Here is a 60948-nt window from a genome sequence, read left to right as displayed (position 1 = left end):
ACAGTTTTCCACTGCATTCTTTTAAACATATAGTTACGACCCCAGTGAGATCGTTAATGTGAAAAGTACAAGATATGAGCCCCCAGACCAATTTAAAGAATGACATAAGATTTTATGTGTTAAGACTTTTATTATAACAATTAAACTAAAGAAACCCCATTAATGAAATAGTACTTTGTAAATAGCTGATACCCCAAATTACAAAGAAAGGTATTTTCTTTACTTATTAAAATACTTGAAAACCTCACACCACACATGGGCGGGTTGTCATATGAGGAAAGGTTGGACAGGCTAGGCTCGTATCTGTTAGAAGAGTAAGAGGCGACTTGATTGAAACATATTGGATTCAGAGGGGTCTTGACAGGGTGGATGTGGAAAGGATGCTTCCCCTAGAACTAGGGGTCACTGTTTAAAAATAAGAGGTTGCTCATTTAAGACAGAGATGAGAATTTTTTTCTCTCAGTAGGTCGTGAGTCTTTGGAATTCTCTTCCTCAAAAGGCGGTGGAAGCAGAGACTTTGAATATTTTTAAGGCAGGGATAGATAGATTCTTGATAAGCAAGGGGGTGAAAGGTTATTGGGGGAAGGCAGGAATGTGGAGTTGAGGTTACAATCAGATCAGCAATGATCTTATTGAATGACAAAGCAGGCTAGAGGGGCTGAGTGGCCTACCCCTGCTCCTAATTCGTATGTTTGTATACATTACACTGTCCTTTTTGATGCTGAAATCCTTTGTGATGAAAAGTCCCAAACAGTTCCCAGGAGCATTGGATTGGATCTCCCAGACCTTTTCAAAAATCAATGTCCTCTTCACTCACTTCTTCGAGCACTTTCGACCTGGACGTCTGTGAATAAGGCAATTCTTGGTGATCCTGCTGGTCTTCTACTTCTCTGCAAGCTTCAACTTTCAACACAGGTGCAAGTCTTCAGTCATTTGCTGTATCAAGTTTCCAAGAGCAGGTGTCTCCTCTCTCTCTTGAGGCTGAAACTGCTGTTTGTCGTCCTTACAGCCTGCTCTTAGGCCATAACCGCTGGGTTCCCTTCTTACAGCCTGCCTTGCGGCCACATCCACTGGTTTCCTCTCTAACAGCCTGTCTGCCTTCAGAACATCTGTTAAATTTATCTGGACTCAAAAGCTTATTGATCTGTTCCAACACACAGAGTCCAGAAGTCAAGTTTCACAGAGCCACCAGAGTTTTCCATTGTTCCCAGGTATTAACAGCAGCTTAGTACACTTGCATCTTCAGAATCACTGACTCCTTGTTTTATGACCGTTAAGTCTGGGAGGGCGAAACCCATTGTTCTTCCAGTCTTATCCCTGCAGTCTCTTTTTTTTTCAAAAAAGGTCTTTGGTCTGTCTTGTCCTTTAGCAGAGGAAATGTGAGGTCACCTGACCTTCCAGACTCCATCTTAAACTTTCAAAAATCACAATTTTTAGAAACATAATCGTGTTACAAAGTCCAGCATTCATAATATCTTGTGGGTAAAACTTGCTATGTGATCCTTATATGTTCACATTCGTGACTCGCACAGAAATTCTTGCCACAGGCCCAAAATCGTCATTCTACTGTTTAAAGATTCACTGTTATGGGGAGCAGAGAAAGACACTGAAGTCTCAAGTCTGTAATTATTGTGGATCTAAACGAGTAGTTGAAAATGAAGTCCACCTTTGCCAACTTGCTTATTTGGATATACTCCATGTATAACCCTGCATAATGATTAGACTAAGCAACTGTGGTAGGCATGACAATCTGCCGAATCCTGTTGCCACCCATTATCCAAAGATGAAAGCTTTCTAGAAATGGTCACTGGAAAGCAATAACTTGGTGGGTTTTCCTCCCTCTCACTACTCTCCCATAGCTCAGGAGACATTGGGGCCAATTGTACTGCCCCTACTGTTACTCCAGCTCACAGGTTACTGGGACCGATTGTCCAATGCCATTTACACTGGACAGCAGGGTGATAGACAAACAGGATAGTTGTTTAAATATTTAATTTGGGCTTCTAAGCCTGTTGTAAGACCCCAATGTGGACTAATGGGCAAGCCAGTACCACGCACGTTCCACTAAATGCTCCTTGGCATGGAAAAGCCCATCCAGCAGTCCTTAAAGAGAACACCAAAAATGGTCAAATTATTTTTACCTTTCATTTTTGTGCATCTAAGAGGAACAATCCTGCTCCTTCTGGGCCCACAAGACTGCACTGGCCTGCTGCGAATCCCAATGCGTGATCCTCTGGGATCACCTCTCCTTCTTCAGCTCCATATACTGTTGGCCAGCATGCCATATGAGCTGGCTCATTTCCTGCCCTCCCCGACCAGCGAGATGCCTTGGAGCTAGCAATCAGTGCTCGCAAGGAGCCTCGGGGTGCTTGCTGCTGCCAGAACAGAACCTGCAACATTAGAGTATGAGGGAATACAATCACACTGACACTAGAAACATTTCAATGTCCATTTATTGCTTTTATTTCCAAAATGAGATGAACTAGGATTAACTTCCTGCCCTAAGAATCAACATACAAATCTCCTTCCAATTTTGTGACAGACATGGAGCACTAACAGGTTTATAATCTAAATAATTTAGCACAGCTGCACTCTTCTACTAAATTCAGGACTGACAAAGGGTGTAATGTGAGTCATTATGTTTCTTAGACAAGTAGTTTGATAACCTTTTGTTGGGATACATAAGACTGGAAAAGGCTCGTGTATCCCAATAAACAATCCTGAAAGATTATTAGCTCCTGCCAAAGGTGTTATGCTAATTAGTTCAAATTGACAAATACAATAAAATTCAATTAGCTGAGCAAGTGTAGCAAGATGCAAATGTATATCTTCTTTAAGATAAAGGTTATAACTTTCAACTTTACAAAGTAATTAGTATCTTTCTTATTCCTCCACAACCATTCTGTTTTACTAGTAAACAATATATAGGTGCATTGGACCACAGAAGCACAACAAAATTTCCACCTCATAGTCATATCTATAAAACTGAGCAGCTATCCTTAACCCGTAAAATATTCACAGCATTTAAGAACAATATTCCAAACCAAAACTACAATCATGAATCTCATAGGAAGTCCCGAGCATAGCATTCAGTTGGGGACTGCATTTGGCTTAAATTGGTAATCCTGTTTATTAGTAATGTAGTGATAAACTATTTTAGGTTAATCAGATTGGAGTTCAACTTCAACTTTATCAGAATTGGTTTACATAACATATATCAAGAGCACATGTACACATCAGTATAAATACTGCTCAATTTACTCTTTAGGTGTATACTAATCAGCATGTGTCAGATTAAAACTGTGTTCAGTATAGTTATCAGGACAGAAAAATGTGAAATTGAAAAAATTATGAATCGTATCTTATATGAAATATGTACAGAAAATAAAGAATTGAGGAAAGATTGCAGTTAGTATTTCCTTAGACTCTCCAACGCAATTAATCATAACTTTAGAAAGGTAATTTGTGAATGAGTTTATTTTTTTAAAGTAAAGGATGATGTGTGAGAAGCATTTAAATTCAACAAATTTTGTACGTTTTGTTAGGTAATGCAAAACACCAAAGGAATGAGGATACAGTAAGGCATTATCATAGGTACCACAACACACAGCCCCAATCATGAGGGGTATCCGGGTAATTGTTGCTGGTGCAGTTCAGGCCTGTATCCCGTTATCTGATCCCAACCCTTCCGACAGGTCCGGACTATCCATTCATGTTCATCATCATCTGAAAGTACAGACAGACATTTCCTTGTAATTTGTCAGATGAAAATGGAACTTTGCCAGTAAAGTTCAGAATGCAGCAAGCTGCAATTAGATTTAAATGGACTCAATCCTTCAGACCCAAACATTTGTATTTTTTACATGTTCAATCAGGGAAGATTCCAATAATGCACTCTTTGTTATTTTTTGACTTATGATGGGCATCATGTCAGACCACCACCTCCTTGTTACATCAATTACATCTGCTAACTTGCATTTTTTGTTGGATACACCATTCAGCTCAGGGTGGCCATATACTGTCTTATAACAGTAGATGATAAACATATTTCAGCTTCAGCAGAACCCTGTAGGATAATTGCAGTAGGTTTTATGGTTAATTTGAATCAGTGCAGCTGCAACCTCTTCAGTGGTAACCCATGAAACAAGATGAACTGCGCTATTGTCATGAACAAGGCTTAAATCCTTCCCTGATTGTTCATAATTGGTGACGATGGCCTTAACAGCCACTTGACTAGCCTTTTCACACTCTACCTGGCTGTGTGGCCACCAAATTAAATCCCAGATGCCCAGGCTGATTCCTGCCAGCTGCATGGAAACTAACTACTTTCTCTTATTCTCCCTCATCCTGTGACACTGGGTCAAACTCAAGAAACACATTTTATCACTTTTTAAAGCGCAATTAATCCTTGTGGTTTCATTCGTACCAGCTACCAGCTAACTATAATTACCATTTAGCTTAACTGCAATTGTTTGCATATGGTAATTAAAGCTTAAATACAATTGCTCTGCATATTCTCACCTTTTATATAATTTACTCTTTGAGACAGCAGCTACATTTTCTCCTTTTAACATTACACAACTCTATAATCAACTGGAAATTGTTATTTGGCTGGGATTTGATCATTGGCAGGATCTCAGCCTTACCATTTTAAATTTGCAAAGGAATAAGTTATTCAATATTTTAATATATTTTTCAAACATTTGGTAAATAATACATCAAAATATATATTCTCTGATATAATAAGACTTTGAATATAATCATTATGTATGATTTCCTCTTTAAATGTTGTCATAAAATTTATTTATATCATAAAGCACACTCTTCATAATGTATAGTTTTTCCAAAACACTGTTAAAGAGCAGGACTAGTGTAAAAACAGGCTTTTACTTTTCCACGCATCATTCTGCTTAAGTCATTTTATGATTTAACAAGTGGCAGAGAACATTATTATACTATATCACAATATTAGGACCCATGGGTTAACTTTCTCACTCCAGTAATTTTAGTGATAAAGTCGTTAAAAGTATAAAATGGTGTTCCCTCTTTATGCATGTGTTTACTTTCTCATTAATATTAGCGACAGGATAAAACATAGCCTTTAGTACCTACTGCAATATATGTGCTTTCAATGTCTAATGCTATATTTTATATTATAGCACAGCTTTTGCTAGCAGGCCTGAATTCCCACTCCAGCACCATCACATCTGGAATCCCCAAGGATCTATCCTGGGCCCACTCCAATTTGTCATCTACGTGCTGCCCCTTGGTATCATCCAAAAACATACCTGGTTCCACATGTCTTCTTTGGCCTCCTTGTCTCGAGAGACAATGGGTAAGTGCCTAGAGGTGGTCAGTGGTTTGTGGAGCAGCGCTTGGAGTGGCTATAAAGGCCAATTCCAGAGTGACAGACTCTTCCACAGGTGCTGCAGATAAAATTGCTTGTCGTCGCTGTTACACAGTTAGCTCTCTCCTTGCACTTCTGTCTTTTTTCCTGCCAACTGCTAAGTCTCTTCGACTCGCCACTTTTTAGCCCTGCCTTTATGGCTGTCCGCCAGCTCTGGCGATCACTGGCAACTGACTCCCACGACTTGCGGTCAATGTCACAGGACTTCATGTCGCATTTGCAGACGTCTTTAAAGTGGAGACATGGACGGCCGGTGCGTCTGATACCAGTGACGAGCTCGCTGTACAATGCGTCCTTGGGGATCCTGCCATCTTCCATGCGGCTCACATGGCCAAGCCATCTCAAGCGCCGCTGGCTCAGTGGGTGTATATGCTGGGGATGTTGGCCGCCTCGAGGACTGCTGCGTTGGAGATACGGTCCTGCCACCTGATGCCAAGGATTCTCTGGAGGCAGCGGAGATGGAATGAGTTGAGACGTCGCTCTTGGCTGACATATGTTGTCCAGGCTTCGCTGCTGTAGAGCAAGGTAATGAAAACAAAGGCTTGAAACACTCGGACTTTTGTGTCCGTGTCAGTCACAATTTCTTGGCCAGTCTGGACATAGCAGCGGTCGCCTTTCCCGTGCGCTTGTTGATTTCTGCATCGAGAGACAGGTTACTGGTGATTGTTGAGCCTAGGCAGGTGAACTCTTAAACCACTTCCAGAGCATGGTCACTGATATTGATGGATGGAACATTTCTGACGTCCTGTCCCATGATGTTCGTTTTCTTGAGGCTGATGGTTAGGCCAAATTCGTTGCAGGCAGCCGCAATCCTGTCGATGAGTCTCTGCAGACACTCTTCTGTGTGGGATGTTAATGCAGCATCGTCAGCAAAGAGGAGTTCCCTGATGAGGACTTTCCGTACTTTGGTCTTCGCTCTAAGACAGGCAAGGTTGAACAACCTGCCATCTGATCGTGTGTGGAGGAAAATTCCTTCTTCTGAAGACTTAAACGCATGTGAGAGCAGCAGTGAAAAGAAGATCCCAAACAGTGTAGGTGTGAGAACACAGCCCTGTTTCACACCACTCAGGATAGGAAAGGGATCTGATGAGGCACCGCTATGCTGAATTGTGCCTTTCATATTGTCATGAAATGAGGTGATGATACTTAGTAGCTTTGGCGGACATCTGATCTTTGCTAGCTGTCTGAAGAGACCACGTCTGCTGACGAGGTCAAAGGCATTGGTGAGATCTTTGAAAGCAATGTAGAGGGGCATCTGTTGTTCATGGCATTTCTCCTGTAGCTGGTGAAGGGAGAACAGCATGTCAATGTTGGATCTCTCTGCTTGAAAGCTGCACTGTGCCTCAGCGTAGACACGCTCAGCCAGCTTCTGGAGTCTGTTTAAAACGACTCGAGCGAAGACTTTCCCCACTATGCTGAGCAAGGAGATTCCACAGTAGTTATTGCAGTCACCGCGGTCACCCTTGTTCTTATAGAGGGTGATGATATTGGCATCGCGCATGTCCCGTGGTACTGCTCCCTCATCCCAGCACAGGCAAAGCAATTCATGGTGTACTGAGAGTATAGCAGGCTTGGCACTCTTGATTATTTCAGGGGTAATGCTGTCCTTTCCAGGGGCTTTTCCACTGGCTAGAGGATCAATGGCATGGGTGGTTCCACAAGTACACTGATGATATCCAGCTCTATCCACTAACTCCTCCTCTGCCTCTGATTTTTGTACCCCGCTTGGCCAACATCCAGTACTGACTGGATGTGCAGAAGTTTCCTCCAGCCAAATATTGGGAAGACCAAGACCATTTTTCTTCGTCCCCAGCCAGATTTCATTCATTTCCCTGGTCACTGGTGGAAGTGGAACCAGACCGTTCACAACTCTGGGATCCTTTCTGACCCTAAAATGAGCTTCTGATTCCATATCTGCTCCATCATCAAGCCCGCCTACTTCCACCTCCATAATGTCACCTGTCTCTGCCCCTGACTCCGATCTTCTGCAGCTGAAATTCTTATCCATGCCTTTGTTACCTCTGGCTGACCTCTCATCTTTCACCCTCCACAAACTTGCACTCATGCAAAACTCTGCTGCTTGTATCCTAATTTGCAATACGTCCCGTGCTCGCTGACTTTCATTGGCTCCTGGTCCGATAACGCCTTGATTTTAAAATGCTCATCCTTGTTTTCAATTCTCTCCATGACCTCAACTCTCCCTATCTCTGTAACCTCCTCCCGCCCTCCAACCCTCAGAGATCTCAGCACTCTTCCAATTCTGGTGTCTTGTGCATTCCTGATTTTAATCCAATATTGATTGCTGTTCCTTCAGCTACCTAGGCCATAAACTCTGTAATTCCCTCCCTGAACCTCTCTACCTCTGTCTCTTCCTTTAAGCCACTCCTTAAAATGTACCTTTTTGACCAAGCTTTTAGTCACCTGTCCTAATATCACCTTATGTGGCTCAATGTCAAACGTTTGTTTGATAACTCTCCTGTGAAGCACTTTGGCATGTTTTACTACTTAAAAGGCACTAGATAAATCCAAGTTGTTGTATGAGGGCAGTGCTGAAGCCTACAATGTCATACAGTATCATGTGGAAATACCTCCACCTTCCTCTTACATTGCTGTGGCAATGTAAGCCAAACCCAATGAAAGTTCATTGCCAGTGAGGCAGTAAAAATGAACACTAAAAGATTAAACATTGAAATAAAAGCAAAATAAAAGCAAAATACTGCGGATGCTGGAAATCTGAAACAAAAACAAGAAATGCTGGAATCACTCAGCAGGTCTGGCAGCATCTGTGGAAGGGTCACTGACCCGAAACGTTAACTCTGCTTCTCTTTCCACAGAAGATTAAACATTGGTTTGCTCTGCAGGAGGGTCTAAAACAGGAGACTGCAGATATTTTGGTTGGGTACATTTTAGGTAAATAAGCAACTTGCTATCTACAGCACAGTATACTGTAGGTAATCCACTACTTGCCAACCAGGGTCTGTGGAATAACACATTAGATATCAGCATAATTCCCATTGTGATGTTATCTCTAGCCATGCTGTTATATTACCATGCTCACATTGATGCAAAAGTGACAACACAACTCAGGAGACAAGCAGTGTGCACATGCTTTGTCACTGGGCAACCAGCGGAGTCTGCTGGCTGTCCATTGCACCATATATATTCCAGCATCAGATATTTTAAAACAGCTAGGAATGATCATTATTTCACATTCTGATTCTCCCCATCTGTCATGCCCAGTAAAGGCATGTCCTATTCATAACTTTAAACATGGACTGTATTCAGCATAGAACCTTCTGCAGCTGAATTTTATTTTTAAATGAACCACAATGAACATTAAAATGCGGCATAAGATGGCTGCCAAGGGTCAGGTGTCTTTTCCAATTTCGGCCCAGACGCAGAAGTAGCTCAAGTCTCCGGAAAGTTCCTAATTGAATGACCATGGGTGGATTGCCTCCCTTGAATGGACATACCAAGATGAAATCCTTGATGGAATTCACACCTCCTATTGTCTGTGGTCTTACCAAAACTCAATATCTATAGACTCACTGTCTCCGAGCTTGAGACAAGGAGGCCAAAGAAGAAGAAGTATAAATGGGTGGTTGATGGTCGGCACAGACTCAGTGGGCGAAGGGCCTGTTTCAGTGCTGTATCTCTAAATAAATAAATAAAATTTAAAAAATAATTAAAAAAAATAAAATAAAACTGACATGCTGACCTGCTGAAAATCCACCCCTTTGACAGAATTATGCAATGCCTTCGATATACCACTCCGGCTATTGAATCCAGCTAACTACACTTCAGGAGTGAAAACGCCTTCTTTGTAGGCCCGCAACACATGCCTTTTCCTCAAGACGAGCCAAATCACATTACTTATGAACTATTCCTTCATTTGTAATTTGTAAAAGTGCACTATCCTCTTTAACAGCTTTATTTCTTTGTGTGTGTGTGTGTGTGTGTGTGTGTGTGTGTGTGTGTGTGTGTGTGTGTGTGTGTGTGTGTGTGTGTGTGGTGAGTGATGTAGCATTAGAATTTTGGGGTGAACATGTAAATAAAAATAATCCTCTTTATTTCAACCGACAAAATGTGTGCTGCTGGTTATTCAAATTGGCCATACCGTCAGGGGTTAAGAAACACACCTATCTTCCTTTTCAAAAACCACATTGATTATGGACAGTAAAAGGAAGAGAACTGGGGCTTCCGTTCTCTCTCATCTATGTCCGTAACATCATCTATCAATGCCTTATGCCTTAAATAAGTACAGGGAACTTTATAAATAAAGAATGACTGAACACAGAAGCTTGCAAAAAACTACATATCTACCACTTTTTGCCCCAATCTGTTTGTTGTATAAAGGGTAAAGCAACAGCTTTTGAAAGGAAATATAGACAGTTTTCCAAATGTACAGTATGTGCTGAACAGACATAAGTTATAGCACACAACATGTAAAAGCTTACTTTGGTATGTAACATATTGAAGGTGCACAGCATTTATGTGAGAGATAGAGGTCATATGTAAAGGAGGTAACCACCATTTTCACAGCTGCTATACCCAGCTGAGATATTAAAAAAATGAAACCAGCTCAGAGGTTATAACATAGCTTATCCAGCTCTCAGATACCACTTCCAATTATTGTGGGATTATCAGTGTAATTGACACTAAGAAATACCCAAGTCAGGCAGCGCCATATGTAAGTGAAGGGGCAGTACTGCACCTAATCCTAAGGAATGAAGCTGGACAAGTGGTAGAAGTATCAGTGGGGGAGCATTTCGGGGATAGTGACCATGACTCTGTAAGATTTAAGGTAGTTATAGAAAAGGACAAAGACGGGCCAGAAATAAAGGTACTGAATTGGAGGAAGGCCGATTTCAATTTGATAAAACAGGATCTGGCCAAAGTGGACTGGGAGCAGCTACTTGTAGGAAGGTCTACATCAGGCCAGTGGGAGGCATTCAAAGAGGAAATTGTGAGAGTTCAGGGCCAACATGTTCCCATTAAGGTCAAGGATAGGACCATCAAGTCCAGGGAACCCTGGATGTCAAGGGATAGAGAGGATTGGATCAGAAAAAAAAGGAGGCTTATGGCAGATTCAGAGCACTGAAAACAGCGGAGGCATCAGAGGAGTATAGAAAGTGTAGGGGGGGTACTTAAAAAAGTAATTAGGAGAGCGAAGAGGGGGCATGAAAAAACACTGGCGGTCAATATAAAGGAAAATCCTAAGGCTTTTTATAAGTATATTAAGGGCAAGAGGATAACCAGGGAAAGAGTAGGGCCCATTAGGGACCAAAATGGCAATCTGTGTGTGGAGCCAGAGGACATAGGTGAGGTTTTAAATGATTACTTTTCATCTGTTTTCACTGTGGAGAACGACGATGTAGGTGTAGAGATCAAGGAGGGGGATTGCGATATACTTGAACATATTAACATTGAAAGGAAGTATTAGATGCTTTATTGGGCTTAAAAGTGGATAAATCCCCAGGCCCAGATGAGATGTATCCCAGGCTGTTATGTGAGGCAAGGGAGGTGATAGCAGGGGCTCTGACACAAATTTTCAAATCCTCTCTGGCCACGGGAGAGGTGCCAGAGGACTGGAGGACAGCAAATGTGGTACCATTATTCAATAAGGGTAGCAGGGATAGACCAGGTAATTACAGGACAGTGAGTCTAACATCAGTGGTTGGGAAACTATTGGAAAAAATTCTAAGGGACAGGATTAATCTCCACTTGGAGAGGCAGGGAATAATCAGGGATAGTCAGCATGGCTTTGTCAGAGGGATATTGTGTCTAACTAACTTGATTGAATTTTCCGAGGAGGTGACTAGATGTGTAGATGAGGGTAATGCAGTTGATGTAGTCTACATGGACTTCAGTAAGGCTTTTGATAAGGTCCCGCATGGGAGATTGGTTAAGAAGGTAAGAGCCCATGGGATCCAGGGCAATTTGGTAAATTGGATCCAAAATTGGCTTGGTGGCAGGAAACAGAGGGTAATGGTTGAGGGTTGTTTTTGCAAGTGGAAGCCTGTGACCACAGAGATCGGTGCTAGGGCCCTTGCTGTTTGTAGTGTACATTAATGATTTAGACATGAATATAGGAGGTATAAGTAAGTTCGCAGACGACACGAAAATTGGTGGTGTCGTAAACAGTGAGGAGGAAAGCCTTAGAATACAGGATGATATAGGTGGGCTGGTAAGATGGGCGGAGCTGTGGCAAATGGAATTTGATCCTGAGAAGTGTGAGGTGATGCATTTTGGGAGGACTAACAAGGCAAGGGAATATACAATGGATGGTAGGACCCTAGGAAGTACAGAAGGTCAGAGGGACCTTGGTGTACCAGTCCATAGATCACTGAAGGCAGCAGCACAGGTAGATAAGGTGGTTAGGAAGGCATATGGGATACTTGCCTTTATTAGCCGAGGAATAGAATATAAGAGCAGGGAGGTTATGAATGAGCTGTATAAAAAGCTAGTTAGGCTACAGCTGGAGTACTGTGTACAGTTCTGGGCACCCCACTATAGGAAGGATGTGATTGCACTGGAGAGGGTGCAGAGGAGATTCACCAGGATGTTGCCTGGGCTGGAGCATTTCAGCTATGAAGAGAGACTGAAAAGGCTAGGGTTGTTTTCCTTAGAACAGAGAAGGATGAGGGGGGACATGATTGAGGTATACAAAATTATGAGGGGCATTGATAGGTTAGATAGGAAGAGACTTTTTCCCTTAGCGGAGGGGTCAATAACCAGGGGGCATCGACTTAAGGTAAGGGGCAGGAGGTTTAGAGGGAATTTGAGGAAAAAAAATTTCACCCAGAGGGTGGTTGAAATCTGGAACGCACTGCCCGAAGAGGTGGTAGAGGCAGGAACCCTCACAACATTTAAGAAGTATTTAGATGAGCACTTGAAACACCATAGCATACAAGGCTACGGGCCAAGTGCTGGAAAATGGGACTAGAATAGTTAGGTGCTTGATGGCCTGCACAGACACGATGGGCTGAAGAGCCTGTTTCTGTGCTATATAATTCTATGACTCTATAACACTTGGTTAATTTAGAGAAAAACCGGTATCCCTCTTGGATGGTGCAAAAAGTAACCGTTCTTAAAGTACCTTACAATAATAAAGATCAAAACAAGTCCTTTACAAAACTTTATCTTTTCTGCAACAAAAAATAAAGCATGGTGTCAGGGAGGTCTGGTAATATAAGCAATTTATTTCAGACTATAAAATGAAGTTCCATGGTTAAATGCTCTGAATTTTCCCATTTTTGACCACTGATGTTTGTCAGCCCTTGGTGAGACTGAACACTGTACAGAGAGCTTAAGGGGGAAGTAAGTGGAAAGCTGTCATAATGCAATCCATCCCAACTGAACTGTGCTTGTTAATGCCATCCTGTCAATGGCAACAACAGCAACCATAGATCATCTGCCCTCTGGGATGATGTATAATGTGCAGCACCAATGGAGGGGGAAAATCAAGTGGGAAAAAAGAGAATGGGCACAAATAACATTTATGAATGTATTATTTACTCCTAGAAATCTGGGACTATCTTTGAAACATCTGAACACACAAACTCTTCTAAATTACTCAGGCCTCTGCATACTGGATAACTATTTTGTGCACATTTATCTATTTACCAAGTACAACTTTTAGGAACTTTCAGCATTTTAATGAGAATTTACAGCTACTGTGAGTTGCTTTGTGTACAATGGCCCAGAATTTGCTGGAGTGGAGCATCTCACAGTGTGCCCTGTTAGTTAGACTTGTTCTGGCACACTTCAGATTTGTCCACAAACCTGCTGGAAGTACAAGCTGTTAACAATGTGGTGAGGGTAACAGGGCATCTTGGACTTTGGTGAAATATAGAATCGACAGTGTATTGATGAGGGAAGGGCTGTAGATGTCATATACATGGACTTCAGTAAGGCGTTTGATAAGGTTCCCCATGGTAGGCTGATGGAGAAAGTGAAGGCGCATGGGGTCCAAGGTGTACTAGCTAGATGGATAAAGAACTGGCTGGGCAACAGGAGACAGAGAGTAGCAGTGGAAGGGAGTTTCTAAAAATGGAGACGTGTGACCAGTGGTGTTCCACAGGGATCCGTGCTGGGACCACTGTTGTTTGTGATATACATAAATGATTTGGAGGAAAGTATAGGTGGTCTGATTAGCAAGTTTGCAGACGACACTAAGATTGGTGGAGTAGCAGATACTGAAGGGGACTGTCAGAGAATACAACAGAATATAGATAGACTGGAGAGTTGGGCAGAGAAATGGCAGATGGAGTTCAATCAGGGCAAATGCGAGGTGATGCATTTTGGAAGATCCAATTCAAGAGTGAACTATACAGTAAATGGAAAAGTCCTGGGGAAAATTGATGTACAGAGAGATTTGGGTGTTCAGGTCCATTGTTCCCTGAAGGTGGCAACGCAGGTCAATAGAGTGGTCAAGAAGGCATACGGCATGCTTTCCTTCATCGGACGGGGTATTGAGTACAAGAGTTGGCAGGTCATGTTACAGTTGTATAGGACTTTGGTCCGGCCACATTTGGAATACTGCGTGCAGTTCTGGTCGCCACATTACCAAAAGGATGTGGATGCTTTGGAGAGGGTGCAGAGGAGATTCACCAGGATGTTGCCTGGTATGGAGGGCGCTAGCTATGAAGAGAGGTTGAGTAGATTAGGATTATTTTCATTAGAAAGACGGAGGTTGAGGGGGGACCTGATTGAGGTGTACAAAATCATGAGAGGTATAGACAGAGTGGATAGCAAGAAGCTTTTTCCCAGAGTGGGGGATTCAATTACAAGGGGACACGAGTTCAAAGTGAAAGGGGAAAAGTTGAGGGGGGATATGCGTGGAAATTTCTTTACGCAGAGGGTGGTGGGTGCATGGAACGCTTTGCCAGCGGAGGTGGTAGACGCGGGCACGATAGCGTCTTTTAAGATGTATCTAGACAGATACATGAATGGGCAGGAAGTAAAGAGATACAGACCCTTAGAAAATAGGCGACAGGTTTAGATAGAGGATTTGGATCGGCGTAGGCTTGGAGGGCCGAAGGGCCTGTTCCTGTGCTGTAATTTTCTTTGTTCTTTGTATCTCCTTAACCAATGGGGTTTAAGGATTGAGAAATAAACAGGGAAGGTTTGAGAAGAACAGTGAATTAGAGTGGGAGAATTAATGTCAAATCAGACTCAGAAAAGAACACAAGAAACAGGCGCAGGAGTACACCATATGACCCATCGAAATCATGGCTGATCTTAGGCTTCAACTCCACTTTCCCACACGCTCATCATATCCCTTGATTCCCTGAGAGAGCAAAAATCTGTCTATCCCAACCTTAAATGTATTCAACGATGGAGCATCCACAACCCTCTAGGCTAGATAATTCCAAAGATTCACAACCCTTTGAGTGAAGTAATTTCTCCTCATCAGTCCTAAATGATCGGCCTCTTATCCTGAGACTGTGCCCCCGTGTTTTAAATTCCCCAACTCGTGGAAAAAATCTCTGTGTCTACCCTATCCAGCCTCTTCAGAATTTTGTATGTTTCAATGAGATCACCTCTCATTCTCCAAAACTCCAGGGAGTACAGGCCCAATTTATTCATCATAGGACAAGCCCCTAATGCCAGGGACCAATTTAGTGAACCTTCGCTGTACTGCCTCCAGTGCAAGTATATCCTTTCTTAAATGTGGAGACCAAAACTACACACAGTACTCCCGATGCGGTCTCACCAAAATCCTGTACAATTGTAGCAAGAAGAAGAAAAGAAAGAGAAAGAAAAATTGGATTAAGTGAGAGAGAGAGAGCAGAAGAGATAAAAAGGAAAAGGAAAAAGGCCATAAATCTCCCTATGGCAATTCACTACCCGAAGGAATGAGACTCCACACTTCTAATTGTTCACTTTCTCGGCAAGAGAAGTTGATTGGCAGGCATTAACAATTATCATGTTGTTAAAAAGGTACTTGCAATATTAATTAGTAGGCTTAACCTTCCATGGCAACTTTTAATATACAAATGCAGTGATTTCATGAAACTCATGAGGAAGTTAGAGCAAGGTGCTGTTTCGTGAAGTTAAAGATGAGCACACAAATCGTCCAGCAACTTTTAGGGATTCATAATTCATGGGGTATCTCTTCTTCATCACAAGATGCTGGCCAATTTCCATATTAATAATGGCATGCGTCGTTCACACGCCATTATTTTTTTCAGCACATTCTGGGCTGATGTGTTTGTCTCAGAACATGTGCTTTTTTAATTGTCAATCTGGGAATATTCTTTAGATTTTCACATTTGAAAGTAGTCACATTCTTAAATTAGTATCCTACATTTGAAATAAACATGAAAAAACAACAAGAGTTCTATTTTTGATGGCGATGCCATATATGAGAAAACTCTGCTTGTTCCTTGTCAAGTAGAAATTAAACACAGGATTGCCAAAGGAGGGACTGTTTTACACCCTGTTTATCAGTGAGCAAAACACCAGTCTCTACAGAGAACATTCATGCATGTGGGTTAAAGGCCAAGTAACCTGTGCATCCTTTAAAGCCACTCCCAGAGCTAAGAGAGAGACAGCAGCACTTTCTGCTAACCTGTCTGGTCTTTGGAGTCAAGTAAAGAGCTTCCTGAATGTTTCCTACCATCTGCTTTTGCTAGCTTCAAGTCCTGGCCAGAAGCCTTGGTGTTTCCTGTTCCTTCCTGCAATGTCTACACAGAAGTAGCTCTAGGTCTGTCACTTTTATCCCAGCCTTCTTCCTCGGTTCCTCCCGCCTGCAGCTGTTCATTTACTCTTCCTCTACAGCCCTGGCCTTCTGGCCCATACTATCTCTCTCAAGGGAACCCAGTTCCTCTGCATATTGGATACCAACTGCGTCTCAATGTTTTTTCTTGAAGGAAGATTGTTGGCATACAGCTTTTTTAAAACGCCCCTTGTGCTGGGTTTGACTTTTATAAACCGAGGTTCAGCTCATGGCAGTTTGATGTACAAAATCAAAGTCATCCATTTTTGTGCAGGCAGAAGCAGACTGATACGTCAAACACTGACAGCTACTTTGTATATGAACATGACAGAAATGTCAGAGAGAAAAACATTTACCTTATTAATCCCAAAAAGAATTAATATTTAAAGCACATAGATTGTTAAATCTGTCTGAACTCGCAGTCAGAATTTGTTAAATTCTGCACATAAGCAATATGATTCATTGGCCTTTGAAATTGTTTTAATTCAGATATGTAATTAGATATTCTTCAATACTATTCAATATACTGAAGTATCATTTCCAAGTAAACAGTCAAAACAGCACCAAACGCTAAGTGTTGCGGCACTTCCTGCAAAATTCACTATTATCGCAAAAACGTGGGATATGCACAGGTGTTTATGCTTTAATGAGGTGACAAGAAACAGAGAAGTAAGCATGGGGGGTTATCATTTGATTGATGCAAGTCAAACAATACATTAAAGATGAGTACAAAGACAAAATACTGTGGATACTGGAAAGCTGAAATAGAAACAGAAAATGCTGAAAATACTCAGCAGGTCAGGCAGCAGCTGTGGGGACAGAAACAGAGTTATTAAATATGTTATGACGATGCTTCTATATTTTTTGTTAAGTTTTTTTGAGGACTCATGTATTTTAGAATTGTGGACATTGTTTTATTTGGGAAAACTGAAAAGGATTCCATGGATTTTTTTTTCACTGGGGTCATTGAAAGGACACTGAGAGGTCTGTTATGAAAACAACATTTACTGGAAGTCACCTGTCTTCAGATAAATACCCAGCAGAGACTTTTTGACTTAGGGGAGATGTTTACAGAGAAATGACAGGCCAAGATTTATAGGGGTCAGGAGGATTGACTCTTGAGATACTGTTTTTGGTTTCACTTTGGACAGTATAGTAGGGTGTGAACTGTTTTGAAGGCAGTTGGAGAAAACCAGCCAAGACAGCAGTCATCATCAGCACCCTCTTCCATCTCTTTGAGAACTTCCTGAGAATCAAGTGTAAGAAGCAGAGAAATTGATGCTGCATTTCTCCTGAAAAGCCTGCCAGAAACCCCTGTTGTTGAATTTCTCCTGGAAAGCCTGCAAACTGATCTTCAACGTCACCTGAAAAGAACTGTTCTAGAAAGATCTCAGCGATAGCCGTCTACGTGTATCTGGGAGGCCAAACCAAAAAGAGACAACTGACACCTTTCCATAGCTTCTCTTTTTTCTTCAAGAATTAGCAAGTATTTGGCCAAAGTATTCTTTTTTTGTCTTCTTTTTGTAACAGAGCTCTAAAGAGAAAATCTCTATTTTTTTCAGTTAACGTGTGTGTGTGTGTGTGTGTGGGTGTGTGTGTGTGAGTGTGAGCGAGAGTGAGAGAGGCTATGGTAAAAGGGAACTTTCATATTTAACTCTCTGTGTTAATGCTTTGTTTTGTTACTGGTTATGTCTTGTTTTATAATAAACTGATAATTTTGTTGTTTATTAAAGAAACCTGGTTGGTGCATTTTATTCTGGGTTAAAGTGCAGTGTCTATGATTGACCACATCGGTAACTGGGTAAACATTTAAATATATGTGGAGGCGTGAAACTAGAAAAGACAATGCACTCCTTCCACCTTAGTCATAACAAATATTAAAGATTAAACATAATTTCTAAATTCCGCAGAGCATTAGTAAAGTGAGAAAGGCAACAGGAAACCACCTCATGTACTTTTTCCCTAGTCATAATGCTCATTTCTCATGGAAGTTAAATATGGGAGGCTCTTATGAGCAACTGAAGAGGAAAGTGCAGTAACATGAAGCATGAAGAAATGAGCAGAGGACCCGACCTTGGGCAGATCACCACTACTATTAGTAAAGGAAAGGAACAAATTATTCAAGTCATATTTCAAATCTGCAGAGCAGACAGGATGAGTTTAAGAAACTTACCAGCATTACGAAGAAATTCATTCTTGTAATCAATGATTATTCTAGTTACTGGATCATAGAAGCCATCACCACAGTCATAATGTCCTTCTGGAATTGTCCTTGGAGGATCCAAGTTTGTGAGCTGGGAACGACCTTAGCCAAGTGCAGCAATATCAACAGATTACAACAACATCTACTATATATACATGTCTTACATACAGGATGGCAGTGAGTTCAGCACAAATGGAGTTAAATTTAATTATGACACAAAGCATAAGAGCAAAAGGGGAGTGTAACTGACTGATTGCTCCGTGGAGAGCCGGCATGGGCTTGATGGGCTGAATAGCCTCCTTCTGTGCTGTAAATGAATCTATGAGCTTGAGTGTTTTTTCAAAAAAATGTCAAGGCTAAATTAACCCTTAAATACAGCTGTTATTCTTCATAATATGTTTTTCTTCTGGGTTAATAGATATCCTGAGCATGAAATGGCAGAGAAATGGTATGATGCTATTGAAAGGGTAGAAGCTATAAATCATGTAATATAGAATACCAGTATTTCCAGTCACATATCAAAAATAAACTATTATATAGTAATATTTTAGTAGAGATATATTTATTATTTTCTCTTTGCTTTGTGAAATATGATACATCAATTGATGGTCTCTTATAACATACCTGCTGGTTTCAATCCGTTACATATCTCAGTGTAAAAGCGCCTGTCATAGCTATCACAGTACGTCCAGTCTTCTTCATATTCCAATCCATCGGCAAATATGTAGTTACCCTAAAAGGCAAATGTAGCCATTCAACAAGTGTTAACCACAGGTTTGGAAGCACTGCACAGCTTTATCAGAGAAAGACTGCCTGGAAGACATTTTTGATCAGGATGGAAGTGTGTAAAACTACTTATCACAAAAAGATGTTATTTTTACAATTAACAAACATTAAAATAATTGTAACCAATTTGAATGATTGCCACTTCTAATAAATGACAAAATTCTGGTACTGTCCAAAAATATTCAAATCAGACCTGTAACATGACTCCACTGTCCCAGCTGCCTACATATTTGTTTCCATTTGGAAAGTATAAGGTTCCATGGCCATGAAACATGCCATCTCTCATTCCTCCCTCATATCTTGTTTCTGTTGGGAGGGTATACGCCCCGTAGCCCTCCATCCTGAGGGAAAACAAAAAACAAGAAGTAAAGAAAGAAACATAAAACATATATAAGAGAAGTTTTATCATTATTAGCCAGCTATTCACAATAGCACTAACAATGAATGTGGGGACAGAATAAGTTTCATTCCAATGTGATGCTGCTCGTCATTCAAACTGAATTATTTCTCAATAAAACTACTGTAAAATAGGTTGGCCATTTTTTTTCAGTTATTGCTGTTGTGATCTTATGCAGATTCTGAAAGGGTTCCAGACATTTGCATAGAACTGGCATTATAACAAAGTTTTTTTTGAGTGAATGAGGTCGATTTTTAACCCTATACATCTTCGGATACTGGATGGGTAAATCATCCAGCTGACTTACTTGTCGAAGCCCTGTCTAGATTCCCCTGTCTTCAATCTTAACCACAGGTGGTAAAGCTGATGAAGTCTTTCTTTAAATGTGTAAAGCAGGGTCTGATGATGTCATTGGGCTCTGACCACTACACTGAGCAGGGAAGTTGCCATAATAAAAGCAAAATACTGCGGATGCTGGAAATCTGAAATAAAAACAAGAAATGCTGGAACCACTCAGCAGGTCTGGCAGCATCTGTGGAAAGAGAAGCAGAGTTAACGTTTCGGGTCAGTGACCCTTCTTCGGAAGTTGCCATGGCTTCCTACCAGATGAGCTGTACTCAGAAGAGGCCATTTAAGTTATGCTTTCTATTTTTTCTTTTGTGGAGTCAGCAGAAGCACGAGTGCTCCCCCAGGCCTCAAGGAAAGTGGAGCTGAGATCAAACAACAAAAAAGCCCAAGTTCAAATAGTCTTTTCATGTGACCAATATTTGCCACATTCATAAACATAGAAAAGAAAAAGATTGTAAGCAAGATTCACTAGCACATCACTAGGTTTGTTAATGTCCTTTACTTTATACAGTGGCGAAAGGTTGGTGTAGAGATAGTTTTCATCAGTAGATGTCTCTGGTGTAACTGAGAAATAATTTATTCTACAGCATTTTAAAATAGCGCTAATGTCATCTAGATGATGAAATTCCTCCTTTACGAAAAAACAAAAGCACATCTGTTTTTCTTGGTAATTAACAACCTGCCAACAAAATTGCACTCCCAGAAATCACCCTTCAAGGCTCCACGCATTGCAACTTCGCGAGTCATTAACCAGGGACAAAAACAGGCATTCTCCTGGTTTGCATTACAAGAGGAATTTCAGGCTCCTAGTGGCAGAAAATTGCTACTGCATCAATCATTTTATTATTTAGCGTGACCTCGAACGATATTATCGTCAGTACACATGATATGAACTTAAACAGTAAGAATTAATTAGAAAATGTGAAGAAAATATTGAAAAAAGCTGGAGACATGTTCAGGACTGTAACATACTCCAAGTGACTGTATACTTTTTTTTGGTGTATCATTCCATCAGAACCTCCTAAAATGCTACATGCTTGAATTCACTCTCAGCTTTGTGTTAATGCCTATATAATCAAGATGCAGTGGGATTGAGCAACAGCTCAGTTATGTTGTGAAAACAGTACTTCAAGACAACTCATTCTGATTCTTTTTTTAAATTATATTTTAAGAGATTGCAGTCATATATATTCTGTGTTTCTTTCTTTTCTTTTCTTTTGGGCCTCCTTATCTCGAGAGACAATGGATACGCGCCTGGAGGTGGTCAGTGGTTTGTGAATATTCTGTGTAGCCATTTATATTTAAGTACAATCAATCTTTGCACAGCATTGATTTGCGGCCAACATTTTAACAGCAGTATGAACATATAATACATTCATTCTACAAGTTTAGAAAATATTAGTCTGGAGATTACTGTTGGGGTTATTTGCACATCAACACAATGCATTCACATGACATTCAACTTTTTTTATTCAATCATGGGATGTGAGTGTCGTTGGCCAGGCCAGTATTTATTGCCCATCCCTAACTCCCCTCGAGAAGGTAGTGGTGAGCTGCCTTCTTGAATTGCTGAAGCCCATGTGGTGTAGGCACACCCACAGAACTGTTCGGAAGGGAGATGCAGGATTTTGACACAGCGACTGGAGAATAGCCAATGTTGTTCCTTTGTTTAAGAAGGGTAGCAAGGATAATCCAGGAAATTATAGGCCGGTGAGCCTTACGTCAGTAGTAAGGAAATTATTAGAGAGGATTCTTCGGGACAGGATTTACTCCCATTTGGAAACAAATGAACTTATTAGCGAGAGGCAGCATGGTTTTGTGAAGGGGCGGTCGTGTCTCACTAACTTGATTGAGTTTTTTGAGGAAGTGACGAAGATGATTGATGAAGGAAGGGCAGTGGATGTTGTCTATATGGACTTCAGTAAAGCCTTTGACAAGGTCCCTCATGGCAGACTGGTACAAAAGGTGAAGTCACACGGGATCAGAGGTGAGCTGGCAAGATGGATACAGAACTGGCTCGGTCATAGAAGACAGAGGGTAGCAGTGGAAGGGTGCTTTTCTGAATGGAGGGTTGTGACTAATGGTGTTCCACAGGGATCAGTGCTGGGACCTTTGCTGTTTGTAGTATATATAAATGATTTGGAGGAAAATGTAGCTGGTCTGATTAGTAAGTTTGTGGACGACACAAAGGTTGGTGGAGTTGCGGATAGTGATGAAGATTGTCAGAGGATACAGCAGGATATAGATCGGTTGGAGACTTGGGCGCAGAAATGGCAGATGGAGTTTAATCCGGACAAATGTGAGGTAATGCATTTTGGAAGGTCTAATGCAGGTGGGAAGTATACAGTAAATGGCAGAACCCTTAGGAATATTGACAGGCAGAGAGATCTGGGTGTACAGGTCCACAGGTCACTGAAAGTGGCAACGCAGGTGGATAAGGTAGTCAAGAAGGCATACGGCATGCTTGCCTTCATCAGTCGGCGCATAGAGTATAAAAATTGGCAAGTCATGCTGCAGCTGTACAGAACCTTAGTTAGGCCACACTTAGAATATTGCGTGCAATTCTAGTCGCCACATTACCAGAAGGACGTGGAGGCTTTGGAGAGGGTATAGAAGAGGTTTACCAGGATATTGCCTGGTCTGGAGGGCATTAGCTATGAGGAGAGGTTGGATAAACTCGGATTGTTTTCACTGGAACGACGGAGGTGGAGGGGCGACATAATAGAGGTTTACAAAGTTATGAGTGGCATGGACAGAGTGACCATCTCCAGGCGCTTACCCATTGTCTCTCGAAACAAGGAGGCCAAAGAAGAAGGACAGAGTGATAGTCAGAAGCTTTTTCCCAGGGTGGAAGAATCAGTTACTAGGGGATATAGGTTTAAGGTGTGAGGGGCAAAGTTTAGAGGGGATGTGCGAGGCAAGTTTTTTTACACAGAGGGTGGTGAGTGCCTGGAATTTGCTGCCAGGGGAGGTGGTGGAAGCAGGTACGATAGCGACGTTTAAGAGGTATCTTGACAAATACATGAATAGGATGGGAATAGAGGGATACGGTCCCCGGAAGTGCAGAAGGTTTTAGTTTAGACGGGCATCAAGATCGGCGCAGGCTTGGAGGGCCGAATGGCCTGTTCCTGTGCTGTACTGTTCTTTGTTCTTTGACTGTGAAGGAACGGCGATATAGTTCCAAGTTAGGATGGTGTGTGACTTAGAGGAGAACTTGCAGGTTGTGGTGTTCCCACGTGTCTGCGGCATGTGTCCTGCTATATGGTGGTGGTCACGGGTTTGGAAGGTGCTGTCGAAGGAGGTTTGGCGACTTGTGCGGTGCATCTTGTAGATGGTACACATTGCTGCCACTGTGCGCTGGTGGTGGAAGGAGTGAATGTTTAAGATGGTGGATGGGGTGCCGATCAAGCATACTGCTTTGTCCTGGATGGTGTTGAGCTTCTTGAATGTTGCTGGAACTTTTCACTCCTATGATAGAGGCATTAACCTTTAGGTCATTTATTTTAAACGAGTGGATGGAGGAATGTCCGACAAATATGTTAAGCATGGACACTCTATTTAACATTTTAATCACATAAAATGGAATTATACACAGTAGGACTAGCCTTCTGCTGTGCACTGTGGTTGCGAATGTGCAAAGGCTTGAACAGCCCTACAGGCATGGAATCCAGATAAATATCAAACAAAGCAAGCTGTTTGAAAGGAGTAAAAATCTAGCTCCAACCTCATGAGGGTAGCACCTATTGGGTGGATTTCCAACGATGCACGGATGACTTACTGAGTAAGCTTAAAGATGTTTGGGTGATTAAGTTTTATGTGTTTACAATGACAGGAAACTTTGACAAAGCAAGATAGTGACAGAAAGCATTTCCAAAACAATATTTTGAATGATTTAATTCATTCCCTTTCCCTTTTTGCAAATTATTTGCTGGTTGATTTCTGCTGATTCTTCATTGGTAATTTGCCTACTTACTGTGTTCTCGCACCTACACTGTTTGGGATCTTCTTCTCCCTGCTGCTCTCACATGTGTTCAAGTCTTCAGAAGAAGGAATTTTCCTCCACACAAGATCAGGTGGCAGGCTGTTCAACCTTGCCCGTCTAAGAGCGAAGACCAAAGTAAGGAAACTTCTCATCAGGGAAATCCTCTTTGCTGACGATGCTGCATTAACATCCAACACTGAAGAGTGTCTGCAGAGACTCATCGACAGGATTGCGGCTGCCTGCAATGAATTTGGCCTAACCATCAGCCTCAAGAAAATGATCGTGGGACACGGTGGCGCAGTGGTTAGCACCGCAGCCTCACAGCTCCAGCGACCCGGGTTCAATTCTGGGTACTGCCTGTGTGGAACTTGCAAGTTCTCCCTGTGTCTGCGTGGGTTTCCTCCGGGTGCTCCGGTTTCCTTCTACATGCCAAAGACTTGCAGGTTGATAGGTAAATTGGCCATTGTAAATTGCCCCTAGTAGAGGTAGGTGGTAGGGAAATATAGGGACAGGTGGGGATGTGGTAGGAATATGGGATTAGTGTAGGATTAGTATAAATGGGTGGTTGATGGTCGGCACAGACTCGGTGGGCCAAAGGGCCTGTTTCAGTGCTGTATCTCTAAACATAAACATAAACTAAATGCTCCATCCATCAATATCGGTGACCACGCTCTGGAAGTGGTTCAAGAGTCCACCTAGGCTCAACTATCACCAGTAACCTGGTCTCTCGATGCAGAAATCAACAAGCGCATGGGAAAGTCTTCCTCTGCTATGTCCAGACTGGCCAAGAGAGTGTGGGAAATGGCGCACTGACACGGAACACAAAGGTCCGAGTGTATCAAGCCTGTGTCCTCAGTACCTTGCTCTATGGCAGCAAGGCCTGGACAACGTATGTCAGCCAAGAGCGACGTCTCAGTTCATTCCATCTTTGCTGCCTCCGGAGAGTCCTTGGCATCAGGTGGCAGGACCGTATCTCCAACACAGAAGTCCTCGAGGTGGCCAGTATCCCCAGCAGATACACCCTACTGAGCCAACGGCGCTTGAGATGGCTTGGCCATGTGAGCCACATGGAAGATGGTTGGATCCCCAAGGACACATTGTACAGCGAGCTCGTCACTGGTATCAGACCCACCGGCCGTCCATGTCTCCGCTTTAAAGACGTCTGCAAACGTGACATGAAGTCTTGTGACATTGATCACAAGTCGTGGGAGTCAGTTGCCAGTGATCGCCAGAGCTGGCAGACAGCCATAAAGGCGGGGCTAAAGTGCGGCGAGTCAAAGAAACTTAGCAGTTGGCAGGAAAAAAGACAGAAGTGCAAGGGGAGAGCCAACTGTGTAACAGCCCCGACAACCAATTTTATCTGCAGCACCTGTGGAAGAGTCTGTCACTCTAGAATTAGCCTTTATAGCCACTCCAGGCGCTGCTTCACAAACCACTGACCACCTCCAGGTGCTTATCCATTGTCTCTCGAGACAAGGAAGCCAAAGAAGAAGAAAGACTTTCATCCCAGCATCATTCATTTAACAGGGATTTGATTTCATTTGTGTTTTTAAAAAAAAATACTTAATCCAATCAAAAACATAAGATGGGCTGTATGACATGCACTTTGCACTTGTAATTGTGGGGAATATACTAATGAAGAACAGGACAGAGCAAGGGTGGAGCGCTGGGAACACAAGCACAGTCACTAACATTCAAAGATTCATTTGTTATGCCAAAGGAATGTAAACTGATTAATTTTCTTCTCAGATAGGCAAGAAATTGATGGGTTAGCACTTGTCAAGAAGGAAAAAGACTAAGTTGTTGCTCATAATGTCTAAATAGTGCAAGGAACAATAAATAGAGGAACCACGATGCTGGGTAATGACAAATTGATGAGTTAAAATTTCCAAAATTATATTAGGAGCTCTGGTCAAGCTGCAACTGGAATACTGCATAGAGTTCTGGTCTCTGCAATGTAAGGTGGGGATTCAGTCTCTGGAGACTATGTAGAGAGGAGCAGTAAAGTTGATCCTCAGTGTCCAAGGGAAGAGCTAATAAAACAATTTCATAAACTAGGACTTTGCAACCTTGAAAAGGGATATCTCACAGGATATCATAGAAGCTTATAGTCACTGATAAATCAATAGGCAATTCAGACAAACTTCTTTACCCAGAGAGAGGTTAGAATGTGGGAATTGCTACCACAGAGAATAGCTGAGGTGAATATCATAAATGCATTCAAGGGGAGGCTAGATAAGCACCTGAGGGAGAAATGGATAGAAGGATATGTTGGTAGTAGGTTAGAGCAAGGGTGGAAGGAAGGTCACGTGGAGCATGACAGTAGCATGGTCAGAAAAAAGAAAAAAATGACACTAGCATGGCCTTGAGCCAAATGGCCTGTTACTGCACTGTAAGTGCTTTGTAACAGAAGTGTATATGATAATTAACAGCATAGAGAAAGTAACTCAGAAAGAATATTTGCAGAAATATCAAGCAGCAGGGCAAGATGCCACAGTGTCTGAGTTCTGAGTGACAAGTTTGGGACAGGAATTAAGCAGCGGGCGATCAACACCTGGAACAGTTTTCCAGAAAGGGCGTTGAAGCCAACACACAGGCATCATTTAAGAAACCGCTAGATGTAGCTATCAGAAAACAGTAGAGTTGAGAATTCGGATGCATGTGATCAAGTGGTCCAAAGGGCTTTTTTCATCTGAAGCTAAGTTGTGTAAATTTCCTTTCTTTCCCCTTATTTTAGTGAATGGGGGCGAATAAAAGAATAATGATTTACTGTAAAAGTTCAAATACCACCAAGATCAAATTATAGAGTATTCTGTGCCTTCTATTTTTAAGTAGGTCCTATAGTCCCAATAAATTAAAACAGTGCTTACAGATAAAATAATTGTCATAATTGCAGTGGTTAGCACCGCAGCCTCACAGCTCCAGGGACCCGGGTTCGATTCTGGGTACTGTCTGTGCGGAGTTTGCAAGTTCTCCCTGTGACCGCGTGGGTTTTCGCCAGGTGCTCCGGTTTCCTCCCACAGCCAAAGACTTGCGGGTGATTGGGTAATTTACAACGGCCAATTTACCTTAGTGTAGGTAGATGCTAGGGAATATGGGATTACTATAGGGTTAGTATAAATGGGTGGTTGTTGGTCGGCATGGACTCGGTGGGCCGAAGGGCCTGTTTCAGTGCTGTATCTCTAAATAAAATAAAATAAAATATTATGTTGTTTATTTGAAGATGGTAAGAGTGTATCTGTCATCATTGCAGAATAACACTGTCGCACAATTCACAGAAGTGTGGAGTAAGGGAATTATGTTGTAGTTGAAATGAATGTTAAGAATATAAAGAGCCTAATAGATGATGGAATTGAACAGAAAAAAATGAAAATGTTGAAAGAAAGAAAACATTTCATTTACATCGCACCTTTCACAACCTCAGGATGTCCCAAATGAAGTACTTAAAAAAAAATAGGAACTATAAAACTATTGGAAATGCAGCAGCCAATTTGCACACAAAAAGTTCCTTTAAACTGATAATCAGTAGATAATTAGCTTCTGTGGTGAACATTGAGGGATAAATGATTGGCCAAGACGCCGGGGGTAACTCCCCTGCACTGCTTCAAAGAAATAGTGCCATGCAATTATTTTGACAGGGCTTCAGTTTAACCTCTTTTTTTCGTATGTGTGTGTTCAAGTCTCTGCAGTGGAGCTTGAACCTACAACCTTCTGACTCAGGCGAGTGCTACCAACTGAGCCACGGCTGACACCTGAAAACTCTGGAAGTACACAGGAAGTCAGTCAACATCTGACATGTGAACGTTTTCGTTTTCCAGCTGAAACGTTAGTCTGTGTTCGGATGTTGTCGGCCTGCGCTGTAATTAGAGATTTCTGTTGAAGTAGCAGCCTCCCTGGTGAAGCCAGTGTGAGGACCCGCGGCCCCTCCTTCCAGTGCGTCTCCTTGGTCATAAATAAGCTGACATTTCAGTCAGGTCACGCTGGGGCCGTTCCTTCCATACCTGCCATTGTGGTAATCCCCGATGTAGCTGCTACCTGTGTACTGCATGGCTGCCCGCTTTCACACCAAAGCCCGCTGAACCGGCTTCAGCGACAACACTGTCACCAAGGCAACGCCCTTTGACCTGATCACCCCTTCTCAATGAGAAAAAAGAAAATGAGAAACAGAAACTCACAAATTATTTACGCACAGCGGAACAATCAAAATTTTAAATATATATATAAATAAATAAGATGAAAGCTGAAGGTGAACTTAAAACAAATTTGCTATTTAAAAGTTGGCTATGCTGTGATTTAACCAAACTTGCTATTCGTCAATGATTGACAGACTGTTTATCCAATCATCTACAGGGAAAGTGCGCCATCCGGTCAGAATAGACCAATCATTGAGAGGCGACCAGGATTATGTCAAGTTATCAAGATAGGCTGTGCGAATGCGGCGCATGCGTGTGGCTGTGACCTTCTGCCGGTGGTTTGGCCTTGGTTGCTGCCGCTTTGTCCCGCTGGATGTGAGAGGGAGACACGGAGGTGGAAATGGCTACGGCTGAGCTGCCGTCGCTGCAGGAGCTAAATGTGCAAGAGGTGAACGTGTCATCGGCGGTGCTGAAGGCGGCCGGTCATCATTACGGCTCGCAGTGCGACAAGCCCAATAAAGAGTTCATGCTGTGCCGCTGGGAGGAGAAGGACCCGCGGAAATGTCTGCAAGAGGGGAGGAAGGTCAACGAGTGTGCGCTGGATTTCTTTAGGTACTTCAGGCCCGAGCGGGGAGCTAGGCGCCGGTTCCGGCTGCTTTCACGATTTCAGACCGAACGTTCGGGTAAAGGCCGCAAGCCTCGGACTGGATTTCAGATGTCAGCCCAAGCGCTGCACATCAAAGTGGCAGCCCAAGGGCTAAACTATTCGTTGTCTCAGTAGAGCCAGATTATCTGACCATCATTGGGAATTTTAAGCGTTGTCACTCGGAAGTTGGCTTTCAATAGGAAACGTGAATAAAAGATAAAATGTAAACAAAGCGTACTCAAATTTCAACATAAAATGCAGTTCATGAATGTATTTTATATGAATCTCAAATCTGACTTGATTTTGCTTACTCTGAATCATCGATGGGTGCTAAATGGATTAAATTTGTTTGCCATGGCATACAATGTGTTAAAGCACTAATGCCAATTACATGCAATATCATTGTTGCAACAATGATGCAAAGCTTACTGGATGAAAATCTAGTTTGCTAAAACTTTTGATAAAGACCATATTAGCTAATTATTTTCAAAAATGTAATGATTTGTTATGTTCCATATCCATAATCTGTCCTGTACATGCTGCCTCTCAGCAACATCTGTGTCAGGGGTTTGCACATTAATTTGATGACACCCAGTTCCATTTATCTATCACATCTCTCAATTTCGTTTTCTGTTTTGTCAACCTGCTTGCCTGCCATCCAGTCCTATGTGAGTTGCAATGTCCACCAGTTAAACATTAGAAAGACCAAAGCCCTTGTCTTTGGTCCCTCCACAAACACACTTTCCCCTGTCATCTGTTTCCATCACCTTCCTTGGCCATTATCTTGGGCTGAAACACTGTTGACAACTTCAACATCCTGTTTGACCCCGACCTGGACCTTCCTGCCTCCTCATCTCTGTTTCAAAGACCATATGCTTCCATAGGAGCAGGAGTAGGCCATTCAGCCCATTGCATCTCCATAATGACATTTATCTCTGTGCTGCCTCAGCCCATTTGCTGTCATAAACTCTCTCAGAAACATCAGCTCATCCAAAACTTTGTTGATTCCATGTTAATCTGCACCAAGTCCTGCTCACAGTGTTTGCTGACCTACATTGGCTTTTGTAATACCAACACCTCAGATTTAAAATTCTCATCCTGGTGTTTACATCCCTCCATGGCCTTGTCTGTCCCTCTCCCTGCAATTTCTTCCAGACCAACAACTGTCAGACCTGTTGTTCCTCCTCCTCTGACCTCTTATTCCCCACTTCCTTCACCTCACCAGTGATAGTCATGCATTCATCTGTCTAGGTCCTAATCCCTGAAATTCCCTTCCTAAACCCCTCTTTCACTAGTTGGCAGTAGATTTCAGTGTGTAGAAGACTGAAAAAATGTGTTGTTACTAATGGGAGGACTAGTTGGGAGTGGAAATCCATTGAATGGAAGACGCTGTTTGAATAAGACTTTTAACAAAAACTGCAACTTTAGTTAAAAGATGATAGCAAAGGCATAATACTTGGGTTATGAGAACAAAATACTTTAAAACTTGGTTGTGGCTTAGAACCCTAATTCCCTCATTGTGCATTCACCTATGTGGAGGGATTGCTGAAGCTGAGATTGTTCTCCTTGAGAGCAGAGAAGGTCAAGGGGAGACCTAATAGCAGTATACAAAATTATGAAGCGTTTTGATTCAGCAAGTAGGAAGAAACTGTTTTCCTCTGGTAAGTGGGTCGGTAACTAGAGAGCACAGGTTAAAAATAATTGGCAAAAGAACTACAGAATAGAAATCAAGTGGGCTCCATTCATACTAATACACCAGGAGAAATAATGCTCCTATAATAAAATACTGCAGATGCTGGAAATACTCAGCAGGTCTGGCAGCTTCAGAGTTAACGTTTCAGATCTATGACCTTGCATCAGAACCGACAAAAGTTAGAAAAGAATTGGGTTTTAAGTAAGTGAAGGCGGGTGAGGGTTTGGTGGGGAAGAGAACAAAAGGGAAGGTGTGTGATGGGGCAGAGGGCAGGAGAGATTAAATAACAAAGCTGTCCTGGGACAAAGGCAAAGAGTGTGTTAATGCTAGTGGTGAAAGACAAAGCATTAGGCCAGAGAGAGTGTTAATGGCAGAATAATGAGCAGCACTGTCCACGTGAAAAAACAGGCACAGGTTAAAAAATAACAAAAGAGGCCAGTCATGCTCTGAAATTGTTGAATTCAAAGTTGAGTCCACAAGCCTAATCGAAAGATCAGGTGCTGCTCCTCGAGCTTGCGTTGATGTTCACTGGAACACTGCAGCAGGTCAAGGACAGAAATGTGGGTATGAGAGCAGGGGGTGTGTTGAAATGGCAAGCAATCAGAAACTCGGGATCATGCTTTCAGACCCTGACTTTTTTGCCAGATATATTGGTACACATATTTACCATATGGCTTTTACAGTTTGGTAAATTGTCTTAGAAATTTGAGAATTTGGTAGCTGACTGCAATGTAAGACATTTTGTCATCAGTAGAAATCTTGCTTATACTGTTAACAATTGAAGGAATTGACTTGCATAGATTCAGATGAAATCAAAACATAATTTGTATATTTTCTCATCAGTGATGAAATTTGCTGTTCTGCAAAAAACACTTTCCATTTTGGGGGTAATAGATCTAGATCAAGCAGTTCCTTGCTCAAACTTTGCAGCAGTTCAAAACTGAACAGTCTTCTCAGCTGTGCCCCAACTATGTGCCTCAGAAGAGCAGAGTTTGCTGTAGCAGTAATATTTTTCTATTTTCCACATGTCATCCTGTGGCCTCTGAGTGTGATTGGCAATTAGTGGCAATTTTGTGCTGTGAGCCCACGAAATTCAGCATGGATTGTGACTAGCCAAACCTATTTCATGTACAGCTGTTATAGCTAGAAGACAGGAACATTCATTTCAATCAGAGTGGATTCAGATTAAGGTCCCAGAGTTGAAGGGTTTTGATCTTGATGCTAGAATGGGGGTTATGTTTAACTTAATCACCTTTTGTAGTAGTTTTTAAATTATTTAAAACAGCTTATTACAGGTAACTTGGCAACACACAATGTAGAACTTTTCCTGTTGTGTTATTAAGTTGTCTTTTCAATGATGAATGGCAATGCTGGCACTCCAGTCATGACATTAAAGAAGTATTCTGTACAGGATGATTTTTCCAAACTTATGACTGACAAAGTGTGTCTCCTAAATGTACTATTTTGAGATTTTTGTAATTCCATGGTATTTGTTTCATCTTTTAGCTTTTTACTCTGTTCATTTATATCAGACTGTAGTTGGTTACAATGCTTTAAAAAGGGGACACACGGAGGAAGAAAAGTAAGATCAATCCATCACACTACAAAAATGTATGTAAAGTGGCAAGCTTTTTAATGCTATACAAGGCACATGAAAATTATTTGGCCCTTATGATAAATTTTGGATAGTGCCAGCTTCCAATGTTTTCTCTTCCTGTCCATTGCATCCTTTATTTACTGTTATTTCTTTATGGTTGAAGTATTTTGTAGGACTCTCATGTTGGCTTATTTTCATGAGAATCGAAATTGCTAATGTTTGTGAATCTTTTTTTCGTGTAGGAAGATAAAAACCCACTGCAGTGAGCCCTTCACAGAGTACTGGACATGCATCGATTATAGCAATCTACAAGAGTTCCGCCATTGCCGCAGGCAACAAAATGCTTTTGATAACTGTGTGCTAGACAAACTGGGCTGGGTTCGACCAGACCTAGGAGAACTGTCTAAGGTAAAGTAGATTATTTCAACTTCATCAAATACTTTGCAAATTACAGACAGTTGGAGTTTTCCTCTTTATTTTGAGGGCAATAGTAGAAAGATGAACGCATTTTAAAACACCTTTCATGTCAGCATGTCCCAAGTGCTTTACAGCCAATAAATTGCCTTTGAAGTATAGCCACTGTTAAGTAGGCTAATGAAGCAGCTTATGTCCCACAGACAGTAAGATAAATGATGGTTTGGATGGTGTTCTTGAGGTGTAAATGTTGGCCACAACATGGGGAGCTACCCTGCTCTTATTCAAATCGTGCCATGGGATCTTTAACAGTACCTGAGCAAGCGTTGGTTTAACCTCGTGCATGAAAGATGGCACCTCTGACAATTCTGCATTCCCTCAGAACAGCACTAAAGTGCAGGCCTTAACGATGTACTCAAGTTCTTGAAATGGAGCTTGAATCTACAATCTTCTGACTCAGAAGCAACGGTGCTACCACCAGACCAAAGTGACACTGGAAGGCATAAGAGAACTTTATTAATGTCAACCATAGCAGAATTTTCCATTAGGTGGTCTTCCTCACCACTAATTGATCTCCTGTGGTAGTGCATTCACTCATTCTCACTACGGCATTGTACCTCTGATAACAGTCTGTTATGAACTGATTCTGTTGCTTATGTTTCCTTTATTTAAAACAAGTTGAGGGCAAGAAGAGTCATTTGAGTCCAGTGAATCCTATCCATCTAGTGTTTATGCTCTCCCAGTCCAGCGTTCCAAAGGTTTTGAATGCTCCTAATATCTGTGCGGCCTTTAGCTTGGCAGATTATTTCATACATTTATTCTTTGAAGGAGTTTCCTCTAATATCAGTGTTCTATTTATCTTTCACCAGTTTAACATTACAATCTCCTAATTAATTTTCAAAATCTACTGTATCTAAGCTATTTATTTTATATACTTTGAGTCCTCCCTTAAAGCATATTTTTAGACTCTGGCGATTGAGTTGTTACGATGTTACTTATAGTTCCTCTCTCTCGAATTTAAAATCACTCACATTTTACTCTTCTGCATTTTCTTCAATGTTTTTATATTCTTGTAGCAAATTCCTGGTGTATATTGATGACCAAAACACTGCACAGTACTGCAAGTGCAGTATAACTGATGCATTGTAGAGCGTTGGCATAATTTCCTTTGACATATTTCTCTTTTTTTTTGGCTACATATCCTGGCATTTTGTTAGCGTTTTAAAATTTTGGCACTAATTCTGTTCCACTCACTTTGTACTTGCGTCCATTATTTTGTCCGCTGTGTATCACTTTTTCAGTATTAAATTTTATCTACAATCTGTCTCCCTGGCAAATCCCTAGCTGCTTTCCATATGTTATTGCAAGTATCACAATCTTATATTTGGTTTCAAAATTCCAATTTCATATATAAAAAAACAAGTAGGAAGCACTGGCATGTGCAGTACACCACTCAACACCTGCTTTGCTCTGTCAAATGCCTCTCATTGGCATCCTATTCCAAATTTGTACCTGGATCCATAGTATGCCCAGGGGGTTCAGCTTAGTTAGTACTTTTTCATGCAGAACCTTACTAAAAGCATTCTGAAAGTCCAAGTAAACTATGTTGCAGGGAATTCCATTAATTACTGTATCTATAACATCCTCAGTAAAGGTCAAGATTGCTCAAGGATGGTCTTCCCATAAGTAAATGTTAACTGTTTTATTGAGCCATTTATATTTAAGCATTCCAGCTTACTCATTAGAATGACTTTCATTACTTCGCCTCTTGCAAAGTTTTGATACCACTTTCTGTAGCATGTTTGGTGTATAGCTGTCCGATATCGTTGGAACAAAGTGTAGTGTATTTTTACATATTTAAAGAGTTTGTAGCTAGCTCCCATAATGGCTTAGTTGGCAAAGGCAGTATGTAGCTAAGGCATACAGACAAGAAGACCCCTGCTTTAATTCATGATCTTTGAATTATTTCAACCGGATGGCAGTAAGGGCTGCAATTAACTTTACTGAGAGGATTGATCAGCCAGTCTCGTCAAGGCATGTGTGCCAAGTGAGGACAGGATCAGGCTTTGGGGTGAGACCTACATGGTCAAATTGCTTGTTAAGTTTGTACACAAAGCCATGATACTAGAGGGCACCAGCTTTTCTAGAATGTGAGTCGAAGTCAGTACTTGTTGAGGAGAGAAATTTGGCAAAAACAATATAGTTTTGCAGTTTTATACATTTATTCAATGTTTTCAAGTCTGTAAAAATCTATAAAATATATTTAGAAGACTTTCATACTGTTACTGATTTGCAAATAATGCTCATTCAGTGGCTAGAATGAACTAATTAAAAACTTCTAAAGTCCTTGTTTAGCAGATTCTTTCCTGATTGCTTCAGTTGCTTGCAAATATTGCCATATATTTATGTATTGGAACATAAGAAATATGAACAGGAGTAGGCCATTTGGCCCTTCGAGCTAGCTCCACCATTCAATAAAATCATGGCTGATCTTCCACCTCCGCTTCACCTTCCTGTACGATCCCATATCTCTTGGCATTCAAAAATCTATCATTTACTGTCTTGAATATAATCAACAACTGAGCAAACACAACCCTATGGGTAGAGAATTCCAAAGATTCACAAACCTTTGAGTGAAGAAATCTTTCCTTATCTCAGTCCTAAATGCTGACCCGATTCTGAGACTGTGATACCCTGTTCTACACTCCCCAGACAGGGAAAGCATCTTCCCAGCATCTACCCAGTCACACCCTGAAGAATTTTATATGTTTCAATGAGATTGAAATTGAATTGAGGAGGTGAGGGACCTTGGAGTGTATGTCCACAGATCCCTGAAGGTAGCAGGGCAGGTCGATAAGGTGGTTAAGAAGGCATATTGGAATCCTTTCCTTTATTAGCCAAGGTGTAGAATATAAGAGCAGGGAGGTTATGCTGGAACTGTATAACTCATTGGTTAGGCCACAACTTGAGTACTATGTGCAGTTCTGGTCACCTCATTACAGAAAGGATGTAATCGCACTCTAGAGGGTACAGAGGAGATTTACAAGGATGTTGCCAGGACTAGAAAAATGCACCTATGAGGAAAGATTGGATAGGCTGGTGGTCTCCTTGGAACAGAGAAGGCTGAGGGCCTGGATAGAGTGGAGGTGAAGGGCCTTTTCACCATTAGCAGAGAGGTCAGTGACTAGGGGGCATAGATTTCAAGTGATTGGTAGAACAATTAGAGAGGATATGAGGAAAAACTTTTTCACCCAGAGGGTGGTGAGGGTCTGGAACTCACTGCCTGAAAGGGTAGTTGAGGCAGAAACCCTCAACTCAGAGTCTGGATATGCACCTCAAGTGCTGTAATCTGCAGGGCTATGGACTAAAAGCTGGAAGATGGGATTAGAATGGGTGGATTGTTTTTCGACTGGCACAGACATGATGGGCCAAGTGCCCTTCTTCTGTGCCTTAAACTTTCTATGATTCTATGAGATCATACCTCATTCATCTAACCTCTAGGGAACACAGGCCCAGTCTACTCAAACTCTCCTCATAGGACAATCTCCTCAATCCCTTTGTTGCACTTCCTCTAAGGAAAGTAGGCAAGGAGACCAAAATTCTACACAGTTCTGCAGGTGTGGTCTCACCAAGGCCCTCCATAATTGCAGTAAGACATCTTTACTCTGCTACTCCAATCCCTTTGTAATAAAGGTTAATATACAGTTTTCTTTCCTAATTGCATGTTGTACGTACATGTTAATTTTGATTCGTGTACAAAAACACCCAGGTCCCTCTGCCAACATTTCTCAGTCTTTTAGAAAAAAAAACATTTCTTTTCTATTTTTCCTGTCAAAGTGAATAACTTCACATTTCTTCATGTTATATTCCATTTGCCATGTTCTTGTCCACTCAGCTGCTTTGGGTATTGTCAGCAAACTTGATCCTCCTCATTTAAGTGACTGATGTACACTGGAAACACCTGAGGCCCAAGCACTGATCCTTGTGGTACCTCACTAGTTACAGCCTGCCAACCCAAAAATGACCCATTTATTGCTATTCCTGTTTTCTGTCTGTTAACCAATCCTTAATCCATGCAAATATATTGTCTCCAATCCCAGGAGCCCTACTTTTGTGCAGTAACCTCTAGTGCGGCACCTTATCGACTTTTTGAAAATCCAGATACATTATATCCACTGGTTCCCCTTTGCACTGCTAATTAGAACCTCAAAGAAACTCTTAACAGATTTGTCAAACACAATTTCCCTTTCCATAAATCTATGTTGACTCTTTCCTATCAAATTATGATTTTCTAAGTGCCCTGTTACCATGTTCTCAATAATACATTCTAACATTTTCCCTAATAATTTTATGGTAACTGGCCTATAGTTCCCTGCTTTCCCTCTTTTCCCCCCTCTTGAATAATGAGGTTACGTTTGCTACCTTCAAATCTGTGGGGACCATTCTAAAATCTGGTGAATTCTGGAAAATCATCCAGTATCTCTCTAGCCACCTTTTTATAACCTTCGAATGCAGGCCATCAGGTCCAGCAGACTTGTTGGCTTTGTCACATCAATTTCTCCAGTACTATTTCTTTACTAATACTAATTTATTGAAAAGATGTTTGAAGGTTTTCATGGTGAGAGCGGTAACATTGAGTAAGACGGTTTTTGTGGTATGAATGATAGAATAGCAGTGCGAGTGACTGATGGACATGTGTTGATGTTGTGGGAAGGATTTCCATTGATTTGAAGTGTAACCTTGATATGGCACACTTCTTGTAGATGTTTATCACTAATGCAGTAGGCTTTTCTGATGAGGGTGTTGCAGACTGATTGAAGAGTGGAGGGATGATGCAAGGAATGGTAATTCAGTTATCCATCAGTATGAGTGGGCTTGCGGTGGACTTGGTATGCTGGTATGCCGTTATGAAACTCTGTAATGAGAACATCAAGGAATGGTATGGAAAGTTGTTCCGTCTCCATGGTGAAATTAATATTCAGATGTTGATTAAGATGTTCTAGAAAACTGAAGATCTCTCATGTTCTCATATGACAAAAGTGTCATCTACATATTGGTTGTAGAGTAGCTGATTGAAGTACTGCTTGTTCGACATAAGTCATCTAAGAAGCTTCATTCCATCCTTCATACCCACAAAGACAAAAAAATCATCCTGCAAAAAACCAGGAATTTACAGCATACTGCAGATTTGTCTACGTCGGAGGAACAGGTCGCAGCCTACACACTAGACTTGGAACACCAAGCCTGCTTCAACCACAGTGAGTGGACAAGTCAGCCATTGCCAAGCAGGCTCAACTCAATAACCACCACATCTAATGGTCTAATTCCAAACTCATCTCATCCATTACACGCTGGCATACAAGCTCTGTCAGGGAGGCTATGGAAATCTATCAACACCACACTGTCCCTCAAGACAGTGACCTGCTCATCAGTGATTTCTGGCTACGCCTACTCTAGTCACACACCACCACCTGTTTTGCAGCCAACGTATCCCGACAAGAAAAATAGTATGGATCGACTTATCACAGAACATAATATGCACTTGCTGCTATTAGTTGGCTAATTATGACCCATCAGCATTAAGGTCCCACCCACGTTACCATTTTCCACCACACATGAACCCACTGTTTCCACCCGTTCCTGTTATTTCTCCAGACAACGAACACAGTATACTGCCTGAAATGTCAAGGCCTGCCAGTTCTTCTTGGAACTCCTTTTTGAAGGAAACAATTTCTCTCCTTCAGAGCAAATTCACATAGTGTAAAACATTAAAATCATAATTTACGTTCCTCATTCTCACTAGACCCTTGGTTTTCCACTATTTTAGAACACAAAAAAATTCCTATCATGAAAACAGGTAAAAAGTATTTGTTTAATGCTGTATTTTTATTCACATAATTTCACTTGTCTCTACATGTTTACTTTTGCTAATCTCTTTTTTACATACGTATCGAAGCTTATACAATCTGTTTTCATGTCTTTTGTTAGTTTATTCTAGTATTCTATTTTCTCTCTCTGAATTTCTTGGTCATCCTTTGAATTCTAAAATCCTCCCAATCAGGCTATTTTTTGGCAACATTATAAGCTTTTTCCTTTAATCTAATACTATGTTCAACTTCTCTTGTTATCCATGTTTGGACCACTTTCCCTATGGGTTTTTTAATTCCTTAAGGCAATGTATAATTGTTGCAAATTTTAAATTCTTTAAAATGTTGCCATTGCTTGTGTACTGTCGTATCTTTTAATCTAGTTTCCCAATCTACCTTGTCCAATGTGTCCCTCATACCTATGTAGTTTTGCTTTGTTCAGATTTAAGATGATAGTGTCAGTTAACTAAATCACTCGCAAGTTCAATATTAAATTATATTATGATCACTCTTCACCTGAGGCTCCTTTACTGCAAGATTATGAATTAACCCTGTCTGTATAGTACTAGATCTAAAATAGCCTGTTCCCTAATTGGTTCCTTGATTATACTAACCTACAAAACTATCTTGAATGCATTCCATGAACTCTTCCTTCACATTACTGCAAATTTGGTCTGTCCACTCTATATGGAGATAAAAGCCCCTCATGATTACTGTATTGTCATTGTTACATACACCTCTAATTTCATGATTTCCACCAGTGTTTTCTGCCCCCTCATTTTTTTTGTTAGCTCCACCCGAACTGAATCTACATCTTGATTTTCCAAGCATAGATCATTTCTCTCTACTGTTTTTATCCCATCCTTTGTCAGGGCTGCTCCTCACTGCCCCTGCCCCCCCCCCCCCCCCCCCCCCCCCGAGCCCTCCAATTTTCCATTTTGCCTATCTCTTTAAAAATTAAATATCCTGGAATATTTCATTCCCACCTTGGGTCACTGCAACCATGTCTCCCTCATGGCTATTGGGTCAAACCCATTTATTTCTATTTCAATTAATTCATTTATTTCATTGCGAATGCTTCACACATTCAGATATAGTGCCTTTAGCTTAATTTTGTTCTGTTTTTCCCTGATGTCATCTTAGTCAATAATGCCCTATTATCTTTAAGCTCTTTGGCCTTTCCTGACACACTCAGCTAATTTTTACCCAAATCGCAACTTTGCTGTACAGCCTTAACTTTTCTTTTGCTGCTTTTGAATTTACTTTTTTTTTTCCTGAATCCTCCCACCTAAATGCTTGAAAGGCTGCAGGACTGTTCAAATATTTGTACTATTGATGTCCTGTAAGTGTTTAAATCCCTAATGTTTAAATTTTTATTGCACTTGAATTTGATGTTCAGGATAGTTATGAACAAAGTTTAGTTGCTGGAAAGTGAATTCTGCTGTGCACTTGCTAAAGTATTTTTCAATGTTAAAATCAGTTGCCATTAACCCAGGCTACATAATGGATAGATTATTTGATGCATGGTAATTTAGCTTCCTTAGATCAGTACTTATTTTCCCACAGTGATGATAAAACACTTAGTATTTTTAAAATGCCATTAAGCACATCAGTGATTCAACTTGTTTTTATAAGCACATTTTTATTTTTTCATGAAGGCACAGTTTTATTAAAAAATTCCAAACAAATGACTAAACAAAATCCAACATAGAGGTAGAATGCAGAGACTACCCCAAATCTACATTCTGATAAAATTAATTCTCAAAAATGCACCTTGTTTAGGAACAGAATACAATGAAACTTGCCATACTAGGCTTATGTAACTTTCCTGGTTAGACAGTAGGAGGGCCACTAACAATCAGCCAAAGCTGCCCATATGTTCCACACACACAAAAAAATTAGTTGTGAAGTTTTTTCCCCCTGAAGGATGGGTGGGGAAAGAATATTAATATGGTCTCATGCGGCCAGGAGGGGGTGGTGCTCAACGAGGTGGTGTTATTGCAATGTCCAGGTAGTCGCCAATCTAAAATTTTTGTGATTGTAATGTCATCGAATCATCTGGTCCTTTCCTCCCTGAAACAGTGGCACCGATTTCTTTCACTCTAACCAAGTTGTTTAGGATCTGGATACACAATTGCAAAGCTGAAGTGTGTTCCTTTCTTCCGGGCCTCTGGATAAACTTCCTTTACTAAGCTTGTTAGCTCCTTCAGTGTAGCATCCATCCAAGTGTAGATCTGTAGCTCACTAGATGGGACATTCCCTCGAGCAAAATCATCCATTCTGTGATGTCTTCCATTGTTATTTGTGAACACTCTCAACAGAAGAGGGCAGGTCTTTTCTCGATCCACCGACTTTTCTGGCTCTTTCTTAATCTTCTCCTGGGTGACTCTAGATTCCACGGCCATGTTTTTTGTAAGCACATTTGTTTTTTTATTTCCAAAATATACTTTATTCATAAAAATCTGTAAAAATTACATTCCCAAACAGTTTAAAACAGCATCAAGTCAAAAAATACAAACAGTGCAAAGGTGACCTTCTATACAATCATGAGTTGCCTTACAACCCTTTCATTTCATTGAGATGCCATATACATTTTCACATTTACAGCACACAAAATTTCTCCGATACAGTTCGAGGGGTTTCCCATGGATCCAGCCCCTCAGTTCAGCTTGGTGGGGGGACCTTACACAGTGGTCTTTCCCCATTGAGCCTTTGCTGCGGCTGCCCCAAGCTTTTGTGCGTCCCTCAGCACGTAGTCCTGGACCTTGGAATGTGCCAGTCTGCAACATTCGGTCGTGGACAACTCTTTTCGCTGGAAGACCAGCAAGTTTCGGGCAGACCAAAGGGCGTCTTTCACCAAATTGATAGTCCTCCAGCAGCAGTTGATGTTTGTCTCGGTGTGCGTCCCTGGGAACAGCCCGTAGAGCACAGACTCCTGTGTTACAGAGCTGCTAGGGATGAACCTCGACAAAAACCACTGCATCTCTTTCCACACCTGCTTTGCAAAGACACATTCCAGGAGGAGGTGGGCGACCGTCACAGTGAGCCTGTTAACAGTGGTAGTGTTTGTTGTGCTGACAGGGATTTGTTCATTCAGTTCTGGCTACAAAGCCTGTCTCGTACCATTATAAGGTGATGTGGATGACATTTTTTTGCAAACTCATGGGTTATATGAAAATCAAGAATTGTACGTTGTGCATAATGGTACAGCTGATTATGCCTGCCATTAGGTTAGTGCAAAGTTTAAACTCTATTGAATATCTACCACCAAGCATGATTTGCATTGATTATTGACTTTTTACATAAATGGATTCCTTTTGGGGCAAGTTTTTTTACTTGCAATGAGAAATTGGTAAAAGTTTGGTTTCAGAGTCTGAGTCTCCTGCCCCCGCCCCCCCCACAAAATATTGAGAACTCCTGTGATTTAAATGATGTGGCATCGCTCAAGATTCTCAGTTCTTATGAGGTGTATGTTAGGAATTTTTGCTTCTTTCAATCATTCTCTGTTAAATTAGTTGGCAGCACAGCATCTTGCTGGCAGACTTCAGTTTCATCCTACTCCAGGGTTCCTCAGCTGGCTTGTCTGTCATCCAGCTGTAAATATTTTGCAGAATTTTCAGGAACCATTTGCCAGTACTCTCCTCCTTGGAGAACTGAACTCAACGTTAATAGTTGTGAGAAAAACAGTTCTGTACTAACAGTGGGCATGAAGCCAAGGTTTCGCTTCATTTCATGTCACTAGGCTTTACTATTTATATGTTTCATATTCTATTTAGTGAGATTGTGGTTACTTATTTTTAACCCTGTGGTAGACTACAGTAAGACGAGTATGATTTGAATTCTAAGATATACAACTAGGTTCAACTTTTTGTAATTCAAACTGTTTTTTGTTGGTAATGATATTCCTATTTTGCTGTGCATATCTGTCACTGATCTGCCTTACTCTCCCAAAAAAAAAATTAATTGTATACTAGTAAATTGCCTGTGCCATTACCCACAATCAGTAATAAATATATACAGTTTTTATTTGAATACAGGATGGCAACTGAACTGGGAGAGAGATCTCATTGCACAAAACCATTGAGGAACCAGTGCCCCAATACATCACAATAATTGATATAGCGAAGTTGCATGTGAAGTAGCTACATAGCAAATTTACAAGGATGGTATCAGAATTGTGAAGTTCTAACTATTGGGAAAGGATGAACAGGCTAGGTCTCTTTGGAAAACAGAAGGCTGAGGAGTGATCTAACAGAGGTCCTTTATTAAAACCTTTCATAATTTTAGACAGACAGAGAGAGAGTGGTTCCACTTGTGGGGAGGAGCAAAACTACAGGCCATCAATATAAGGCAGTCACCAAGAAATCAAATGGGCAATTCAGAAGAAACTTCTTTACTCAAAGTGGTGAGAATGTGGAACCTGCTACCACAGGGAGTAGTTGAGGTGAAAAGCCTACATGCATTTAAGGAAAAGCTAGATAAGCATATAAGGGAGAAGGGAATAGAAGTTTATGCTGAGAGTTAGATGCAGAATGGGAGGAGGCTTGAGTGGAGCATAAATGCTGGTGTGCACTAGTTGGGGTAAACCTCTTTGTGTTGTCTATTCAATGTTTTAAAAAAAAAAAAAAATTGGTGGAAATGGTGACAGGCATAACAAAATCATGACCGCAGGAAATAAGATGTGTTGACTAAGTGCATGACCTATGCAAGATGGAAGTTACTAGACTGCTGCAGGTTAGGTTTAATGTTCTGTAAAGCTCTGGAGATCCACTTTAGAACTGTACAGCAAATGCTTGATAGATCATATGAACTGTGTATTTTAGAAGCTGTTTTTAAAAAAAAAAAATCCTCAGAACTCATAGTTGAACTGTGTATTTTAGAGCTCATAGTTACTGCTCTGGCAATGAACCATTTTGTAATTTGAATTTTTAGAAAAGCGTTTCCTTTCTGCTAACGTGTTAGTGAAATCTAGCCAATAATCCGTGTTAGTAAGTTTTTGAAAAAACTGCATGGATGAAGAAAAGCACCATAGCCAGAAAGTAATCATGAAAAGTTCACAGGATTCAGAGAGACTTTTATCTATCAGGCCTTTATGACAGTAACGAACAGTTGTGTTTGGAATTTTTTTTCCCTCTGAGTGCACAGGCAATACAGAAGTTCTGCAATCTACATCCTTCAATGCTCAAAAATATAGGTAAAAGGTTTCCACTTGTCTAGGGCAGTTTTAGGTCAGAACTGGTAAAGTTTTCCATGAGTCCTGCTCAGTCAATACACCATTGCCACTTTTCATTGTTGCAAATCCATTCAGGTCTGATCCATATTCAGAATGGTGGTGTGAGAGTCTCTCAGAAATTAATAGGTGGTGCAGGATGGAAGTCCATGACAGAATAATCATGCACAGATTTTAGATTGAGTGGACGTAATGGACTGAATGGGCTTTTCCCATTCTGGTTTATATTCTTGTGTTTTGTGCCACCAGGATTTCACACCTTGTGGATTATAATTCCAGGAAGGTGCCAAATGAGGTTAAAACTAATGAGGTGGTTGGTTGGTACATGGAAACTTATAAACTTAGCTTTTTTGTGCGAAAGGGAAATGTTGACACCTGCATGCTCAAACTTTATTTCAAAAGTCCCATTTGGGAATGGAGCTCTGCCTATAATTTAAGTATTGCAAATGAATAGCTCTCTCCAGGCAGCAAGGGTATAATTCACAGCCAGCAATGAACTAGGACTTGCCGGTGTAAATTGCACTCTATACCTACTGGTCTCCAGTTGGTAGCATTATAACCACAGCTTGAGATTCAAACTATGGGAAACATGTTTATCATTTATAACCAAGATTAACAAATATTGAGCTACAGAAATGGTGAAAACAAGCTGAAATAAAAATTGTGAAATATGCTGTATTAACATAAAGATACATTCAAGATTACAGTTTCTGTGGCCAGGGAGTTTTTTTTTTATTTTCCAACTCCTGAGCCAACTAAACACACCAGAAAAAGTTAGAGCTTATTCATTCTAGTGTAAGTAATTTCTTAATGGCATGATAAATCTTAATTATTGCTAACAACCTCATTGGCACTGAAAATTAATTTTAAGTGTGGAGTCATCTTCAGATTTTAGCTATTGGCGATTTAAACAATTTTTAAAAAAATGTTTTTTATCCCTCCCTCGCACCTCCATGCCCACAATCTCACCTTTCTTTCCCTCTCTTTATTTTGCTTTCTGTACATGATTTGGCATTCAAGTAACTGCTCTAACTTGCACTTCCTGGATTTAGACTCTTCGTGCTGCATTAACAGTTCTACAATCTGGTTAAGGAGATGCACAGTTGTTTGCCCTGCTCGCAGGCCCCAGATCCCCTGTAGAGGGTGTTAAGTTGAAATGGCTTTCTAAACACAGCAAGTTCCAGTGCACAATCCCATAGAAAGTCTGTGGATGAGTGCAAGTGTAATGAACAGCTTGTGCTGTTTGTTTCCTACTGAGAGCAAAATCCAGCCCCATTTTATGTTGAGAATAGAGCTAATATGAATGAAACTATTTGGATCTTTCAAAAAGTTCAGTATTTAATTCTTCCTAAAAGATTGTTTTGCATATAATATCAGTACTGAATTTGTAATATACTTTTATTAATCTATCAGGTAAACTGTAAATTGGAGTAGAGCTTCTTTGGTTCCTGCTGAAATACAATATGTTTTCACTAGTTCTGACTATATGTATAAGACATGCAATTCAATGGTATTTGATTTGACACAACAAAGGACTGTATATGTTTGAACCTGCAGCTTACAAACATAACTTAAATCAGAAGCTTGGGCCAAGCTGTGACAAATTTTACAGTCCCACACTATGTTTTAGCTGTACTCAACAGCAGTGTCCTCTCCATAACCCAAAATTGAGTTAATAGTTTCCCTAATATCTACATACCTAGGTGAATTGCTGAACTTTCCACAGCAACTCTTATAAATGCACAATATCTCTGGGGACATTGTATAGTCAACTAAACTAGTTATTCATCTTTGAAATAGGAGGGGGTTTGTTTCAGAAGTTTTTGTTATACTTTGGCATACATCCATGATAGCACTTTGTAAAGCTATGCAAGAGTTCTCATAAAAGACATTTTACAGTTGAATGAATAGTATTGATGTAAATTGGGTCTCTTATATAAAAGCTATGATGACCGCTGTTGTACGTTTGGTTGTAAATCAATCAGTTCATGCCCCACAGAAGAAAATTATTGTGCCAGATGACTAGGTTTAACATGTTCCAATGTAAATTGGGTCAGTTTTCTAAACAAACAGCTTCCATTTAGATATGGAGTATTGTCAGTTTGCTATAATGTGCTAGTTATAGAGCATTACAGCCTCAAATTGCTATGTAGGTCGGGTATTAATCATAAAAGGTTTCAAAAGTTGTATTTTATGCTTTTTGCTAGGAAGTGGCAGATCCAAATTACAACTAAATTAGAAACTGCTGGGAATATGGTATGCTCTTTCAATCTTTTGTAATAAACTGTTTGTCAGCACTGAAGGTAGGTGGGAGGCTAGACTGCAGTATTCATTCGTCTCATCTCATCCAAAAAAATCAGCACAAGCAGTACTGTAGTTTAAAAAAAAACTTCAAGTAAACTTCAGCAATAGGAAGTGCCCTGTAATGTAAAGAGTGAACATTCCCTGAATGCTTGTCTGAAATTTAATGCAGCATTATCAACATTTTTTTTTTTCAGATTTGTCCAGCAAGTTAATATAGTTTGGGAATGGGTGCAAATTTGATCTGATATAATTAATTGTGATGGTAGATAAAATGTTGTAGTAAAGGAAGTTATTTCTGTGTTTAGCTTGGTTGCATCTTTATTGGGTTTCACAGAAATATTTTTAAGATTAGTTAATGCTTTCCACAAGGTGATTTCCTACTTTTCATTACATTAAGGAAAAGGACCTTGTACTTGCCTCTGAGTGTGTATGCGTGTAGCTTTGTGAAGAGTACTTCTCTGTTGGTTCAATTCATTGTTTGCTTTATATTTCATAGGTTACCAAGGTGCAGACAGACCGGCCAATTCCTGAGAATATCTATCACTCCAGGCCAAGACCAGAGCCTAACCCAGTCAGTGAAGGAGAGTTACAGCCCTCCAAATATGGCAGCAGGCTCTTCTTTTGGAACTGGTGAAGACTGGAGCAATCCACACATCTGAGAGACTGAAGAATTTAAATAATTTGTTTGCCTGTGCCAAGCCAAATGGGTGTTTAAAAATACCTGGGGTCAGTTGCACCACAGACATTCTTACCATTAGTGTATACAAATGTTGAGAGAAATAAAAATATAATTTAACCATGCTCTTGAAGTTACTAAGATATTCTCTTTCCATCTCCCCAACATGCACAGCATTAACAAAAACTACTCTCGAACAAAGAACAGTACAGCACAGGAACAGGCCATTCAGCCCTCCAAGCCTGCGCCGATCTTGATGCCTGCCTAAACTAAAACCTTCTGCACTTCCAGGGACCGTATCCCTCTATTTCCATCCTATTCATATATTTGTCAAGATGCCTCTTAAACGTCGCTATCGTACCTGCTTCCACCACCTCCCCCGGCAGCAAGTTCCAGACACTCACCACCCTCTGTGTAAAGAACTTGCCTCGCACATCCGCTCTAAACTTTGCCCCTCTCACCTTAAACCTATGTGCCCTAGTAACTGACTCTTCCACCCTGGGAAAAAGCTTCTGACTATCCACTCTCCATGCCGCTCATACCTTTGTAAACCTCTATCATGTTGCCCCTCCACCTCCGTCGTTCCAGTGAAAACAATCCGAGTTTATCCAACCTCTCCTCATAGCTAATGTCCTCCAGACCAGGCAACATCCTGGTAAACCTCTTCTGTACCCTCTCCAAAGCCTCCACGTCCTTCTGGTAGTGTGGCGACCAGAATTGCACGCAATATTCTAAGTGTGGCCTAACTAAGGTTCTGTACAGCTACAGCATGACTTGCCAATTTTTATACTCTATGCCCTGACCGATGAAGGCAAGCATGCCGTATGCCTTCTTGACTACCTTATCCACCTGCGTTGCCACTTTGTGACCTGTAGACCTGTACGCCCAGATCTCTCTGCCTGTCAATACTCCTAAGGGTTCTGCCATTTACTGTATACTTCCCACCTGCATTAGACCTTTCAAAATGCATTACCTCACATTTGTCCGGATTAAACTCCATCTGCCATTTCTCCACCCAAGTCTCCAACCGATCTGTATCCTCTGACAATCCTCATCACAATCCGCAACTCCACCAACATTTGTGTCGTCTGCAAACTTACTAATCAGACCAGCTACATTTTCCTCCAAATCGTTTATATATACTACAAACAGCAAAGGTCCCAGCACTGATCCCTGCAGAACACCACTAGTCACATCCCTCCATTCAGAAAAGCACCCTTCCACTGCTACCCTCTGTCTTCTATGACTCAGCCAGTTCTGTATCTCATTTATATAGTGGCTTTAATGTAGTAAAATATTCCAAGACACTTAACAGGAGTGTTATCAAAAAATTTGACATCCTGTTACCATGCAAGGTGATATTGGGGCAGATGGTCAAAAGCTTGGTTAAAGAGTTAGGTTTTAAGGCGCGTCCTAATAGAGGCAGAGGGGTATAGGGATGGAATTCCAGAGCTTAGGACCTCAGCAGCTGAAGGCACGACAGCCAATGGCGGAGCAATCAAAATCTGGGTTGCTCCAGAAGCCAGAATTGGAGGAGACATCGCTGGGTTGTAGGGCTGGAGAGGTTACAGAGATAGGGTTTGGTGAGACCATGGAGGAAAGTGTAGGCACTGAAGTTGTAAAAACACTGATCTGTACTTTTGTTAAGCATGTACAGACTGGATAAGTGCAACACTAAATATAATTTTGGGATTTATGGGCCTGAAATATGTATAGGCATTTTAGTTCTAGACAATATCTAACAAGCCACAGTGAATTTAAAAAGGTTTACAGCAAAGTGTTCAACATTCCTATGAAAAATGTTAAATCACTTACAGAACAGATTGAAATAATTCCATGTGAAATGTTTTTAAAAACTGAGGATTTTGTTGAATGGTGCATGTATAGAAATATATATATAAACGTTTGAGACCATTCCATGTTATACATTGCGCTTTTTACAGAACTGTTTTCTGATAACAATCTTCAAAACAGAACTTGCATACTGTGATCCAGAAGCTGTGTTTTTTTGGTAATGTACCCTTGTGAAGTTGCATCACCTGAGGATTAGCATTTACCCTTGCCATACTCTGCTTACTGGATTAAATGTTAAGATCATTTTAGAATGGTAGATATTAAACACAGATGGGATTTGCATACTACAAATGCAAAATTTATACAATTAGTGTTGAATAATAAAAGTTTGGACTTGCATTTGAGAAAAACTAACATAACTTCAGTAGGAATATGTACAGAAGTTGTGAACACAATACTGTTTTGAAATCTGCTGTTAACCCTTCAGTTTGTATACTTAACTTTTCAGAAGAGCATAATTCAATAATCAATACAATTGGCAATGCCACATAAAACCTGCATAATTATGTTTAAATAAAGAGACTAATCAGATTCACAAGATTAAATTGGCAGAAGAAGGCAATTGTATCTACAAAGATCCAAACACTATTACTGGGTTTCCAGACAAATGTGTGTTACTTAAAGTGTATCTAGTCACAATGCGCATGCAATTAATTTGATGTAAATAGCAGATGTTTCTTGTTTTCTTAACAATGTAATGATTCGCTATTTAGAGCCATGCAAATTCACAGCATAAAATGAGCATTCAGCCCACTGTCGGCCAGCTCTTTGTTAGAGCAAACAGAAACGAATCCCATTTTCCGTCTTTCACCCAATAGCCCTCTAAATTCCGCTGCTTCAAATATTTAGCCACTTTTCCCTTAAAAGCTATAATTTTACCTCACCCATTCCTTGTAGTAAAGCATTCTGTATTTGAGCAAATACATGCAAAGAAACTTAACTAACCCTCTTAGTGACAATTTTCAGTTTTCCTTCATCAATGATTTCCCAACCAGCTGGAATAGTTTTTACGTATTCTTTTTATCAAACTCTTCATTTCAAAAATCACCATGAAATCTCTTTGCTGCATTGGAACTAATCACAGTATTTAAATTCGCTGATTAATTATACTTTCCCATCCCTGCGACCATTCTGCTGAATCTATGCTTTGTACCATCTATAGATTTAATGTCATTATAAATTAGGCACTAGTCCAACTGGTGATGTAACCATTGCCTTGGATAAATGTATCATTACTTTATTCATACGCTATATCCCTGTTTATACAACCCAAAGTGTTATACTAATCTGATCTAGGATCCGAAACACTGCAAATTTGTGACCTCATAAAAATTTGTGTACATCTTTCAGAAAAGGATACCTAAATGTATGGAACACTTTAGAACACTGAGGGATGATCAAAGCTCAATGGGGCTGGCATCCAGTATTTTCTAGCTGATTTGATTGGATTGACCCAGCCACTACACCAGTACATTCTGGTATATCTATTGTGCTGCAATGTCTTTTAAATTTCCTTCTAACCCTTGAAAGGAAAGACAGAATTATAGCAGTTCTTTTGTCTTCAGCCTATTAATTTTTATGATGGGCTATTGTGACAAGGATGATACTTTAAAGTACACAAAACCAAGTTACTTTTAATATTGTTAACTGTGTTTACCATCTTGTACAGTGCATCAAAACCTTTGAGTAGTCACAGCTTTGCTCAGATTACATCTTTTACAGTGTCATATTTACCCAGATAAACATTACAAATCTGATTGATTGATTTATTAGCAAAGATGTCAACCATGTTCTGTGTAATAGGATGTAGATTTAAATATTGTATTTGAACAAACCTGTGACCTCTGCCATCTAGAAGGACGAGGGCAGCATGGGAAGTACGGTGCAGCAGGTACCTATACACATTAGTCATAACAGACAAAGAAAAGGCTGAAAAACTGAAACAGTCTCTGCCTCCAGGTCTGGCTGTGAAAGAACTGAAATAAGGAGCTGAAATCTCTAGATGTTCAAATTCTGTTGAATAAAAAGACGCTACAAAAAAAAAAATGGGAGCACCACCAGCTCCAAATTCCCCTCCAAGTCACATCCCATCCTGAATTGGAAATATAGTGTTGTTCCTTCGTTGTCACTGGGTCAAAATTCTGGAACTCCCTACCTAGTAGCACTTTGGGAGTACCATCACCCCATACACTGCAGTAGTTTAAGAAGGCTGTTCACCACCACCTTCCCAAGGGCAATGTTGGATGGACAATAATATGCTGGCCTTGTGTGCAATGGCCGCATTCTGTGAATGAATACATTTTTAAAAAGGCTCCTAACTAACATAGCTTGTGATGGTTTTGCATTGATCAGAAATGTTGAATGTTAGTTAATAAATTGGTGCATCATTCGTTTTATATAACACATTTTCTATTCTGCCAAACTTGTAGCGAGACAGTGTGGCACGGTGAATTCGAGCAGTTTTCTACTGTAATGCGATGAAAAGACCTCTTCTGTCGGGGTACTAAGTGAATGAAATAAGTTGATTCCGTTCCTCTGGGGCTTAGCACAAGCTGCTCTTAATTCTTAATTCGGTTTTATTAATGCAGGAAATTGAGAAGTCACGATAGTGTCCTTAGATTAAGGCACCTGGACAATTTAATAGGACCTTTATCCTAATCTATGTTCTGCATTACCGAACAGTGACATCACTCACTAAAGTTCACCAAAAAATAAAAACGTTAATGTTTAAATTTAAAGTTGCATATATAATCACTAGGAAATTGACCTCAGCGCAATCCCCCAATTACACTTTGCTGAGTAGGTAATTAAAATAGGAAATTACATCGCCTATATCTAAGTGTTCCAATTTAAACCTGAAAAATGCATTAAATTTCCAAACCTTGTATCTGTCCATTTCGAATATCAGGCCCCACTTATCTTACACTCACGTTGATCGTTTGAGTTAAATGAACGCCAAATGTACGGCATAAATTCAATCTGCTGCCACTCATGGTTTGGTGGCCGTAGCAAGACCATGTGGTAGAGATGATCCCACACTACAGCTGCACATCAACCTCAAATGAAGCAGTTCTGAAGAAGGGTCACTAACCTGAAACGTTAACTCTCCTCTCCACAGATGCTGCCAGACCTGCTAAGTATTTCCAGCATTTCTTGTTTTTATTTCAAATGTTGCACAGTTGACTTTTAAAATGCGGCACATTGTTTAAAAAGTGCCAGGAACCTACATTCCATTGCTGGAAAAGAGAGTTCGGCACTGGTGCGCAAAATGGGATGCATATATCTAAGTATCCTCGCACCATTAGAAATTGGGGTGCATAACTGGGGTTTGCCCACACGCACTGTTTTACCCTTCTCTTTTACATCCCAGGCCACAGAAAAGATGGCAGTGAAGTTTTTACTAAATGGTAAAACAGTTACCTGGACAGGATCAAAAAGGGTCTTAAAAACCAAAAGGGTAAAATGAACAATATACGGGAAGCAGATTAAAGAAAAAATTGTACGAAATGTCTCTGTGAATTGTCCAAATGGTAAACAGACAATAACCAGGACACAATCAAGAGGCAAACCATAGTAAGCGAGTATTACCCATGAAACAGATGGGAGAGCTGTAGATTGCACAGAAGTCAACGTTGTCCAAGCTATGTTGGTGCATATGATCAAAGTTGCTGGTTTGGAATTAATGGTCTGGATTGGAAGTGCTCTGTTTTGTTATGATGCCCTCTGCACTGCTGGTTAAATGACTGGAGATATGCTGACATTAAATACTTATTTGACAGGGCAGCCTGAGGTCAGTGTGCATGGTGGCCCACCTGTTTTCAAATGGCTAGAAAACGGCATTGGAAGTGTATCCTGCGGTTTCTCGGTAGACAATAGAAAACAACCAGCTGTTTTGGATTTCCTGTGAATATTTTAACAGCTTTGATAAAAATGCACTTACCATGCAACACTACAGTTTGCCTGCAGAGCTGGCAGTGTAACAAATATATTTACACTTACTGTAAATCATTTTGACACTTTCACTATCACAAGGGTGTAACACTGGATGCCAATCGTGTCTCTGAAGTGCGTTTATTAATAATGATTAAAATGATGTATCGCATAACTTTCAGAAGTAGGTCACCTGTGATGTCCCATTTAATATTGCTGATTTGTAATGCTTTCTGCAAAGCATAATATCTTTATTACACAACGCAATATTATAGCTTTAAAGTGACAGTGTGGACGTTACCTTTTTTAACAATCTAGTTTTCTAACTATATAGCATTTGCTCAGTTTTGTAGGCGGGGTAGAATATACCAGGTGCTTAAGTGTAAAACGTTGAAAAGTTATTTTCAAAACTCCGTTTCCCAGAGTTTGGACAGCCTAAGCGAGATTTTCTGTGAAAATGACTCTTAAACAGTGCAGTGTTTTGGACCTTTTTATTTGACCCTAGATTGGGTCCAGGGGCTGTTAATCACGACAAATGTTTTAAAAATGCTTTCCCGCTTTACGTGGAGGGGAAATGGGCGATGTTATGTACATTTCAGGAAAGAAGTAGACAAATAGATGACACCTTTATTGCAGCAGGGCAAAATGGCAGCAGGCTGTGTCATGACTGCCTACGAGAAGAGTTTAGCTGTAGGTGGCATGGAATTACAGCAGTTTAACACACAAATGGAAGAAAACAGGTCGCAACGAAGCTTGTGAAATGACTTTTATAACATTAGTGTGCGGCTTCTTTCGTTTGCGAATAAATTTTGAGACAGTAATATGCCATCTCACTGGTTGTTGTTTTTTATAGGGAGAGCGCGCCCTTTTTGAGCTCTTGCCGAAGTCTGCTTACCCACATCCCAACTCCGTGTCCTGTTCACCCATTAGCTCTGTACTGACTGATCTACATTGGTACCCCATCCCGCAACATCTCAGTTTTAAAATTCTCCCCCTTGTTTTGAAATCCCTCCATAGCCTCGCCCCTCCCTATCTGTGTAACCTTCTCCAGCACCACAACCCTTCCAGATATCTGCCTCCTCCAATTCTGTCCTCTTGCATCCTTCCCCGCCCCGCCCCGCCCCGCCCCGCCACTTTAATCGTTCCACCATTGGTGGTGGTGTCTTCAGCTACAGATTCTGGCTATAAGCTCTGAAATTCCCTCCCTAAACCTCACAGCCTCTACCTCTGTCTCCTCTTTTCAGGGCGCACCTTAAAATCTATTGCTTTAGTCCTAATATCGCCTTGTGTGGCTACTACAGTGTCAAACTTCAATAATGCTCCTGCGAAGCACCTTAAGACCTTTTTCTAGGTTAAAGGCGCTATATAAATGCAAGTTGTTGTTTCTAGTTATCCACTTGTGAGAAATGCAGTCAAATGATGGTCGTGTCTGCAAGATTAAAAAAAAGTTACACTTGTGTTAAATTGTTTTGCTCAAAGGCAAACAGTGAAGGTTAAAGAGCGTTGCAGTATCCATGGACTGACTGTTATCAAAGCGCCACTCCAGGAAGGAGCGGCTGATGTTGCGCCAGTGACATGCCCCAGTTGTTCTCCCAACGATGTTCAGTTTGTCTGCACACAGTTCCCAACACACTTTCGGTTCTGCCAAAATAAAGCAAAATACTGCGGATGCTGGAAATCCGAAATAAAAACAAAAAGTGCTGGAAATACTCAGCAGGTCTGGCAGCATCTGTGGAGAAAGAAGCAGAGTTAATTGTTCGGGTCTGTGACCTTTCATCAGAACATGGTTCTGCCATGCTTGATATATTCATCCTCTACATTTGTTTGCGTGAATATTATCCTTATCTAACAAATTAAAATAATTAAAACTCTAGTGTAAACATCTCGTACTATCTAAATCTGGCTGCAGTGAAGAACATTGCTTAGAAGGAGCTGATTAAAACACGAAAACTGTCTGAGAGAAATAATTGACCGTGACTTGCCCTACTTGTGTTAGGAGACAGCAAAGTTACCTACACCTGAATTTTGAAACTAGGCGCGTTTCAATACGAATAATAACACCTATTGTCAAGTTTGATTTTGACTGAAATAAACTCATTTATTAACTGCAAGTGAGGAGAGGAAGAAATGGAAATTGCTACATATCAAATGCTGGTGTGAAGAAAACCGTGAAATTGAGCGTATTCTGCATATTTAAAAGTTTAATTTTGAAAAAAAAAATAGATGCAATTAAAACAGGAGGTTGTTCAGATATGTTATATTTTACCAATACTTTCAAAATTTCACGACGGCATAATTTCCTTGTTTGTTACTCGTGCACCTTGCTGTTAGATCGCTCCTTCAGTATAGACCAACATCATTTTATAAAAAGCGCTTTTCAGTAGTTTATCCAGAAACCAGATCCTTTGCCCAGTGTTGTGGACGATATACTGTTCCTTCGTCAGAGAAATCTCCCTTGAACGCTGCATCGATTTCTATCACTGGACAATGTCCTTATTCCTTAGCATAGCGCCTTCAGGGCAGGATGACATCGTTGGCCACCTCTTGCTTTCTTACTGTCCCATTTATAAGTTCTGCCTTACGAAAAAAAATGAACGTCTTAATTCTTCGACAACTTAATGGCACAGACCAAATGCCTGGTACTTGAAATATGATCAAGGCCACTGCTTTGCGGTCTTCATGAAAACATGCATGGAGTTGCAGATTATCACACTCCAAACCCCCTATTCCCATGTTCTTAAAAAAAAACACGTTTGACTCAGCTACCATAAACCGGCGGGCCTACTTATTAATGCATGGGTTTGTGGAATGTCTGACGATCTTCCTCTTTTTTGGTCAGCCCATAACATGCACTATTGCACACAACATCCTTTTTTTAAAAAAAAAGAAAACGTTTATACACACATCTGGATTTTGTATCACTTGTTGTAGAGCTCTGTGTCTTCTTAACTGAGGTAATTTTTAGACTTTTCCCTGCTCACCACATAACCGATTTACCTCAGGGCAATAGTTTATGTGGGCCAGGATACCTGGGTTGTGTTATAATCTCATTCCAAGTAATTAAAAGTGGCTAGTTACTGGGAATAAGATTACAACTCGACTGTTTCAGTGGAGTTCAAACACTAGGAATGACTTCATTTCCAAGCTAGTCTCCATTGAAGTTGATGGTACATTACATCACCATAAGAGATGTGCTATGATGAGCTGAATTCAATACTTTGAGGCTTTATTTATACAGTAGCACACAAGGATGCCAAATTGTCCTGAAAAAAAGCTGGCTTGGAATTTAGGGCACTAATGTTGGCTTACATATGTATATTGAATATTTATTTGATCTTCACAGAACTTAGGAAGCATTTCCTAATTGATTGTATCTGTTTTGTTATGGCCAGGTAGGGAGGGTCACAGGTTCCCCTCTTGTCCTTCCTCTTATTTCACCACAACAGGGTTTATTCCTTTTTAAACAGTGGTTGTGCTTACCACCTCAGTGTGTTTCACCTTTTTATCTTTGGTTCTTTTACGATCACAACAATCGGACAGGTATTCTTGAGTTTAAACAAGAAAGAGGTGAGTTTATTATACTTAACAATCTAAACCCGATCTAAATAAAATAATAAATATGCTACACATTCACATGAGAATCACACACACACAAATCGATTAGATTAGAGTGAGAAGTAGGTTTGTGGTTGGATTAGAGTCCAGAACAAATAAAAATTAATATACAGTTTGTGGAGTTGGATGATTCCATTATCTTCTGGCTGAAGTTGTACTCTTGGAGTCTTTGGTAGAAGTGCACTTTGTGGCTGGCCCATCTGGCTCAGGGTTTTCTTGGAGGCAGACTTGTAGGTGACTTTCTTCCCTTGGTGTCTTTGTCTCAGATCTAGCAACCAGCAGCTAGGCTTTCATGCCCCACCTGACCTTCTGGAGAGAGAGAGGGCTCCTTCCCAGTTTGAGTCACTGGCTTGTCTCCCTTGTCCAAGGGAAATTCCCAGTTTGCACAGTGATGGACAGGCAGTCACATGACTGCCTCAGTGGATTCTCTGGAACTTTCCAATGAGATTCAAGTTTAGGAATTTCAGACTCTCAGACCTCAGGATGACAATGTTTACACCTGGAAGGGTTGACCCGTTCAGTGCTAATGTCCCAGGACTGCTTTGGATGTTGTGTTAATGAAAGCAATCTCAGGTAGCTCAATCAATAGAGCAAGCGATTGTTTTAGGTACAGGCTCATCAGACATGTGTCTCCTCTCTGATGCCTTGGGATGTGAAAGGTGTTTCAGATGCAAATTGCAGTGGCCATCTTGGCAGCTAGTTTTTAAAAATGTTAACTGTAGGATTTTTTCAAATAAAAATTTAATGTAAGTTTCCAACCGATGAATTAAAATTCCTCATTTGGTATAGCAGGTTTTCTTGACAGTTTTAAAAAAAAATGTGTGTTAGTTTGTTAGGTCGGTGGGGTAGGTTTCAGTCAGGTGAATCAGCTGTTCCACAAAATACCCTTAATTTGTGCTGTACAAGAGACTGAAAACCAAACACATATTCACCAGCAACAAACTCATGTTTCAAGATAATAAATAAAATGATCCTTGTATGCCACAGGTTTCCTCCACACTGTTTTTTCTGCAAAATCTTTGTTATTTATGAAAGTTTATGGGGAAAAAAATAAATAAGCAATAAAAATACTAAAATCACCAAAGTGGTTTGATGTTTTGTTAATTAGCAACATAATGCAATGTTAAGTGAGGGGTGAAAGAGTTTATCATCTTGTGACTTGTGACTGCTGAGTGCAGCTCTCTGCACGGTTTAAATGTTGGAAAGACAAGACAGGCAGTTGTGGCTCAGGCAGAAAATAATTGAAGCCTAAAATCCTGTTCAATTAGCTTTTCCTATTTCCATTCCCTTTTCCAGTTCTGGCAAGATTTCCTGTCAAACACAGGAATGACTCAGATATAGGAGTGATCCATCGCAAACGAGCTTACTGGTGAAAGTTCAATGTTTTACTCTTATGTTTCAGAACATTTGAAATCGAAAATCTGCCAAATCTCATTGATTTAAAAGAAAATCATCTGGATGGCAAATGACTAAACTTTGGGATAATGCACTTTTTCAGGACATATCATGCAGTTCAAATTCACATTTTGATGAGATTGCAGTACATCAGGATGTCAAACATTGAACCCATAACATGAGATACTGCCTTCCTATACCCTTCCATCTCAGTACCTGATTAAGTATCAAAAGGCAGCCAATTAATCCATACTGCACTAGTCAGAAGACTGCAAGATGAAGTATGTAAGCAAAAGATAAGCTGACAAATTCTGCTGTATATAAGAAACTTTTAAATATCATTAATGTTACACTTCTTTCCTTCACTTGAATTCTGCCTAAAACAAGAACATATATGAATATGATCTCATCATTTGCTGTCAAAATAATTGTGAGGCTAATCACACTCGCCAATATTTATGCGCAAATGCTATAGCAACTTTAGAGGAGGGCAGATGCAAGGTTGAACTCAGAAATCCAATGGTTGCAGTTCAGGTTGTGGTACTCTGCATTAACTTCACAAAAATGACATTTCACTCTCTGGGTCACCATTGAACAGCATAAGGTTTCTGTATTTGTGTGGTAGATACAAAGTAAATATGCAACTGAGAGATAAATCTTTTCCATTTCATTCTAAGTACCCCTCTAACAATGTGATAAATGTTAATTACTGCCATTCAATATCGCTGGCATTGGAAATTAACTATTACAAAGGTTTTAATAGTTAAGAGATTTTAAGAATGTAAAATTGAAAATTAAATATTTTAAACTTTTTGTTTGTCTCTTTTTCCTCTCTCAATCCGATCTCCAATTTCCCTCTCTTTATTTATCTTTAATTGATTTGGCACTGAAATCACCCACTCTAATTTACACTTCCTTCTCAGTCCTTGCAGCATTTATTTCACAATTCCTTCAATCTGATTGATTGATTGATTAAGGGATCATATAGTTGCTTGCCCTGTTCACTCAGGTCCCAGGTGCCTTGTTTCCCTCTCTGCAACATTATCAGCTTACACTTTCAGCAACGTGCCACACAAGAAATGTAAAAACCGAAATGTGCAAGGGCAAGACTAACTAATGGCAGATGCCATTAGATTCATCCCTGCAAAAAATTATGGTCCATTACATTAGAAATGATTGGATGAAAAAGGGAGAGTAAAAGTAAAAACAAAATCACAGTAACGTAAGAAAAAAAAACTTGTGCCGTAAAATAAGCAATAAGAAGATGGAAAAACTGAGACCTCAACCTAGCTTTTGTGTGATTGAAGATCTTGCAGAAAATTACAAAAGATTTAAACAACAGTTTCTTAGCAATTATTAGAGCAGATGAAACAAGTCAACCGCAGGATAGAGACATTCGATATTAATAATTCTACTTTGAGGGAAGAGAGAAATTATAACTAGACAAATAATAAGTAATCTTGAAATGTCTTGCTATCCGAGACATAATGGCAAGCAGGCGTCCAGGAGACGTGAAAGGCCAGCCAGTGAAACTTGGTGGCCTCTCAGCACACCGGGGTGGGGGGGGGGAAGGAGGGGGGCTGGCCTGACAATCAGGCACAGGGTGCCCGATTGAGGGTCGCCCAGGCTTCTCCAACCACACCTAGACCCAAGATGCCCCCTTGCCCCAAATGACCACCCTTGCCTTGCCAGGGCACGACCGATTACCCCCAACGAGGCAACCCAAACTTACCTGCAGTCCTGGCTGCGTCTTTGGCTGGGCTGCAGTCCCAACAGTGGCCACCAGTCCCGGTGACCACTGCTGGGATTAAGCGCTGCCGGCCCAATGATTGGCTGGCAGCCCAATGAGGTGGGATGTCCTCCCTCAAGCGGGTGAAAGTCCCGTCTCGGAACAATTAAAGCCCGGGGACCCATAAAATGCAGGACGGATCCCCGGGCTAGGCGGAAGCAGGTTCGCCACCGACTGTTACGTTGGTGGCCAGCTCCCGTCCGCCTGACATAAAATCCAGCTGAATATGTTTTATGTGTTGGGTGTCAGTTGTGGCTCAATTGGTAGCACTTTTGCCTCTGTGTCATAAGGCTCTGGGTTCCAGTCCCATTCCAGGGCTTGAGCACAAAAATCAAGCCTGATACTCCTTTGGATGAGATGTTAAACTGAGGCCCCATCTGCCTGTAAAAGAGCCCATTGGCAGCATTTCAAAGGAGAGCAGGGTAGGTATCCCCAATGTTCTGGCCAAAATATATCCCTCAATCAACATCACAAAAGCAGATTATCTGGTTATTATTACATTGCTGTTTGTGAGAGTTTGCTGTGTGCAAATTGGCTGTCGCATTTCCTACATTACAACAGTAACTGCACTTCCAAAGTACTTCATTCGCTGTAAACTGCTTTGAGACATTTGGTTGTAATGAAAAGTGCTTTATAGATGCGAGTCTTTTTATGAAAAGCCCAGGAGCTTCATATGCACCCAGAATAAGAGAAATCATTGATCAGCATGAAACGGAATAAGAACTCACAGTAGAGAGTGAATCTTAGTAACTGAATATATCATTAATAAAGGACAGAATAGTTTGAGTACTAGATAATACTCTAAGGAAGATTGCTCAAGGAACAAGATTTACATTAGACCCAGCTGTACCAATTTGTAGGCCAACTGAAGCTCTAAGCGTATAAGCCAGAGAGCTGTGCAGCAAAGAATAGAGAACTATTCAAGAAAGAAGTTTAAAAAAAAAAAATCAAAAATCTGTAATGTGATGCTCAAAACCAAAGAGAAGGAAAAGAGAAAATTGAATGGGTGATTATGGAGCATAGCATAGACCACTAGTAGTCCAGTCTTTGGGGAAAATAGACAAAAATGTGGCAAAACATAACCTTTATGCTTTAATTGCATAACAAGCCATCAAAATCAGTCCAGTAGATTACATGGACCAAAAGTTATTTATGAAGACACTTTACCTGGCTGCATATAGTGATATCACTATTTCTGACCAGAATGGAGATGGTGATTGGATATTTCCCCTAATGTATATGATGCAATCTCTTCCCCAGTCAAGAACCAGTCCAACTACCTCTTGATAGCACCAACCTGCAGTGTAGTCCAGAGGCTCACTACACTCAGAAAAGAAGAATCACTGAGCATCTAGTCTATTCCTACATGTACATGGTTCAAATGTTAGAAATAAAAAATAATTGCCCTCCAACAAAAGAGTACTGAGAAATCTTGTAGTAAGTTTTGGATTGATCCATTAATGTGCCAACACAGACAGGATGAGCTGCATGGCTTCCTGCTATGTTGTAAATTTTTATGTCTATATCTTATCGAATAGACAAACAGGAAAAAAGGCATGAGGAATTTCTTGTGTATATAATAACTGCAAGTCAAGCAAAGGGATTGATGCCATCATAAACATTGAATAACGTGATCATACCATTTAAAATGGATGCAAGAGCACATGCAAATGTCGTATCTGAACGAGGTTGCTGGATAGACCAGAACTGAAAGAGACGAGGATAAAAGTGAGAGGATATCTGGGAGCAGGTATACCAGTAAAAAGCTCAGTCTTGCAAAAGCTGAAAATGACACTGGATACAGAATAGTTATTCAGGAATACAAGGATCTATTTCAGAGGAACATTGGATCAGAACTGATAAACAATTACCCCAGTAATACACCATGTAGAAAAACATTATTTGTGCTGTAGGAATAACTAAAAATCGAGCCTAATTGAATTCAGGAGTTAGGGCTTA

At 40.6% G+C, this 60948-nt stretch overlaps 2 protein-coding genes and 1 pseudogene across 2 annotated transcripts; 1 reads left to right on the top strand and 2 right to left on the bottom strand.

Moving 5' to 3' along the window:
* Positions 1-2422: 2422 nt before the first annotated feature.
* morn5 (MORN repeat containing 5) lies at positions 2423-27951 on the bottom strand. The gene is made up of 5 exons (XM_068011885.1): positions 27848-27951; positions 19313-19460; positions 18958-19066; positions 18304-18435; positions 2423-3726 (listed from the first exon to the last, which is right to left on the bottom strand). Exons 1-5 carry the CDS (start codon positions 27892-27894, stop codon positions 3617-3619), a joined length of 546 nt encoding a protein of 181 aa, XP_067867986.1. The 5' UTR covers positions 27895-27951; the 3' UTR covers positions 2423-3616.
* Positions 27952-28274: 323 nt separating this feature from the next.
* ndufa8 (NADH:ubiquinone oxidoreductase subunit A8) lies at positions 28275-46531 on the top strand. The gene is made up of 3 exons (XM_068012555.1): positions 28275-28591; positions 32158-32323; positions 46227-46531. The coding sequence occupies exons 1-3, from the start codon at positions 28380-28382 to the stop codon at positions 46362-46364; spliced, it is 516 nt and encodes a 171-aa protein (XP_067868656.1). The 5' UTR covers positions 28275-28379; the 3' UTR covers positions 46365-46531.
* LOC137347438 (histone deacetylase complex subunit SAP18 pseudogene) lies at positions 40127-40601 on the bottom strand (annotated as a pseudogene).
* Positions 46532-60948: the final 14417 nt, after the last annotated feature.

The sequence above is a fragment of the Heterodontus francisci genome, chromosome 32 (assembly GCF_036365525.1).
Source record: "Heterodontus francisci isolate sHetFra1 chromosome 32, sHetFra1.hap1, whole genome shotgun sequence".
Lineage (NCBI taxonomy): Eukaryota > Metazoa > Chordata > Chondrichthyes > Heterodontiformes > Heterodontidae > Heterodontus > Heterodontus francisci.
The sequence above is the reverse complement of the archived record's forward strand: the minus strand, read 5'-3'. Positions and strand labels throughout refer to the sequence as shown.

Bases quoted from the DNA above. Each gene is read 5' to 3' on its own strand.
- morn5 (XM_068011885.1), bottom strand. From the start codon at position 27,894: ATGCAGTACACAGGTAGCAGCTACATCGGGGATTACCACAATGGCAG. The intron at 18,436-18,957 runs GTATGTTATAAG...CACTTGGCTAAG, and splicing joins TAACGGATTGAAACCAGCAG to GTCGTTCCCAGCTCACAAAC. The intron at 3,727-18,303 runs GTAAGTTTCTTA...CTGTACTTTCAG, and splicing joins TGAATTTCTTCGTAATGCTG to ATGATGATGAACATGAATGG.
- ndufa8 (XM_068012555.1), top strand. From the start codon at position 28,380: ATGGCTACGGCTGAGCTGCCGTCGCTGCAGGAGCTAAATGTGCAAGAG. The intron at 28,592-32,157 runs GTACTTCAGGCC...TTTTTCGTGTAG, and splicing joins TGTGCGCTGGATTTCTTTAG to GAAGATAAAAACCCACTGCA. The intron at 32,324-46,226 runs GTAAAGTAGATT...TATATTTCATAG, and splicing joins ACCTAGGAGAACTGTCTAAG to GTTACCAAGGTGCAGACAGA.